The following is a 72,089-nucleotide window of genomic DNA, read 5'->3' as shown; positions in this document are numbered from 1 at the left end:
CCGTTTTTCATCATTTTTGAGGATTTGAAAAAAAAGAAAAAGAAAAAAACATGGGTTATAGCCCATCGTTTTTTGAATTTTTGAAAAAAAAAAAAAATTATCCTCGTTTTTCATCATGTTTGACCATGGGCTATAGCCCATACCGTACGGCATACTATAGCACGCCGTTTTTCATCATTTTTGAGGATTTGAAAAAAATGAAAAAAAAAAAAACATGGGTTATAGCCCATCGTTTTTTGAAAATTTGAAAAAAAATTGAACCTCTTTTTTCATCTATTTTGAACATGGGCTATAGCCCATACCGTACGGCATACTATAGCACGCAGTTTTTCATCATTTTTGAGGATTTGAAAAAAAAAAAAAACATGGGTTATAGCCCATCGTTTTTTGAAAATTTGAAAAAAAATGGAACCTCTTTTTTCATCATTTTTGAAGATGGGCTATAGCCCATACCGTACGGCATACTATAGCACGCAGTTTTTCATCATTTTTGAGGATTAAAAAAAAAAAAAAAAAAAAAAAAAAAACATGGGTTATAGCCCATCGTTTTTAGAATTTTTGAAAAAAAAAGAATATCCTCGTTTTTCATCATTTTTGACCATGGGCTATAGCCCATACCGTACGGCATACTATAGCACGCAGTTTTTCATCATTTTTGAGGATTTGAAAAAAAAAACAAAAAAAAAAACATGGGTTATAGCCCATCGTTTTTTGAATTTTTGAAAAAGAAAAAAAAACTTGTTTTTCATCATTTTTGACCATGGGCTATAGCCCATACCGTACGGCATACTATAGCACGCCGTTTTTCATCATTTTTGAGGATTTGAAAAAAATGAAAAAAAAAAAAAACATGGGTTATAGCCCATCGTTTTTTGAAATTTTGAAAAAAAAAATTATCCTCGTTTTTCATCATGTTTGACCATGGGCTATAGCCCATACCGTACGGCATACTATAGCACGCCGTTTTTCATCATTTTTGAGGATTTGAAAAAAAGAAAAAAAAAAAAAACATGGGTTATAGCCCATCGTTTTTTGAAAATTTGAAAATAAATTGAACCTCTTTTTTCATCATTTTTGAACATGGGCTATAGCCCATACCGTACGGCATACTATAGCACGCCGTTTTTCATCATTTTTGAGGATTTGAAAAAAAAAACAAAAAAAAAAAACATGGGTTATAGCCCATCGTTTTTTGAATTTTTGAAAAAAAGATTATCCTCGTTTTTCATCATGTTTGACCATGGGCTATAGCCCATACCGTACGGCATACTATAGCACGCCGTTTTTCATCATTTTTGAGGATTTGAAAAAAATGAAAAAAAACAAAACATGGGTTATAGCCCATCGTTTTTTGAAAATTTGAAAAAAAATTGAACCTCTTTTTTCATCATTTTTGAACATGGGCTATAGCCCATACCGTACGGCATACTATAGCACGCCGTTTTTCATCATTTTTGAGGATTTAAAAAAAAAAAAAAAAAAAAAAAAACATGGGTTATAGCCCATCGTTTTTTGAAAATTTGAAAAAAAAAAATATCCTCGTTTTTCATCATGTTTGACCATGGGCTATAGCCCATACCGTACGGCATACTATAGCACGCCGTTTTTCATCATTTTTGAGGATTTGAAAAAAAAAAAAAAAAAAAAACATGGGTTATAGCCCATCGTTTTTTGAAAATTTGAAAAAAAATTGAACCTCTTTTTTCATCATTTTTGAACATGGGCTATAGCCCATACCGTACGGCATACTATAGCACGCCGTTTTTCATCATTTTTGAGGATTTGAAAAAAAAAACAAAAAAAAAACATGGGTTATAGCCCATCGTTTTTTGAAAATTTGAAAAAGAATTTAACCTCGTTTTTCATCATGTTTGACCATGGGCTATAGCCCATACCGTACGGCATACTATAGCACGCCGTTTTTCATCATTTTTGAGGATTTGAAAAAAAAAAAAAGAAAAAAAAACATGGGTTATAGCCCATCGTTTTTTGAAAATTTGAAAAAAAAAATTATCCTCGTTTTTCATCATGTTTGACCATGGGCTATAGCCCATACCGTACGGCATACTATAGCACGCCGTTTTTCATCATTTTTGAGGATTTGAAAAAAATGAAAAAAAAAAAAACATGGGTTATAGCCCATCGTTTTTTGAAAATTTGAAAAAAAATTGAACCTCTTTTTTCATAATTTTTGAACATGGGCTATAGCACATACCGTACGGCATACTATAGCACGCCGTTTTTCATCATTTTTGAGGATTTGAAAAAAATGAAAAAGAAAAAAACATGGGTTATAGCCCATCGTTTTTTGAATTTTTGAAAAAAAAAAAAATATCCTCGTTTTTCATCATGTTTGACCATGGGCTATAGCCCATACCGTACGGCATACTATAGCACGCCGTTTTTCATCATTTTTGAGGATTTGAAAAAAATGGAAGAAAAAAAATACATGGGTTATAGCCCATCGTATTTTGATTTAAAAATATATATATATATCCTCGTTTTTCATCATTTTTGACCATGGGCTATAGCACATACCGTACGGCATACTATAGCACGCCGTTTTTCATCATTTTTGAGGATTTGAAAAAAATGAAAAAAAAAAAAACATGGGTTATAGCCCATCGTTTTTTGAATTTTTGAAAAACAAATTATCCTGGTTTTTCATCATTTTTGACCATGGGCTATAGCCCATGCCGTACGGCATACTATAGCACGCCGTTTTTCATCATTTTTGAGGATTTGGAAAAAATGAAAAAAAAAAAAACATGGGTTATAGCCCATCGTTTTTTGAATTTTTGAAAAAGAAAAAAAAACTTGTTTTTCATCATTTTTGACCATGGGCTATAGCCCATACCGTACGGCATACTATAGCACGCCGTTTTTCATCATTTTTGAGGATTTGAAAAAAAAAAAAAAAAAAAAAAAACATGGGTTATAGCCCATCGTTTTTTGAATTTTTGAAAAAAAAAATTATCCTCGTTTTTCATCATGTTTGACCATGGGCTATAGCCCATACCGTACGGCATACTATAGCACGCCGTTTTTCATCATTTTTGAGGATTTGAAAAAAATTAAAAAAAAAACAAAAACATGGGTTATAGCCCATCGTTTTTTGAATTTTTGAAGAAAAGAATTATCCTCGTTTTTCATCATGTTTGACCATGGGCTATAGCCCATACCGTACGGCATACTATAGCACGCCGTTTTTCATCATTTTTGAGGATTTGAAAAAAATGAAAAAAAAAAAAACATGGGTTATAGCCCATCGTTTTTTGAAAATTTGAAAAAAAATTTAACCTCTTTTTTCATCATTTTTGAACATGGGCTATAGCCCATACCGTACGGCATACTATAGCACGCCGTTTTTCATCATTTTTGAGGATTTGAAAAAAACGAAAAAAAAAAAAAAACATGGGTTATAGCCCATCGTTTTTTGAATTTTTGAAAAAAAAATTATCCTCGTTTTTCATCATTTTTTACCATGGGCTATAGCCCATACCGTACGGCATACTATAGCACGCCGTTTTTCATCATTTTTGAGGATTTGAAAAAAATGAAAAAAAAAAAAACATGGGTTATAGCCCATCGTTTTTTGAAAATTTGAAAAAAAATTGAACCTCTTTTTTCATCATTTTTAAACATGGGCTATAGCCCATACCGTACGGCATACTATAGCACGCCGTTTTTCATCATTTTTGAGGATTAAAAAAAAAAAAAAAAAAAAAAAACATGGGTTATAGCCCATCGTTTTTTGAATTTTTGAAAAAAAAGATTATCCTCGTTTTGCATCATTTTTGACCATGGGCTATAGCCCATACCGTACGGCATACTATAGCACGCAGTTTTTCATCATTTTTGAGGATTTGAAAAAAATAAACAAAAAAAAACATGGGTTATAGCCCATCGTTTTTTGAATTTTTGAAAAAGAAAAAAAAACTTGTTTTTCATCATTTTTGACCATGGGCTATAGCCCATACCGTACGGCATACTATAGCACGCCGTTTTTCATCATTTTTGAGGATTTAAAAAAAAAAAAAAAAAAAAAAAAAACATGGGTTATAGCCCATCGTTTAAAAAAAAAATAAAATAAAAATTAACCTCGTTTTTCATCATGTTTGACCATGGGCTATAGCCCATACCGTACGGCATACTATAGCACGCCGTTTTTCATCATTTTTGAGGATTTGAAAAAAATGGAAAAAAATAAACATGGGTTATAGCCCATCGTTTTTTGAATTTTTGAAAAAAAAATTATCCTCGTTTTTCATCATGTTTGACCATGGGCTATAGCCCATACCGTACGGCATACTATAGCACGCCGTTTTTCATCATTTTTGAGGATTTGAAATTAAAAAAAAAAAAAAAAAAAAACATGGGTTATAGCCCATCGTTTTTTGAATTTTTGAAGAAAAGAATTATCCTCGTTTTTCATCATGTTTGACCATGGGCTATAGCCCATACCGTACGGCATACTATAGCACGCCGTTTTTCATCATTTTTGAGGATTTGAAAAAAATGAAAAAAAAAAAAACATGGGTTATAGCCCATCGTTTTTTGAATTTTTGAAAAAAAAATTATCCTCGTTTTTCATCATTTTTTACCATGGGCTATAGCCCATACCGTACGGCATACTATAGCACGCCGTTTTTCATCATTTTTGAGGATTTGAAAAAAATGAAAAAAAAAAAACATGGGTTATAGCCCATCGTTTTTTGAAAATTTGAAAAAAAAATTAACCTCTTTTTTCATCATTTTTGAACATGGGCTATAGCCCATACCGTACGGCATATTATAGCATGCCGTTTTTCATCATTTTTGAGGATTTGAAAAAAAAAAAAAAAAAAAAACATGGGTTATAGCCCATCGTTTTTTGAATTTTTGAAAAAAAAATTATCCTCGTTTTTCATCATTTTTTACCATGGGCTATAGCCCATACCGTACGGCATACTATAGCACGCCGTTTTTCATCATTTTTGAGGATTTGAAAAAAATGAAAAAAAAAAAAACATGGGTTATAGCCCATCGTTTTTTGAAAATTTGAAAAAAAATTGAACCTCTTTTTTCATCATTTTTGAACATGGGCTATAGCTCATACCGTACGGCATACTATAGCACGCCGTTTTTCATCATTTTTGAGGATTTGAAAAAAACGAAAAAAAAAAAAAACATGGGTTATAACCCATCGTTTTTTGAAAATTTGAAAAAAAAATTAACCTCTTTTTTCATCATTTTTGAACATGGGCTATAGCCCATACCGTACGGCATATTATAGCATGCCGTTTTTCATCATTTTTGAGGATTTGAAAAAAATGAAAAAAAAAAAAACATGGGTTATAGCCCATCGTTTTTTGAATTTTTGAAAAAAAAATTATCCTCGTTTTTCATCATTTTTTACCATGGGCTATAGCCCATACCGTACGGCATACTATAGCACGCCGTTTTTCATCATTTTTGAGGATTTGAAAAAAATGAAAAAAAAAAAAACATGGGTTATAGCCCATCGTTTTTTGAAAATTTGAAAAGAAATTGAACCTCTTTTTTCATCATTTTTAAACATGGGCTATAGCCCATACCGTACGGCATACTATAGCACGCCGTTTTTCATCATTTTTGAGGATTAAAAAAAAAAAAAAAAAAAAAAAACATGGGTTATAGCCCATCGTTTTTTGAAAATTTGAAAAAAAATTGAACCTCTTTTTTCATCATTTTTGAACATGGGCTATAGCCCATACCGTACGGCATACTATAGCACGCCGTTTTTCATCATTTTTGAGGATTTGAAAAAAATTAAAAAAAAAAAAAAAAACATGGGTTATAGCCCATCGTTTTTTGAATTTTTGAAAAAAAAGATTATCCTCGTTTTGCATCATTTTTGACCATGGGCTATAGCCCATACCGTACGGCATACTATAGCACGCAGTTTTTCATCATTTTTGAGGATTTGAAAAAAAAAAAAAAAAAAAAACATGGGTTATAGCCCATCGTTTTTTGAATTTTTGAAAAAGAAAAAAAAACTTGTTTTTCATCATTTTTGACCATGGGCTATAGCCCATACCGTACGGCATACTATAGCACGCCGTTTTTCATCATTTTTGAGGATTAAAAAAAAAAAAAAAAAAAAAAAAAAACATGGGTTATAGCCCATCGTTAAAAAAAAAAAAAAAAAAATTAACCTCGTTTTTCATCATGTTTGACCATGGGCTATAGCCCATACCGTACGGCATACTATAGCACGCCGTTTTTCATCATTTTTGAGGATTTGAAAAAAATGGAAAAAAATAAACATGGGTTATAGCCCATCGTTTTTTGAATTTTTGAAAAAAAAATTATCCTCGTTTTTCATCATGTTTGACCATGGGCTATAGCCCATACCGTACGGCATACTATAGCACGCCGTTTTTCATCATTTTTGAGGATTTGATTTAAAAAAAAAAAAAAAAAAAAACATGGGTTATAGCCCATCGTTTTTTGAATTTTTGAAGAAAAGAATTATCCTCGTTTTTCATCATGTTTGACCATGGGCTATAGCCCATACCGTACGGCATACTATAGCACGCCGTTTTTCATCATTTTTGAGGATTTGAAAAAAATGAAAAAAAAAAAAACATGGGTTATAGCCCATCGTTTTTTGAAAATTTGAAAAAAAAATTAACCTCTTTTTTCATCATTTTTGAACATGGGCTATAGCCCATACCGTACGGCATATTATAGCATGCCGTTTTTCATCATTTTTGAGGATTTGAAAAAAAAAAAAAAAAAAAAAACATGGGTTATAGCCCATCGTTTTTTGAATTTTTGAAAAAAAAATTATCCTCGTTTTTCATCATTTTTTACCATGGGCTATAGCCCATACCGTACGGCATACTATAGCACGCCGTTTTTCATCATTTTTGAGGATTTGAAAAAAATGAAAAAAAAAAAAACATGGGTTATAGCCCATTGTTTTTTGAAAATTTGAAAAAAAATGGAACCTCTTTTTTCATCATTTTTGAACATGGGCTATAGCCCATACCGTACGGCATACTATAGCACGCCGTTTTTCATCATTTTTGAGGATTTGAAAAAAACGAAAAAAAAAAAAAACATGGGTTATAGCCCATCGTTTTTTGAAAATTTGAAAAAAAAATTAACCTCTTTTTTCATCATTTTTGAACATGGGCTATAGCCCATACCGTACGGCATATTATAGCATGCCGTTTTTCATCATTTTTGAGGATTTGAAAAAAATGAAAAAAAAAAAAACATGGGTTATAGCCCATCGTTTTTTGAATTTTTGAAAAAAAAATTATCCTCGTTTTTTATCATTTTTTACCATGGGCTATAGCCCATACCGTACGGCATACTATAGCACGCCGTTTTTCATCATTTTTGAGGATTTGAAAAAAATGAAAAAAAAAAAAACATGGGTTATAGCCCATCGTTTTTTGAAAATTTGAAAAAAAATTGAACCTCTTTTTTCATCATTTTTAAACATGGGCTATAGCCCATACCGTACGGCATACTATAGCACGCCGTTTTTCATCATTTTTGAGGATTAAAAAAAAAAAAAAAAAAAAAAACATGGGTTATAGCCCATCGTTTTTTGAAAATTTGAAAAAAAATTGAACCTCTTTTTTCATCATTTTTGAACATGGGCTATAGCCCATACCGTACGGCATACTATAGCACGCCGTTTTTCATCATTTTTGAGGATTTGAAAAAAAATAAAAAAAAAGAAAAAAAAACATGGGTTATAGCCCATCGTTTTTTGAATTTTTGAAAAAAAAGATTATCCTCGTTTTGCATCATTTTTGACCATGGGCTATAGCCCATACCGTACGGCATACTATAGCACGCAGTTTTTCATCATTTTTGAGGATTTGAAAAAAAAAAACAAAAAAAAACATGGGTTATAGCCCATCGTTTTTTGAATTTTTGAAAAAGAAAAAAAAACTTGTTTTTCATCATTTTTGACCATGGGCTATAGCCCATACCGTACGGCATACTATAGCACGCCGTTTTTCATCATTTTTGAGGATTAAAAAAAAAAAAAAAAAAAAAAAAAAAAACATGGGTTATAGCCCATCGTTTTTTGAAAAAAAAAAAAAAAAATAACCTCGTTTTTCATCATGTTTGACCATGGGCTATAGCCCATACCGTACGGCATACTATAGCACGCCGTTTTTCATCATTTTTGAGGATTTGAAAAAAATGGAAAAAAATAAACATGGGTTATAGCCCATCGTTTTTTGAATTTTTGAAAAAAAAATTATCCTCGTTTTTCATCATTTTTGACCATGGGCTATAGTAGCCTGGTTAATAAACCAGACTAATATCGCACGGATCCGCGGGATATTAGTCTGGGGAGGCTCAGCTTGGATTTCATTTCCAGGGAAACATTTTCTCTTTGACGCAATTGGTCAGAGCTACTGTCAGTCAAAGGTCTCAAGCATTGAACGTCACTGTACCAAAGCCCGCCCATATTGCATACCGTGTCCCTATTGGGCGCACACGTTCTCGTGTGTAGGAAATGGGCGTAAAATTGAGCCTCTCCAGACCGAAATCCGCCGGTAGGCAATTTTTTTTTGCCAACGGCTGATTCGGTCTGGTTTATTAACCAGGCTAGGGCTATAGCCCATGCCGTACGGCATACTATAGCACGCCGTTTTTCATCATTTTTGAGGATTTGAAAAAAAAAAAAAAAAAAAACATGGGTTATAGCCCATCGTTTTTTGAATTTTTGAAAAAAAAAGAAAACTTGTTTTTCATCATTTTTGACCATGGGCTATAGCCCATACCGTACGGCATACTATAGCACGCCGTTTTTCATCATTTTTGAGGATTTGAAAAAAATGAAAAAAAAAAAAACATGGGTTATAGCCCATCGTTTTTTGAAAATTTGAAAAAAAATGTGAACCTCTTTTTTCTTCATTTTTGAACATGGGCTATAGCCCATACCGTACGGCATACTATAGCACGCCGTTTTTCATCATTTTTGAGGATTTGAAAAAAATGAAAAAACAAACAAAAACATGGGTTATAGCCCATCGTTTTTTGAATTTTTGAAGAAAAGAATTATCCTCGTTTTTCATCATGTTTGACCATGGGCTATAGCCCATACCGTACGGCATACTATAGCACGCAGTTTTTCATCATTTTTGAGGATTTGAAAAAAATGAAAAAAAAAAAAACATGGGTTATAGCCCATCGTTTTTTGAAAATTTGAAAAAAAATTGAACCTCTTTTTTCATCATTTTTGAACATGGGCTATAGCCCATACCGTACGGCATACTATAGCACGCCGTTTTTCATCATTTTTGAGGATTTGAAAAAAACGAAAAAAAAAAAAAACATGGGTTATAGCCCATCGTTTTTTGAAAATTTGAAAAAAAAAATAACCTCTTTTTTCATCATTTTTGAACATGGGCTATAGCCCATACCGTACGGCATATTATAGCATGCCGTTTTTCATAATTTTTGAGGATTTGAAAAAAATGAAAAAAAAAAAAACATGGGTTATAGCCCATCGTTTTTTGATTTAAAAAAAAAAAATTATCCTCTTTTTTCATCATTTTTTACCATGGGCTATAGCCCATACCGTACGGCATACTATAGCACGCCGTTTTTCATCATTTTTGAGGATTTGAAAAAAATGAAAAAAAAAAAAACATGGGTTATAGCCCATCGTTTTTTGAAAATTTGAAAAAAAATTGAACCTCTTTTTTCATCATTTTTAAACATGGGCTATAGCCCATACCGTACGGCATACTATAGCACGCCGTTTTTCATCATTTTTGAGGATTTGAAAAAAAAAAAAAAAAAAAAAACATGGGTTATAGCCCATCGTTTTTTGGAAATTTGAAAAAAAATTTAACCTATTTTTTCATCATTTTTGAACATGGGCTATAGCCCATACCGTACGGCATACTATAGCACGCCGTTTTTCATCATTTTTGAGGATTTGAAAAAAATAAAAAAATAAACATGGGTTATAGCCCATCGTTTTTTGAAAATTTGAAAAAAAATTGAACCTCTTTTTTCATCATTTTTGAACATGGGCTATAGCCCATACCGTACGGCATACTATAGCACGCCGTTTTTCATCATTTTTGAGGATTTGAAAAAAAAAAAAAAAAAAACATGGGTTATAGCCCATCGTTTTTTGAAAATTTGAAAAAAAATTGAACCTCTTTTTTCATCATTTTTGAACATGGGCTATAGCCCATACCGTACGGCATACTATAGCACGCCGTTTTTCATCATTTTTGAGGATTTGAAAAAAACGAAAAAAAAAAAAAACATGGGTTATAGCCCATCGTTTTTTGAAAATTTGAAAAAAAAATTAACCTCTTTTTTCATCATTTTTGAACATGGGCTATAGCCCATACCGTACGGCATATTATAGCATGCCGTTTTTCATCATTTTTGAGGATTTGAAAAAAATGAAAAAAAAAAAAAACATGGGTTATAGCCCATCGTTTTTTGAATTTTTGAAAAAAAAATTATCCTCTTTTTTCATCATTTTTTACCATGGGCTATAGCCCATACCGTACGGCATACTATAGCACGCCGTTTTTCATCATTTTTGAGGATTTGAAAAAAATGAAAAAAAAAAAAACATGGGTTATAGCCCATCGTTTTTTGACAATTTGAAAAAAAATTGAACCTCTTTTTTCATCATTTTTAAACATGGGCTATAGCCCATACCGTACGGCATACTATAGCACGCCGTTTTTCATCATTTTTGAGGATTTGAAAAAAAAAAAAAAAAAAAAAAACATGGGTTATAGCCCATCGTTTTTTGAAAATTTGAAAAAAAATTGAACCTCTTTTTTCATCATTTTTGAACATGGGCTATAGCCCATACCGTACGGCATACTATAGCACGCCGTTTTTCATCATTTTTGAGGATTTGAAAAAAATGAAAAAAAAAAAAAAAAACATGGGTTATAGCCCATCGTTTTTTGAATTTTTGAAAAAAAAGATTATCCTCGTTTTGCATCATTTTTGACCATGGGCTATAGCCCATACCGTACGGCATACTATAGCACGCAGTTTTTCATCATTTTTGAGGATTTGAAAAAAAAAAAAAAAAAAAAACATGGGTTATAGCCCATCGTTTTTTGAATTTTTGAAAAAAAAAGAAAACTTGTTTTTCATCATTTTTGACCATGGGCTATAGCCCATACCGTACGGCATACTATAGCACGCCGTTTTTCATCATTTTTGAGGATTTGAAAAAAATGAAAAAAAAAAAAACATGGGTTATAGCCCATCGTTTTTTGAAAATTTGAAAAAAAATGTGAACCTCTTTTTTCTTCATTTTTGAACATGGGCTATAGCCCATACCGTACGGCATACTATAGCACGCCGTTTTTCATCATTTTTGAGGATTTGAAAAAAATGAAAAAACAAACAAAAACATGGGTTATAGCCCATCGTTTTTTGAATTTTTGAAGAAAAGAATTATCCTCGTTTTTCATCATGTTTGACCATGGGCTATAGCCCATACCGTACGGCATACTATAGCACGCCGTTTTTCATCATTTTTGAGGATTTGAAAAAAATGAAAAAAAAAAAAACATGGGTTATAGCCCATCGTTTTTTGAAAATTTGAAAAAAAATTGAACCTCTTTTTTCATCATTTTTGAACATGGGCTATAGCCCATACCGTACGGCATACTATAGCACGCCGTTTTTCATCATTTTTGAGGATTTGAAAAAAACGAAAAAAAAAAAAAACATGGGTTATAGCCCATCGTTTTTTGAAAATTAGAAAAAAAAAATAACCTCTTTTTTCATCATTTTTGAACATGGGCTATAGCCCATACCGTACGGCATACTATAGCACGCCGTTTTTCATCATTTTTGAGGATTTGAAAAAAATGAAAAAAAAAAAAACATGGGTTATAGCCCATCGTTTTTTGAAAATTTGAAAAAAAATTGAACCTCTTTTTTCATCATTTTTGAACATGGGCTATAGCCCATACCGTACGGCATATTATAGCATGCCGTTTTTCATCATTTTTGAGGATTTGAAAAAAATGAAAAAAAAAAAAACATGGGTTATAGCCCATCGTTTTTTGATTTAAAAAAAAAAAATTATCCTCTTTTTTCATCATTTTTTACCATGGGCTATAGCCCATACCGTACGGCATACTATAGCACGCCGTTTTTCATCATTTTTGAGGATTTGAAAAAAATGAAAAAAAAAAAAACATGGGTTATAGCCCATCGTTTTTTGAAAATTTGAAAAAAAATTGAACCTCTTTTTTCATCATTTTTAAACATGGGCTATAGCCCATACCGTACGGCATACTATAGCACGCCGTTTTTCATCATTTTTGAGGATTTGAAAAAAAAAAAAAAAAAAAAAACATGGGTTATAGCCCATCGTTTTTTGGAAATTTGAAAAAAAATTTAACCTATTTTTTCATCATTTTTGAACATGGGCTATAGCCCATACCGTACGGCATACTATAGCACGCCGTTTTTCATCATTTTTGAGGATTTGAAAAAAAAAAAAAAAAAAACATGGGTTATAGCCCATCGTTTTTTGAAAATTTGAAAAAAAATTGAACCTCTTTTTTCATCATTTTTGAACATGGGCTATAGCCCATACCGTACGGCATACTATAGCACGCCGTTTTTCATCATTTTTGAGGATTTGAAAAAAAAAAAAAAAAAAACATGGGTTATAGCCCATCGTTTTTTGAAAATTTGAAAAAAAATTGAACCTCTTTTTTCATCATTTTTGAACATGGGCTATAGCCCATACCGTACGGCATACTATAGCACGCCGTTTTTCATCATTTTTGAGGATTTGAAAAAAACGAAAAAAAAAAAAAACATGGGTTATAGCCCATCGTTTTTTGAAAATTTGAAAAAAAAATTAACCTCTTTTTTCATCATTTTTGAACATGGGCTATAGCCCATACCGTACGGCATATTATAGCATGCCGTTTTTCATCATTTTTGAGGATTTGAAAAAAATGAAAAAAAAAAAAAACATGGGTTATAGCCCATCGTTTTTTGAATTTTTGAAAAAAAAATTATCCTCTTTTTTCATCATTTTTTACCATGGGCTATAGCCCATACCGTACGGCATACTATAGCACGCCGTTTTTCATCATTTTTGAGGATTTGAAAAAAATGAAAAAAAAAAAAACATGGGTTATAGCCCATCGTTTTTTGACAATTTGAAAAAAAATTGAACCTCTTTTTTCATCATTTTTAAACATGGGCTATAGCCCATACCGTACGGCATACTATAGCACGCCGTTTTTCATCATTTTTGAGGATTTGAAAAAAAAAAAAAAAAAAAAAAACATGGGTTATAGCCCATCGTTTTTTGAAAATTTGAAAAAAAATTGAACCTCTTTTTTCATCATTTTTGAACATGGGCTATAGCCCATACCGTACGGCATACTATAGCACGCCGTTTTTCATCATTTTTGAGGATTTGAAAAAAATGAAAAAAAAAAAAAAAAACATGGGTTATAGCCCATCGTTTTTTGAATTTTTGAAAAAAAAGATTATCCTCGTTTTGCATCATTTTTGACCATGGGCTATAGCCCATACCGTACGGCATACTATAGCACGCAGTTTTTCATCATTTTTGAGGATTTGGAAAAAAAAAAAAAAAAAAAACATGGGTTATAGCCCATCGTTTTTTGAATTTTTTAAAAAGAAAAAAAAATGTTTTTCATCATTTTTAAACATGGGCTATAGCCCATACCGTACGGCATACTATAGCACGCCGTTTTTCATCATTTTTGAGGATTTGAAAAAAATGAAAAAAAAAAAAACATGGGTTATAGCCCATCGTTTTTTGAAAATTTGAAAAAAAATTTAACCTCTTTTTTCATCATTTTTGAACATGGGCTATAGCCCATACCGTACGGCATACTATAGCACGCCGTTTTTCATCATTTTTGAGGATTTGAAAAAAACGAAAAAAAAAAAAAACATGGGTTATAGCCCATCGTTTTTTGAAAATTTGAAAAAAAAAATAACCTCTTTTTTCATCATTTTTGAACATGGGCTATAGCCCATACCGTACGGCATATTATAGCATGCCGTTTTTCATCATTTTTGAGGATTTGAAAAAAATGAAAAAAAAAAAAACATGGGTTATAGCCCATCGTTTTTTGATTAAAAAAAAAAAATTATCCTCTTTTTTCATCATTTTTTACCATGGGCTATAGCCCATACCGTACGGCATACTATAGCACGCCGTTTTTCATCATTTTTGAGGATTTGAAAAAAATGAAAAAAAAAAAAACATGGGTTATAGCCCATCGTTTTTTGAAAATTTGAAAAAAAATTTAACCTCTTTTTTCATCATTTTTGAACATGGGCTATAGCCCATACCGTACGGCATATTATAGCATGCCGTTTTTCATCATTTTTGAGGATTTGAAAAAAATGGAAAAAAAAAAAAACATGGGTTATAGCCCATCGTTTTTTGAATTTTTGAAAAAAAATTATCCTCTTTTTTCATCATTTTTGAACATGGGCTATAGCCCATACCGTACGGCATACTATAGCACGCCGTTTTTCATCATTTTTGAGGATTTGAAAAAAATGAAAAAAAAAATGAAAACATGGGTTATAGCCCATCGTTTTTTGAATTTTTGAAAAAAAAGATTATCCTCGTTTTGCATCATTTTTGACCATGGGCTATAGCCCATACCGTACGGCATACTATAGCACGCAGTTTTTCATCATTTTTGAGGATTTGAAAAAAAAACAAACAAAAAAAAACATGGGTTATAGCCCATCGTTTTTTGAATTTTTGAAAAAGAAAAAAAAACTTGTTTTTCATCATTTTTGACCATGGGCTATAGCCCATACCGTACGGCATACTATAGCACGCCGTTTTTCATCATTTTTGAGGATTAAAAAAAAATGGAAAAAAATAAACATGGGTTATAGCCCATCGTTTTTTGAATTTTTGAAAAAAAAATTATCCTCGTTTTTCATAATTTTTGACCATGGGCTATAGTAGCCTGGTTAATAAACCAGACTAATATCGCACGGATCCGCGGGATATTAGTCTGGGGAGGCTCAGCTTGGATTTCATTTCCAGGGAAACATTTTCTCTTTGACGCAATTGGTCAGAGCTACTGTCAGTCAAAGGTCTCAAGCATTGAACGTCACTGTACCAAAGCCCGCCCATATTGCATACCGTGTCCCTATTGGGCGCACACGTTCTCGTGTGTAGGAAATGGGCGTAAAATTGAGCCTCTCCAGACCGAAATCCGCCGGTAGGCAATTTTTTTTTGCCAACGGCTGATTCGGTCTGGTTTATTAACCAGGCTAGGGCTATAGCCCATGCCGTACGGCATACTATAGCACGCCGTTTTTCATCATTTTTGAGGATTTGAAAAAAATGAAAAAAAAAAACATGGGTTATAGCCCATCGTTTTTTGAATTTTTTAAAAAGAAAAAAAAAATGTTTTTCATCATTTTTAAACATGGGCTATAGCCCATACCGTACGGCATACTATAGCACGCCGTTTTTCATCATTTTTGAGGATTTGAAAAAAAAAAAAAAAAAAAAAACATGGGTTATAGCCCATCGTTTTTTGAAAATTTGAAAAAAAATGTGAACCTCTTTTTTCTTCATTTTTGAACATGGGCTATAGCCCATACCGTACGGCATACTATAGCATGCCGTTTTTCATCATTTTTGAGGATTTGAAAAAAATGAAAAAAAAAACAAAAACATGGGTTATAGCGCATCGTTTTTTGAATTTTTGAAGAAAAGAATTATCCTCGTTTTTCATCATGTTTGACCATGGGCTATAGCCCATACCGTACGGCATACTATAGCACGCCGTTTTTCATCATTTTTGAGGATTTGAAAAAAATGAAAAAAACAAACAAAAACATGGGTTATAGCCCATCGTTTTTTGAATTTTTGAAAAAAAAGATTATCCTCGTTTTGCATCATTTTTGACCATGGGCTATAGCCCATACCGTACGGCATACTATAGCACGCAGTTTTTCATCATTTTTGAGGATTTGAAAAAAACAAACAAAAAAAAACATGGGTTATAGCCCATCGTTTTTTGAATTTTTGAAAAAGAAAAAAAAACTTGTTTTTCATCATTTTTGACCATGGGCTATAGCCCATACCGTACGGCATACTATAGCACGCCGTTTTTCATCATTTTTGAGGATTAAAAAAAAAAAAAAAAAAAAAAAAACATGGGTTATAGCCCATCGTTTTTTGAAAAAAAAAAAAAATTAACCTCGTTTTTCATCATGTTTGACCATGGGCTATAGCCCATACCGTACGGCATACTATAGCACGCCGTTTTTCATCATTTTTGAGGATTTGAAAAAAATGGAAAAAAATAAACATGGGTTATAGCCCATCGTTTTTTGAATTTTTGAAAAAAAAATTATCCTCGTTTTTCATCATTTTTGACCATGGGCTATAGTAGCCTGGTTAATAAACCAGACTAATATCGCACGGATCCGCGGGATATTAGTCTGGGGAGGCTCAGCTTGGATTTCATTTCCAGGGAAACATTTTCTCTTTGACGCAATTGGTCAGAGCTACTGTCAGTCAAAGGTCTCAAGCATTGAACGTCACTGTACCAAAGCCCGCCCATATTGCATACCGTGTCCCTATTGGGCGCACACGTTCTCGTGTGTAGGAAATGGGCGTAAAATTGAGCCTCTCCAGACCGAAATCCGCCGGTAGGCAAATTTTTTTTGCCAACGGCTGATTCGGTCTGGTTTATTAACCAGGCTAGGGCTATAGCCCATGCCGTACGGCATACTATAGCACGCCGTTTTTCATCATTTTTGTGGATTTGAAAAAAATGAAAAAAAAAAAACATGGGTTATAGCCCATCGTTTTTTGAATTTTTGAAAAAAAAAGAAAACTTGTTTTTCATCATTTTTGACCATGGGCTATAGCCCATACCGTACGGCATACTATAGCACGCCGTTTTTCATCATTTTTGAGGATTTGAAAAAAAAAACAAAAAAAAAACATGGGTTATAGCCCATCGTTTTTTGAAAATTTGAAAAAAAATGTGAACCTCTTATTTCTTCATTTTTGAACATGGGCTATAGCCCATACCGTACGGCATACTATATAGCACGCCGTTTTTCATCATTTTTGAGGATTTGAAAAAAATGAAAAAAAAAAAAACATGGGTTATAGCCCATCGTTTTTTGAATTTTTGAAAAAAATAATTATCCTCGTTTTTCATCATTTTTAACCATGGGCTAAAGCCCATACCGTACGGCATACTATAGCACGCCGTTTTTCATCATTTTTGAGGATTTGAAAAAAATGAAAAAAAAACAAAACATGGGTTATAGCCCATCGTTTTTTGAATTTTTGAAAAAAAAGAAAAATAGTTTTTCATCATTTTTGAACATGGGCTATAGCCCATACCGTACGGCATACTATAGCACGCCGTTTTTCATCATTTTTGAGGATTTGAAAAAAATGAAAAAAAAACAAACATGGGTTATAGCCCATCGTTTTTTGAATTTTTGAAAAAAAAATTATCCTCGTTTTTCATCATTTTTGACCATGGGCTATAGCCCATGCCGTACGGCATACTATAGCACGCCGTTTTTCATCATTTTTGAGGATTTGAAAAAAATGAAAAAAAAAAAAACATGGGTTATAGCCCATCGTTTTTTGAAAATTTGAAAAAAAATGTGAACCTCTTTTTTCTTCATTTTTGAACATGGGCTATAGCCCATACCGTACGGCATACTATAGCACGCCGTTTTTCATCATTTTTGAGGATTTGAAAAAAATGAAAAAAAAAAAAAACATGGGTTATAGCCCATCGTTTTTTGAATTTCTGAAAAAAAAGAAAAATAGTTTTTCATCATTTTTGAACATGGGCTATAGCCCATACCGTACGGCATACTATAGCACGCCGTTTTTCATCATTTTTGAGGATTTGAAAAAAATGAAAAAAAAAACAAACATGGGTTATAGCCCATCGTTTTTTGAATTTTTGAAAAAAAAATTATCCTCGTTTTTCATCATTTTTGACCATGGGCTATAGCCCATGCCGTACGGCATACTATAGCACGCCGTTTTTCATCATTTTTGAGGATTTGAAAAAAATGAAAAAAAAAAAAACATGGGTTATAGCCCATCGTTTTTTGAAAATTTGAAAAAAAATGTGAACCTCTTTTTTCTTCATTTTTGAACATGGGCTATAGCCCATACCGTACGGCATACTATAGCACGCCGTTTTTCATCATTTTTGAGGATTTGAAAAAAATGAAAAAAAAAAAAAACATGGGTTATAGCCCATCGTTTTTTGAATTTCTGAAAAAAAAGAAAAATTGTTTTTCATCATTTTTGAACATGGGCTATAGCCCATACCGTACGGCATACTATAGCACGCCGTTTTTCATCATTTTTGAGGATTTGAAAAAAAAAAAAAAAAAAAACATGGGTTATAGCCCATCGTTTTTGGAATTTTTGAAAAAAAAATTATCCTCGTTTTTCATAATTTTTGACCATGGGCTATAGCCCATGCCGTACGGCATACTATAGCACGCCATTTTTCATCATTTTTGAGGATTTGAAAAAAATGAAAAAAAAAAACATGGGTTATAGCCCATCGTTTTTAGAATTTTTGAAAAAAAAATTATCCTCGTTTTTCATCATTTTTGACCATGGGCTATAGCCCATGCCGTACGGCATACTATAGCACACCGTTTTTCATTATTTTTGAGGATTTGAAAAAAATGAAAAAAAAAAAAACATGGGTTATAGCCCATCGTTTTTTGAAAATTTGAAAAGAAATTGAACCTCTTTTTTCATCATTTTTAAACATGGGCTATAGCCCATACCGTACGGCATACTATAGCACGCCGTTTTTCATCATTTTTGAGGATTTGAAAAAAAAAAAAAAAAAAAAACATGGGTTATAGCCCATCGTTTTTTGAAAATTTGAAAAAAGATTTAACCTCTTTTTTCATCATTTTTGAACATGGGCTATAGCCCATACCGTACGGCATACTATAGCACGCCGTTTTTCATCATTTTTGAGGATTTGAAAAAAAAACAAAAAAAAACATGGGTTATAGCCCATCGTTTTTTGAAAATTTGAAAAAAAATTGAACCTCTTTTTTCATCATTTTTGAACATGGGCTATAGCCCATACCGTACGGCATACTATAGCACGCCGTTTTTCATCATTTTTGAGGATTTGAAAAAAACGAAAAAAAAAAAAAACATGGGTTATAGCCCATCGTTTTTTGAAAATTTGAAAAAAAAATTAACCTCTTTTTTCATCATTTTTGAACATGGGCTATAGCCCATACCGTACGGCATATTATAGCATGCCGTTTTTCATCATTTTTGAGGATTTGAAAAAAATGAAAAAAAAAAAAAACATGGGTTATAGCCCATCGTTTTTTGAATTTTTGAAAAAAAATTATCCTCTTTTTTCATCATTTTTTACCATGGGCTATAGCCCATACCGTACGGCATACTATAGCACGCCGTTTTTCATCATTTTTGAGGATTTGAAAAAAATGAAAAAAAAAAAAACATGGGTTATAGCCCATCGTTTTTTGAAAATTTGAAAAAAAATTGAACCTCTTTTTTCATCATTTTTGAACATGGGCTATAGCCCATACCGTACGGCATACTATAGCACGCCGTTTTTCATCATTTTTGAGGATTTGAAAAAAATGTAAAAAAACAAAAAACAAAACATGGGTTATAGCCCATCGTTTTTTGAATTTTTGAAAAAAAAGAAAATTTGTTTTTCATCATTTTTGAACATGGGCTATAGCCCATACCGTACGGCATACTATAGCACGCCGTTTTTCATCATTTTTGAGGATTTGAAAAAAATGAAAAAAAAACAAACATGGGTTATAGCCCATCGTTTTTTGAATTTTTGAAAAAAAAATTATCCTCGTTTTTCATCATTTTTGACCATGGGCTATAGCCCATGCCGTACGGCATACTATAGCACACCGTTTTTCATCATTTTTGAGGATTTGAAAAAAATGAAAAAAAAAAAAACATGGGTTATAGCCCATCGTTTTTTGAATTTTTGAAAAAAATAATTATCCTCGTTTTTCATCATTTTTAACCATGGGCTATAGCCCATACCGTACGGCATACTATAGCACGCCGTTTTTCATCATTTTTGAGGATTTGAAAAAAATGAAAAAAAAAAAAAACATGGGTTATAGCCCATCGTTTTTTTAATTTTTGAAAAAATAAATATCCTCGTTTTTCATCATTTTGGACCATGGGCTATAGCCCATATCGTACGGCATACCATAGCATGCCGTTTTTCATCATTTTTGAGGATTTGAAAAAAATTAAAAAAACGATGGGTTATAGCCCATTCTTTTTTTTTTTTTTTTTTTTCATCCTCGTTTTTCATCATTTTGGACAATGGGTTATATTGTACGGCATTTTTGAATTTTTGAAAAAAAAATCTGCCATTGAGCCCCATGTTAAAAGTCTCAAATTTGAAAGCACTATATTTCTAAAACTATGACACCTTTCAAAGATTCCTTTTCAGGCAAACATGTCCACCGTAAGATGAACCTAAGTAGGCTAGAATGGGGTTGGTACAGTAGGTTTAAGTATGTAGGAATAGTAGCATGCCAAAGTTTGTGCTATTGCCATAGAGAATGCATTGGGCGTTTAAGTTAAATAACTCAGAAACTACAAAACATTTCAAAGTAAAACGTTCCAGCATGTGTCTCCACAGTAAGCTGAATAATAAAAAGTGTGAATGGAGTTTCTAGGTGAAAGTGATTTTTTGATGTGCCAAAATCTGCCATTGAGCCCCATGTTAAAAGTATCAAATTTGAAAGCACTATATTTCTAAAACTATGACACCTTTCAAATATTCCTTTTCAGGCAAACATGTCCACCTTAAGATGAACCTAAGTAGGCTAGAATGGGGTTGGTAGGTTTAAGTATGTAGGACTAGTAGCATGCCAAAGTTTGTGCTATTTCCATAGAGAATGCATTGGGCGTTTAAGTTAAATAACTAACATAAGTAACATCTTAGCAGGCTACTGTTGAAGCATCCTTTTGTATGTTAGCCTTCAGTTAGTAAAGTTTAAATACTCCAGCATTGAACTAAAGAAAGACGGACTGGGATTTGAACATGGAACCTCTGAGCTGCGAGTCCAATTATTGGACCACTACGCCATCACTCTGAGAAGATAGCTGTCTTACTACTGTCGATTTAAGACCTGCAGCCTACAAATCCCTTCCAAATCCCTTTTGTGATTCCTTCAAAAACTCTCTCTAGGGTATATGCCCTGTTGTTGTGGCAAATGCCATGACATTTCCATTCCTCAAGGCTTTCCTCCTGAGATACTGCGTTCGCAAGGCTGGGACAGACAGACAGACAGACAGACAGACAGACAGACAGACGGATGGATGGACAGATGGGCAACCAGGGAACATAATGCCTCTGAACACAGCTGTCGCTGACATGGGACATAAAAGAAATCAAGTGTGCTCCAGAGCAGGGGTCTTCAACAGGGGGTCCTCTACTCTTGTTTTAAAGAGTAGAGTCAGGCCGTCCTCTTAACTCAGCCCAAGCTGCAATTAAATATTTTAACCCCAAAACAGAGATGTGTCATAGTCTCACAAAACACTGGCAACACTTCAAACATGTCATGTTCCTAAAATTGTTCAGAGCAGTGGTTGAAAGTAAGTACATTTACTCAAGTACTAATAAGTACAATGTTGTGGTATCGTTTTCTTTACGGGAGTATTTCCAGTTTTCAGTACTTTTACTTCTACTCCACTACATCTCAGAGGCAAATTTACTTTTACTCCACCACAAACTAAAACTGTAGTTACTAGTCACTTTGAGCAAGCTGAGCTTGTAGATCTGCTATTTTCAATATATGTTTAGACATTTCATACATTTGAAAACAGGACATTCTACGTACTTTAAGTACATTTTGATAAGTTTACGTATTTGTGTACTGTAGTAAAGTAAAGTTTTGACTTTTACATAACATCTTATTTCTACATTATGCAGTATATTAACACATTTGAGTACTTTTTCCATCACTGATTCAAGCACAAACAGTAACATGCTGAGAAAACTATGTGAGGTCATTTGAGTGATTCCTAATAAAGTGTGTGCCACTTTTTTTCCTTTTATAACTGAAATACTTCAAACTTCAAAGCCTTTGCAAATAATAGTGGTACCTTTTGAACCATGTACTGTATGGCATACAACAGCGACATCTATTGGCAACACATTGACATTACTGGCCAAAAAGTGTTGGGAAATGTCCTTCTCGCTCACATTAGGGATTCTATTCATTCACATTCTAATAAAGGAATTGTTGTTTCATGTGGAAATTCTCAAATTCTGTGGTTTTCATACCAAGAGTTGTACAGTAGTAGTCTAATAACAATGTTTTTAGGCTTTCTCTCAGGAAGACATTTCAAAAGGAAGTCACACGAAGGAGGAACACAGACATGGAAATAGGCAAATCAACGATTTAATCTTTCCATACTGTAAATGCATGACAATTCAGTAAGAACACGTTTGATTAGAAAAGTTAAAACTTATTTTGTTCTTCTTCTTTTGATCCTTGATAATTACGAAAAAGGAGCATACGGCATTTCACTAAACTACAGGCACATTGTTTTTTTGTTTTGTTCTTAAGATTCACACAGAACATCATTCATTACAGCCAAATTCACACAACTCACTCAACAGTATAGATTACACCAGTGGTTTTCAACCCGTTTCATTTCAAGGCCCATTATTTAAATCGGCTTTTGAGCCACAGACAACCGTTTGATGACATTTAGACTAGCTAACGGAGCCAAAACTAAACAATATGTTGTTGTCGTCAGGATATGATTTTGTCTACAATTCCATGCAAATGGCAAACGATCAAAATAACAAATAACAATTCTTCTACATTCTCCAATTGTGTAGCCTTCTTGAAAGTAATGCAGATGTTTAACAATGTTGTAACTCTGGAGAGCGTAAAATGAAACCAAATCGACGGGTCCATTTGGTTTCATTTTACGCTCTCAAGAGTAAAAAATCTATAAGGGTCCATGGTTACCAACTCTCCATCATTCAGCATGGGGACCACCTGGAACCCTCTCGAGGACCACTGGTGGTCCCCGGACCACTGGTTGAAAACCACTGGATTAGACAATGTTAGCCCCACTGTCACAAATTAGCATGGCGCATGCCCTGGTTCATGATATTTTTCAATGTAACACGCTTCATTGATCCATCAGAATTCCCTAAACATGAAAGTCCCTGATGACGGGGCCAGTATTCCCAGAGATGAGCAAAAATATATACATACAAAAGTACAAATACTCCCCAAAACTACTATACTGTAACAAAATACAACACAAAGTACCAATGCAGTCTGCTATTTTTCAAAAATCGTGAAAATGTGTTCTTTCAGAGTGAACGTTTTTACTCAAATCGTTGCTTCTGGGAGCTTCCCTGGAACAACATATTTTCAGATGGGGGTTCCGCGGCCAAATACAGATCCTTGACATGAAATATTGAGAACCACTGATATAGAAACATGGGTATTTCAGAAAACTGTCAGCATTTAGAAGGTTTTTTTTCTTTTTTTTCCGATGTCAGGTCTAAATGGGTTAAACGTCTTTAAATAAATTCTTTCTGAAACGTCTATGGAAAAATGAATGGGAAGTTCTCTTCCGGTGCCCTCGTCGTTCTGAAAGGGGGGGGGGGGGGTGGGGGTACTGCGACGCTCTATACGGTTCCATTTGTACGCTCCTCTTTATCTTGGCTATAATTCCCACCACGGTTCGCCACAGCGGATCACCCCCCGTTTCCTCTGTTCAGTTTGAATTACATTACGCTCACCCCAGAGTTGTGGGGTGACAAATCAGAGCCCACTATTCAAAGTGGGCCTTTTTGTTTTTTTGCTGTGACGTTGGAATCTGTCTTTTAACCGCCACTTGGAAATCAATCTCCCGAATACAAGAAGACTCACCCCGTTTCTGTTTTCCTCCCAGAATCTTCCCCAGTGAGGGGTGGGAGAGGCTGGCCAGCAGACGGCTGGATTTTGAATTTCTCTAACTATAAACTTTCATGACAGCAGACAGCCTAAGTACAAATATAATTTATGAAAAGCTACTACAGTGACGTCTGTTCACAGAAGTTGTTGTAGGATATGTGGGGATTATCTGACGAGGTACCATTTGAGGGGGCAAAACCTTACATAATTTATACTAAATTGTTTATAGGGTCAATATAAGTAATATAATATAGCCTTTCCACAGGAGTATCTTTTTATATTTTTCCAAAAAGAATACAAACAGCCAATAGCATATTACAAAGTTATCCCCCTCACTGGGGAAAATTCCGGGAGGAAAAACGGGCACGCACCGGGGTGAGTCTTCTTGTTACCAATCTCCCACACCGAAGTTCCAGACTAATATCTATGCAGTGATACTAGTCTGAAGTTCCAGACTAATATCTATGCAGTGATACTAGTCTGAAGTTCCAGACTAATATCTATGCAGTGATACTAGTCTGAAGTTCCAGACTAATATCTATGCAGTGATACTAGTCTGAAGTTCCAGACTAATATCTATGCAGTGATATTTCAGTCTGAAGTTCCAGACTAATATCTATGCAGTGATACTAGTCTGAAGTTCCAGACTAATATCTATGCAGTGATACTAGTCTGAAGTTCCAGACTAATATCTATGCAGTGATATTTCAGTCTGAAGTTCCAGACTAATATCTATGCAGTGATATTTCAGTCTGAAGTTCCAGACTAATATCTATGCAGTGATACTAGTCTGAAGTTCCAGACTAATATCTATGCAGTGATATTTCAGTCTGAAGTTCCAGACTAATATCTATGCAGTGATATTTCAGTCTGAAGTTCCAGACTAATATCTATGCAGTGATACTAGTCTGAAGTTCCAGACTAATATATATGCAGTGATATTACAGTCTGAAGTTCCAGACTAATATCTATGCAGTGATACTAGTCTGAAGTTCCAGACTAATATCTACGCAGTGACATCAGTCTGGCCGTGCCAGGCTAGTTCTCCGCGTCTTCCTTGGGTCAGTCCAGCCACCTGCATGTACTCTCTCGCCACATCCATAAACCAGCTAACACCCTTTAGGCCCTCCATATAAACCTCCTCGTTGGGCCTTTCCGTTTGCACATTCTCCGAGCTAAAAAAAGAAAATGGATGCAGTTGCACTGAGGATGTCTTTTATACTGTGCATATCGAGCACTCCTGAAAAACATTTGGCGGTACATTATCGTAGCAATGTTTGTGCCTCTGAATAAGCGATATAGGGTCCAATTCAGATGATGCTGTGAGCCAACGCTGTACACACGGTCGAGAATGGATCAGTTCCTCGGAGTCTCAACTCCATGCCCTCAGAAAGATCATATAGGTCAACGAACGAACGAACAGATTCAAATTGCTTCCGTCATGTGAAATAAGGCTTTCCTATTATTCGACCATTTCCTTTTACTCAGAAAACAGAGCAAAAGACCACCCTGAGAAGAGGCGTTTTAAAGCATAATATATGGGTTCTCCTGTCACTCAGGGGGTCACCATTAATAGTTACATTACTACGCTGTACTCTTTGTTTTCTCTCTCTCTCTCTCTCTCTCTCTCTCTCTCCAAAAAAAAATCATCAAAACTGTTGACATTTGCGAAAAGATTTGATGTGTGACATACAAGGGCACGGGCATGTATTTTATTTTTATTTTAAAGTTGTTTCATGAGGATCGTGGATTATTACGACAGTTCAGGTTTATGCTTCCAAACGACATGATGCCATACATTGAAATCTGAAAATGTCTCACATGTTGCATGCTTGTTGCAGATTCTACGAGACCGTCACATTTTGTTTCGATGATCTAAACTTGCTTACCGAAAATAACGTATTATTTCCAGCGAGCGTGATGCCCTCATCCAGCAAAGTATAAATGACACCTAAATGTCAGTGAAATGACTATAGTCATTGAATATTATGAGAGCCTCTATCAAATGTGTGTCGCATTACCGCTTTTATAGACACGAGGTCTACAAACCACACTTTTCAGAACCAGTTATAATTAACAAGTATTAACCAGTAAGTTTTGTCCATTTTCAATTTCGCTCTAATTTCAATACTTTTGTAAATTCTTACTATTGTTGCAGTATTAATACTTTTACTTACGTAAAAAGTACTTTTCCCACCACTCGAGCATTCAAAAGTCTACACACAAAATCCTATCGCACCTCTGTGGTGGGGAGAAAAAACAAAACAAAAAAGACAACATCCTAAAACTCAGCTGGCAGTGAAATAGCAGCTGTTTACACAGTGGGGTCCCACAGAGGACAGAGGACCCCCCCTCCCCCAGGGGTACCTTGAGGGGGTTCCATGCCCCCCCCCGCAAAATGAGGAACGGTTTAAACCTAAATGTATAGTACTTCGGCTATTCGGGAAAAAAAAGACTTATCTACCAGCTCATTGCGACGACGTGCTGTGAGCTTGTGGATCTGCTAGCTGCTTAAAAAGATCTGCTATTTTCAAAGCATTTTGAAAAAAATCTGGAAATTCTTGAATTGGTTTTCACCAAAATCTCATCGTATACTGTACTTATTCTCCCCCCCCCCCCCCCCCCCCTCCCTCACCCCAAATCTTCTCCGTGGCACACAATATTTTCAGATGGGGATCCGTGGGGGCCAAATACACTTACACATAAACCATGGCTGTCTCAAACCAAACCATCGCCCCAAACTCACTTCTCCTACCGAAGGCTCTGTACCTCTCCCCCCGTTCCCTCAGTCCCATCCGTCCGTCCATCCATCGGCCCCAGGATCCCGATTCCCGTCCCATCACAATAATCGTCTCTCGGGGGAAATGGGAATTGGGCTTATTATAATGCCGTGGCGGCGGTGGCGGTGGTGTCGTCGGAGGAGGAGGAAGAGGTAGCGGGGGTGGTCGTGGGGCGCTGGCGGCCCGCCCAGTAGTTCTCGTACACCCCCTGGAACATCTGGCGGCAGGGCAGCTTGGCGCCGAGCCGCGAGCAGATGAGGAAGGAGCCGCCCATCTTGCGGTGGAGCGAGTAGGTCTCCTCGGGCGGCGGCGTGAGGCGCTGCTTGAGCATGACGGGGATGAGGTTGTGGATGCGTTGCGTGGTGGACTGCGCGCCGAAGTCGAACGGCTCCACGGAGTCGAAGGCCTCGCCCAGGATCATCACCGCGTCCACGTGGGCGTTCAGCATCGCCTGCCGAGAGAGAGAGAGAGAGAGAGAGAGAGAGAGAGAGAGAGAGAGTGCGGGAAAGAGACACGTAAGTTTGGAAGCAAATGGAGCCTTATGGGTCTGTAACTCAGAGTGAAATTAACATTGATTTTACTATATAAATTGGGGTCGCAGAGATAGAATTTCCATTAACACAATCAGTGCCGGAAGTTCTTCAAAATAGGAGCTCTGGGGTGCCAGAGTTGTCTGGTCGCTTTTACTCTGAAACCCATGACCCGGAAACAATCCACTAAAAGAAAGTTTACTTTACATTGCTAGCTTACATTGCGATCGTTTTGATGTATACGATATATGATCCAAAAAGCGTTCATATTTTGCGGGAGAGACGGATGAGGAGCAGAAATGAAGCGCCAGTACATCGATCCGTTCATAACCACTGAGCGCCCTGGATTAGGAGAGACGAGTCATTCTTTCCGCTGCGCTAACAGCTAAGTCAACGGTAAGCTACGGAAAAAAAATCTGAATATTCTTATCTCGCCCGGTATCATTGAGGTCTGAGGACGTCCTATGTACGCGTCGGTTGGGACCCGTTGTCCATACCGTTATGTATGGACAAATCTAAATCAATTGGGAAATGTTTAAAGTTGATGTGGTGGCATAATTAAACTTAATGTTCATATGGCACACTGACTATCAAGGAAATGAAAAACATGAAAAAAGGTTGCCGACCCCTGGTGTATATAGTGTTGTATATTGAAAGTTGCACGTCTTGTTTATACAGTAATATAGTTTGCCAACTTATTGACAGCGTTACTTAAGACAGACAAGACAAGACAGACAAGACAGACAGACAGACAGACAGACAGACAGACAGACAGACAGACAGACAGACAGACAGACAGACAGACAGACAGACAGACAGACAGACAGACAGACAGACAGACAGACAGACAGACAGACAGACAGACAGACAGACAGACAGACAGACAGACAGACAGACAGACAGACAGACAGACAGACAGACAGACAGACAGACAGACAGACAGACAGACAGACAGACAGACAGACAGACAGACAGACAGACAGACCTTGGTCTCATATCCGGTGAGGAACTTGAGCTCGATGGATTTCTTCAGAACGCCGTCTCTGTCGCCCTTGGCCGCTGAACGAATGACCTGCGAAACAAAAATAAATCTCAAGATATTTAGTCGACTAAAACTGGACTAACACTAAAACATTCCAGGTGACTAAAACGTGACTAAAACTAAATGAAAACTATTCAAGAGACCGACTAAAACTAAAAATCTAAATTTGCTGCCAAAAACAACACCGCAGCCACGTCACACTCCTCACCTCGATGTAGAGGTCCGTGAAGCTCTCTTCAAAACTCCTGCTGGCTCCAAAGTCCAACAGCGCCACCTAGAGGGAAGCAACAGCCGCTTAAAATAAACATAACTAAACTAATAGCATGGATCAAACATGCAGAGGTGAAATAGGCGGTGACACAAAATACGCTACCACTAAAGCTGCACGTCTAAAATTGCTCCACAAGCTCTCAACGCTTCGCCAAGCGACTATTTTCGCTGTTTGTTTGTGGGGCGAAAAGAGAAAATGTTTGCCTATAATGACATGACAATAAATGAATGGTTGCATACAATAAAAGGCTCGTCTAAAACTGATAAGAGTTGGGGACAATAATGCATATGATAACTGAATTTGAGGTTAAATGTGAACACTATGGGGGTGCCAAATGACGCCCCTGATATAGCAGCAGATGTAGTACCTGCATCCAGCCAGTCGTCACGAAGATGCAAGATGGAGGACTCTCTTCCTGGTCTTCAGACAGCTGCTGGATGGAAATGAAGCTCCACCCACACTGCAACTTTCAGCGTCGGCAGAGCGTTTCCGGGGCTTTCTGGCCGACGCTGCGAGTTGAAGCGTGGGTGGGGCTTCACTTCCATGATCCACCAGCTGTCTAAAAACCAGGAAGAGACTCCTGACACGAGCGGCGTCTTGCCACCCTTTATCACACGTGGACAGACGGACTCACCTTGTGTGTCTGTGGCTCATAGAAGAGGTTGTGTGGACAGACGGACTCACCTTGTGTGTCTGTGGCTCATAGAAGAGGCTGTGTGGACAGACGGACTCACCTTGTGTGTCTGTGGCTCATAGAAGAGGCTGTGTGGACAGACGGACTCACCTTGTGTGTCTGTGGCTCATAGAAGAGGCTGTGTGGACAGACGGACTCACCTTGTGTGTCTGTGGCTCATAGAAGAGGCTGTGTGGACAGACGGACTCACCTTGTGTGTCTGTGGGTCATAGAAGAAGTTGGACCAGTTGGGGTCTGTCTGCATGAACCTGAACTCAAACAACTCCCTCAGACACAAGTGCAGGATGTTGTAACAGATCTGAGAGAGAGAGAGAGAGAGAGAGAGAGAGAGAGAGAGAGAGAGAGAGAGAGAGAGAGAGAGAGAGAGAGAGAGAGAGAGAGAGAGAGAGAGAATAACGTTAGTTACGCATAGTATTAAACTAAAACTAAATATATTGACAATTTCGTCAACAAATACAAACTAGACTAAAATGTTAGGAAGGGACTAGTGGACAAGAGATCCAGTATAAGTCATTTTACACTTGGTTGCATGCTGAAAATAGCACGCGTTGTGAGCTTGTAGATTTTTTAGCAAGTGTAAAAAGCAGTCATTGCGACGGCATCAAGGCCCGCCAAAATACATTTTAGTCGACTAAATCAACTGTAGATTTAGTAGACTAAAATCTTGTGATATGTATTTAGACTAAAACTAGACGTACTGTACACTAAAACATTCCAGGTGGCCAAAACTAAATGAAAACTATTCAAGAGACTATAAACTAAAACTAAAATGTGCTGTCAAAATCAACACGGTTCTTCGGTTCTCCTGGGAGAGGCCTCCGGACTGCTCCACAATATCATAAATATTAATAATACTAGAATATTTTACCTCGTTCTTCAGGTCCTGGGACAGGCCATTGGCCTGCTCCAGAGGGACGCCAGGGACCAGCTCTGTGGTCAGGACATGTCTGCTGCTCAGCTCGTCCACCACCTCTGGTACGTAGAAGAATGGGTGGTCCTTCAGCAGCTCCCTGGGAGCCACACAGAATGTACCCTGGGTTATAATTATGTAGCGTGTATACACCAAGTGGAACACACACATAGACCCCTTTTCCACCGGTCGGTTCCCAATGGGAACCGGTTCAGTTCTTTGTGGTTCTTAGTCCATGAGCCAGAGCTTCAAAATTGGAACATTAATTATGAATTGAGTGTGCAAAAACTATACATATATTAGATTGTTATCACCATGAAACTTACCCAGTTGATTACTTACACGAAGACAAATGATTTATTGTATTATATGAATATATATGAAAATGAGGCATTGTACAGGAAAATATGCAAAAAATAGAAAACATGAAAAAGCTACTACTGTGGAAGGGTTATCATGTATTAATTTACTTGATCCTTTACTGATCCTATAAACAATTTAATATAGGTATGGTTTTGCCCACCAGTTTTGGAGCTCTGGCTCATGGACTAAGAACCAAAAAGAACTGAACCGGTTCCCATTGGGAACCAACCGGTTCCAAAGAAAATGGCCGAGTACAACAGGCTTTTCTCCTCCGAGAATGAGAAAATAATGATGAGATGAAGATAAATACAGACAAACAGACTGTTCAGAGACAGAGTGTCTATCTTTAGCAGGTCGGCCATTAAATAGCTCTGCCACGGATCAAAGCGTTGGGACATCTGACCACAACAACAAGCAAGGAGAAAGCTACAGTAAGTATCTATTATAGACTGCAAAGGGCACATGTCTGTGGGCGTGCGCGCATGTTTGCCTGCGTGCGTGCTACTTGATACAGTGTCTGTATCACCCAAATGGGTGAAACATGTCAATCGGATTCATGTGACCATGGGGCGGCGCTGTTGGGTATAATAAGAATCAAGTTCACTGACATGGGTGGGGAGACTCTATATTACACATGGAGCCATGTGTAAAATGACTTAAATACTGGATCTCTTGTCCACTAGTCCCTCCCTAACATTTTAGTCTAGTTTTTATTTGTTGACATATTGTCAATATATTTAGTTTTAGTCACGATAGCTTAGTTTTCTTTTAGTTTCCATTTAGTTTCCGTCAGTGAAAAAAGGTAGCCGACAAACATTTTTGTTTCTGAGCCACATCCAGATTGGTATGCGGTTTGTTTAACCCATTTTGAGCGGGAACCCCTTTTGGTGGTTAAATACATTGTTATAATTTAGCTATTAACAGTTTCCGTGCTTTGAATGGATTACTCCAGGTTAATGTCGCTGCCATATCGGACATACGCAAGTTTTGTTTTATGTGTTTAATCCGCCGTAATGTAAACAAAAAAAAGAAAATTCTTCTTCGCCGCGGAGAAAGAGAGTAGGCGCATCTGTTGTGATAAAAAAAACCGGAAATCGTCACATGCTGTGGGCTGCTAGGGCTTCTGGGAAATTGAGGCCAATGGAAATGCATGGGGTGCAACACCTCATTGATACCAGTCTTGTGTGCGTCTTCCGGGTGCACCAAGATGGTGGATGATACACTCGGATCATAACAAACCACGGGAGCTTTTTTTGCTGGATTTTCGCGGATTAAAAGCCCAAATAATTCAGCGTATGCTCTAAAGGTAATACAACAATCTCGGCAGTGAAGGGGGGTTGATTAAAAGTCCGATAAATCGTTTTCCGCAGTCAAACTGTTAATCCTGCTATTTTTGAAAAATCGTTAAAATGTGCCTCAAATCTTTCAGAAAATTGTCATGATTAAAAAAAAAGATTATAATAATTTCGACTTCGGGCCTGAATGGGTTAAATGAGTCATGTGACATGTTGGACTCATTTTAACCCATTTAGACCTGAAGCTTGACTCTACGAATGCCTTCTAAATCCTGACAGTTTTCTGAACAGCCTCGTGTTTCTATGTCAGTCATTCAAGCCTTTTCATGTCAAGGACCCACCAAAAATATATGTATTTGGCCCGCCGACCCTCATCTGATAATATACTGTTAAAAACGTTCACTCTGAAAGAATATATTCAAACATCTGGGCCAGATTTTCACGATTTCTCAAAAATAGCAGAATATATAAGCTCATAGCGACAAACGCAGCAGAGACGACATCGACACGTCTCCACTAAAGGAGCAATCCGCTGTGGAAGTGGAGCGAGACTCACCTGAACTTCTTGGCACACTGGGCCTCTCGGATGTAGTCGCACTCCTTCTCCAACTCCTTCCTCATCACCTCGATCATATGCTCTGGAAACAGACCTGCGATTCGGGACGGTATAAAGAATTAACGTAAACTTATACTCAAAGAAAGATATTGTACTTTTTGACCCCCCACCCCACTACATTTCTGGAGGGTAAGTCATTGATAGCGATGAACCAAATGTAACCCTTAGCGTTAGCCCCGCCCCCAAGCTATTCATTTCGATAGAAGTTGCTCCAGTGGCGTTTTGAAGCACCCGGAAGTACAATTATAACGCAATGGCTCGAGCGGGCGGAAGTTTAGCCTATAGCATAGCACCCGGACCTCAAATGCCAGGTCCGGGCTTACGCAACGTGACGTCATGAACGTCCGTCCGTCCACCTCCATGAAAGTGCTGCAATTCCACATTTTGTTAAGTTGACAATCACTGCTTTTGTGAAGAATTCTCAGACTAATTCCGCTGCGGCAATGTGGTCGATGTTACATCGGCTACAAGTGAGTGAAAGAGACAGAGAGGGAATGTAATGGGCTATATGCCGATGATACTAATGAAGGCTCTGTTCCATTCTGGTCAAACAGAGTCAGGGTGCTGCTATTGTTCGTGTTGGCTCACAAGTGTCCTTGAGTGGGTTCCAAATGGCCCCCTGTACGGGTGTGTAACTCTGAGAGTGTTCAAATGGTTCCATTTGTACACTCAAGTTATGGTGGGTCCTTGAAAATTTAAAAGTTTGAGAACCACTGTACACTCAAATGGAACAGAGCCTTAATTATCATCATCGGTAACACCTGTGAAGGTGAGATATACAATATATACTGTAGCCCATTGCTCAAGACAGACAAAGAGGAAACAAAGGCTTGTGGGACTTGTGGTTCTCAATTAAAAACAACCAAAAAAGAAAAAGCCCAGTGTTTTTACCTTCGGGGAGAGCGTTGCTCATGCTCAGTACCGTCATGAGGTTGTTTACGTCACTGTTGATGCTCTGCGCCACGCCGGGGTACTGCAGGGCCACGGTGGGACAAAACAGAGCAGGGAGACAAAGAAGGCAAAGTGTCACAGTTTAACGTCACAGCAGCGTCACTATAATGGCATTATGTGTGATGGGATCTGCAATTTTCCCGGTATTTTTGCGACGACGCCTGGCCTCTGTGTGAGTGTGTGTGTGTGTGTGGCTGCGCAACAGTGACACTTGGTGGTCAACCAACACTATCCGACAGACAGACAGACAGACAGACAGACAGACAGACAGACAGACAGTCTATAGGAGTGGTTAGCACCACTAGATTATTCGCTTAATCAGAAAAGTAATCAACAGAATAATCGATAAGACAAATAATCAATAATGACGTGTATGTGTGTGTGTGTGTGTGCATGCGTGTAAAGAAAAAGCGAAGCATTAAATCAGAAGTTTGATCTCCATGTTCATCGACAGAGATACAATTGTAGAGGGAAATGCGTGTCCGTATATAAACATGTTTCCAGACCAAGTAATGATGTGTTTTATGTTGTTTTATTCCATGCTAACCCTGAGGACTTTTACTGCGTAGTACGATGTACAGAGGAACACAAAAACAACACTTAACCACTGAGCGGAGCCTATTAGGCCTCCTCATCATCACAGGACAGATAAACATCAAGTGTCTGGTTCCATTGCACCAAGAAGCGTGTGATCAATTTGTGGGATGTGGAAAGAAAAAACAAGAACAAGCATGCTTTTGTGTGAGAAGGGAAGCATGCCAGAAGACATCATTCATCGGCAATCTTTGTTTCTAAATTAATTTCCACTAAACAGCGAGGCTCTATGTTATCAGAACGCATGCACGCGCGCACACGCACACACGCACACACACACACACACACACACACACACACACACACACACACACACACACACACACACACACACACACACACACACACACGCACACACACACACCAACCTGTATTTTCATGGCGACCTCCCGGCCGTCCTTCATCCGGGCCAGGTGAACCTGCCCGATGGAGGCGGCGGCAAACGGCCGCTCCTCAAACATCTCCAGCTGGTCCCTCCAGTTGGGACCCAGGTCGTTGTTCAGCGCTTTCTGCACAGACACACACACACACACGAAAATGTGTAAGAGTTTTCAAATAAAAGTCTACAAGATTCTGAAGCTGGTGGATGGAAAGTGACGCTCGTGCGGCAAAATGTTCACGATTTTTCAAAAATAAATAGCAGACCTACAAGCTCATAGCGCGGCACTCGGTGCCGCGCTATGAGCTTGTAGATCTGCTATTTTTCAATAGCTAAAGGGGCTCCCGTCCAGAATGGGTTCTTCGTGACGCGACTGTCTGGATGCAGGTATAGTCAGGGATGCTGACATTGTTGCATAATGTTGGCTCACTGGAGACACTCTGCTACACCAGTGGGTGGTCTCAAAGTGTCCTTGAGTGGGTTTCCAAATGGCCCCGTTGCGGTTGTGTAACTCTGAGAGTGTACAAATGCAATACCAATGTCTACACTCTCAGTTATGGGGGTCATTGAAAAAGAAAAAAAAGAAAAAGTTTGAAAACCACTGCACACAAAATGGAACAGAGCCTTAAAACACTCTGACCTCTATTAATGAGTTGCCTTGAGTTAATTCATTGTAGAACACTTTCCCAGAGATTCACGAGTTGCCCCAAGTTATGTTTCCATTGTTTAATCCACGTTTTCAAACCAGTTTTAAGCCATACGGGAAATCCACCGGGCAGAATGGGATATGAGGCGCGTTTTGATGACGTTGTCGCAAAAAGGAAGCGACTACACCGTTTTAAAGTGGATTTCCACGACAAGCAACTCATCGCTCGGTGCAGTGGCTGTTCAAAGGTAACTATACTCAGGCAGTCTAGGCTATACCGCTAGACCGCCGTAAATGTACGGCATTGATCCCGTTAATTAGTATCATCGGTAACACCTGTGAAGGTAGTAGGGCAAGTCGGAAGAGTAATTCTGTGTGCATATACGCCCATCAAATCCGTCAATCGCAACAACGTGCACGGCAACTCATTTAACCTTTGTAACGGTCGACACGAGGACACGTCTGAGCAGAAGCAGAACAAGTTAACCGCATACGTACCATCATCTGTTTGATGGGCATGAAGTCGGCACTCTGCCGGACTCGCTCGAAGATCTTGGCGAGCTGGGGGTTGATGAAGGCATCGTCTGGAACACAACAAACAAACACAAGCAGGGTTTGTACACCACATAATAGTGCAGGGCAGTGGGAGCGGCCATGACGGGGCATCAGTGGGTGAAGCTCGCATACCACATACCTTCACACACAATGGACTGATGATGATGACCACTACAGTACAACCAATAATAATAGGGTTGTGAGAGAGGTACAGGGCCACTACAGTACAACCAATAATACCAATAATAGGGTTGTGAGAGAGGTACAGGGCCACTACAGTACAACCAATAATACCAATAATAGGGTTGTGAGAGAGGTACAGGGTCACTACAGTACAACCAATAATAATAATAATAGGAAAAAAGACATGACGTAATCCTGGTCTCTAAATTCTAAACTGATGGAGAGGGGAAGGAAATGGTTGGAATAACGTGTTCCTTCCACGCGCTACGTCCAACCGGTTTATACTAACCAATATTTAATAACGTGTTCCTGCCACACACTACATCCAACCGGTTTATACTAACCAATATTTAATAACGTGTTCCTTCCATGCGCTACGTCCAACCGGTTTATACTAACCAATATTTAATAACGTGTTCCTTCCATGCTCTACGTCCAACCGGTTTATACTAACCAATATTTAATAACGTGTTCCTTCCACGCGCTACGTCCAACCGGTTTATACTAACCAATATTTAATAACGTGTTCCTTCCATGCTCTACGTCCAACCGGTTTATACTAACCAATATTGAATAACGTGTTCCTTCCATGCGCTACGTCCAACCGGTTTATACTAACCAATATTTCTGGGTCTAACATGGGACCTATATGGGGGCTTCCAGTAGACTAACCCATTTTGACCTGAGATCAGATTCTGAAAATGTCTTCTACATCCTGACGGTTTTCCGAGAAAGCTATGTTTCTATGTCAGTCGTTCTTCGACTTTTCCAAAATAGCAGACCTACAAGCTCATAGCGCGCCACTCGGTGGCGCGCTATGAGCTTGTAGATCTGCTATTTTTCAATAGCTAAAGCATAACATAATGCTAACACCAAAAGGGGTTCCCGCCCCAAAATGGGCTAATTCCAAATGTTGTGGCAAATGTTTTGCAACACCTATCGAGTCAAAAGGTAAAAAAAAGAAAAACTGTCATAAATCCAAATCATAACCCGATGACATGTTTACGGCCGTGGCTCCACCACCATCTACTCAGTAATTAAGTAATTAAGTTACCACATTATGTCACAGTCAGATACAGTAGATTCTACTGTATCTGACTGTGACATAATGTGGTAACTTAATTACTCGCGAGGGCAGCTGCCATTGGGAATGACGGTCTGATTTACGCCAGACGCTGCAACGGAGCACGTGGCGTGCTGTGGCGTTGTAAACAAGTTACACGTGTGCAACTAATAACTATAACTAACTGCACAAAGTCAACCAAACGGCCCACGGGGCCGGGGCTATTAACCCATTTTAGACCCGATTTAAAAGCATTTACTTTGAAAGAATATATATTCAAAGACTTTTCAAAAATAGCAGACCTACAAGCTCGTACATGAGCTTGTACATCTGCTATTTTCATTGGCTAAATTATAGCATAATGTTTAAAACAACCAAAAGGTGTCTGTGAAAACATTGCAGGGGGGAAAAAAGGTCTTTTTGACCTGAAGTCAGCTTGTGTGGTATACCGCTAACAACCGACTCAATCTTGCTCGCATGCGGGTTAAAGCCTCACCGTGCACGTGTATTTGAATGAATATCATGTAATGCTGTCCAATCCGCATGCTGGAGTACGTTAATATACAAAAAACAACTTGTATAATTGGAGCGGTTGTATTTGGTCTCCCTGCTCTTCTATTGAGACATTGACACAACTTTGCGTGTGTGCGTGCCCCCAGTTACCCCGAAGGTAAAAACACTGGGCTTTTTTTTGTTGGTTGTTTTTAATTGAGAACTACAAGTCCCACAAGCCTTTGTTTCCTCTTTGTCTGTCTTGAGCAATGGGCTACAGTATATATATGCACTTTCACAGGTGTTACCGATGATGCTAATTAAGGCTCTGTTCCTCACCTTGTATGCTGAGCATCTGTCCCAGTTTGAGCGCGGCTCCCCTGACCTTACACAGGGTGCTGACGATGCGCTCGGCGTTGGCCTCCGACAGGAAGGCTGAGTCCAGGATGGACGTCTTACCGTTCTCGTCTGCGACCGCACACATACGCACGCGCACACACGCGCACACACACACACACACACACACACACACACACACACAAATTAACTGTTGAGGCCAGAAAACCAGGAATGAACCAGTGTTCATTTTAGCTACAGTACAAACGAATGGCAGATTTTTCAGTGGGTCCCAGAAAGCCACGCCCACTGCTAAACTGCTAATGTGCTGTATGAGCGTGGTGACCTTGTACCGTGTCATTTGAGCGGGAGAATGGCCCACGAGGGACTGTCACTGAGTGCATGTTTACGTGTTTTTACCTGTCGTCTCCGTCGGACCCCGCATGCTCTTCTTGGCTACTTCTGCCAACGCTCCGAAACCCAAGCCCACAGCAAGACCTACACAAACACACACACACACACACACACACACAGACACACACAGACATGTTGGAGTTCATTCCCAATAGCAGGCTTTGGCAATAATACAAATAATAATAATAATAATAATAACGAAAAATAACTATAATAGTTAAAAAAAAGTTGAACTGTGAACTGAACTAGTTCATGAAAAAAAAGAACTTCCCCAACACTGGCCCTGTGTACAGTAGGTATTATGCTGGGAGTATCATGTTGATGAACACTGGCCCTGCATACAGTAGGTATATGCTGGGAGTATCATGTTGATGAACACTGGCCCTGTGTACAGTAGGTATTATGCTGGGAGTATCATGTTGATGAACACTGGCCCTGTGTACAGTAGGTATATGCTGGGAGTATCATGTTGATGAACACTGGCCCTGTGTACAGTAGGTATATGCTGGGAGTATCATGTTGATGAACACTGGCCCTGTGTACAGTAGGTATTATGCTGGGAGTATCATGTTGATGAACACTGGCCCTGCATACAGTAGGTATATGCTGGGAGTATCATGTTGATGAACACTGGCCCTGTGTACAGTAGGTATATGCTGGGAGTATCATGTTGATGAACACTGGCCCTGTGTACAGTAGGTATATGCTGGGAGTATCATGTTGATGAACACTGGCCCTGTGTACAGTAGGTATATGCTGGGAGTATCATGTTGATGAACACTGGCCCTGTGTACAGTAGGTATTATGCTGGGAGTATCCAGCATAATACCTACTGTACGCGCGCGTGTGTGTCTTATATAACGCTATGTTACGTAACTGTAACTCAGACAGCATCTGAAGTGTCGACAACGAGATGCTGAAGAACATAAGAGTTAATTACTTCAGCATTTCTTTTTATACGGCAACGGTCGACTCAAAACGTCATCCGAGTAAAGGAAGCGTTGTTTACTCTGTACTCTGGAGAGTGCCTGGCTGGCCTCATCTTCACTGACATTTTGTTGCTGTCCAAACCTCTCCAAATCTCTATATTCAATTTTTTTGTGTTTTTTTTGGGTGTTTTTTTGTAAATTAATGCACTACTTGATCATACTACAGCCTACGGCGTCACAAAAAAAGGATCAAAACGAGTACATACAAGCTCGAATGCTTGAGAGCTTGTCAATCTGCTATTGTTGATACACTTCCATTGGAGTCCTGCAAAACCCAAACCGTTTTGGACATACATTTGGATGTTGCCTGCACCTGACGGAGACATTTGTCTAAAACATTTAATAAAATACAGATCATCCCGCCCGAGTGAAGGATGATCTCTGTGTCGGCATGAACACCATGGAGACGAGAACACAAACAACATCATGCCTAGTCTCTCTCTCTCTCTCTCGACTTATGTCAACAGTCTCTCTCTCTCTCTCACACGAAGCGCATTGAAGTGAAGTGGGCATAGTGTGATTTTTTTTTAAATAATAATACAAAATTAGAATAATAATAATATTTAAAAAAAACGAATGGCCATATATTAAGATTCGAGTGCCAACCCTAACGAGCGAACATTCGAACCCTGAATGTTCGGGGACAGCCATAGTGTGTGTGTGTGTGAGTGAGAGTGAGTTTGCGAGAGTGAGTTCAGACAGATGACACCGCAAATAACCTGATCTCAACATATTCTCACACATTCTCTGTGGAATTCTCTGACCTCTGATGTGGCATTTTGTCACCCATGACTCAGTGTGTGTGTGTGTGTGTGTGTGTCTATTACTGAGGGCAACACCTGCTATTCCTAAAGTACACAGAGTGCACACACACAGGTTGCGAGACCAGTCATGGGGGTCAAACAGAAGATTAACCTATACTGTATGTAATCTTGTGTGCAGCAACAAAACCCACAGTCAGGATTAGAACTCAGGGCCCAGTGCTCTCTGGTTCCATGTCTCTCTGTTGGTTCAATGTTGATTTAGTTTAAAGCCATGGATTGGAGAGCGACAAAGATTTAAGAGAGAATAAGACAGTTTTGTCGGGGCCGTAAACGAGTAAGTGAACGGCAGTGCGCACGATCCGCCAAACGTGTCTAGGTTTCGCTGAAGAAGGCATGACCCAAAAAAATAAGTAAATAAATGGATTTCAGCTATCCCGTTTGATATGATTAAAGACATTTTATAAACATGGACGAGGGCAGACGGTCCTGAACGCAGTGACCCAGGATTAGCCGGTAACGTAGGGTCAGAAATGACCCGAGGATTGTAAGGTTAAAGTTGGGATTGCCGCAGATATATCATTATCTTATCCTAGCCTTGGGTGTTACTGTGACGATACAAGTATATATACCGATTTCTGTTCTTCCAAACAACTGTACATTTTAATCGTAAAAAAAAAAAGACTGTGCAATTGTCACATCTATTTGGGTTTTTGTATGCACCCCAGACACCGGTGTTAAAGGAGAATTCCATACTAGAAGGCTTTCTTACCTTTATTTGTAGTTGTTACGTCCCCACCAAAGACGTCCAGGTGTTATTTTGTGCAAAAGTGCATTATTGGCTATTTCTCCTACCATAAGCCCTCAATGGGGGTTGGGTTTTTGTGCCAATTCGTTTGTTTCCATCGAAATAAGTACGGTAGTAAAGTGTGTCGCTTGGGATACTATTTACATTATGAAGAGAGAATATACAAAGGTGGTTGAGGGTGGTCCCCATGCTAAATGATGGCGAGTTGGTAACCAAATGGACCCTTATAGATAACAAAATAGTTTGGGGTCTGAAAGGCTAAACGTCAATCAAATGGAGGTCCGTGGCTCAAATGCCGAATAAATAATGGGGCCTTGACGTGAAAAGGGTTGAAAATCCGCTGCTCTATTTGTTTGTTTTTCATGTTGCAACTACAGTATGTAACTCTTTGAGTGTGGTTTTCAACGCCAGCATACCTGGAGAATAAGTACAGAGAGCGGGAATTGTATGAGACCGCTGTCCTTATCCATCACCACTATACAGCCAGTGTTGTTTTCGTCGACTAAAACTAAGACGAAAAATGTTCGACTACCTATTTCCACTGACAAAAACTAAATGGAAACTAAATGAAAACTAAGCTATGGTGACTAAAACTAAGACTAAATGTACTGACAATTTTGTCAACAAAGAAAAAGTAGACTAAAATGTTAGGAAGGGACTAGTGGACAAGATATCTTGGTTTTGACACTTGGTTTGCATGCTGAAAATAGCAGATATGCAGCGTTGTGAGCTTGTAGATCTGCTGTTTTCAGCAAGTGTAAAAACAGTCATTACGACGGCATCAAGGCCCGCCAAAATAATTTTTTGTCGACTAAATCTCATGACATTCCAGGTGACTAAAATGTGACTAAAACTAAGTGAAAACTATTCAAGAGACTTTGACTAAAACTAAAATAGAAATTTGCTGGCAAAAACAACACTGTATAGTGTATACAGCCAAGAATAGACAACCTCAGTGTCAAAACAAAAGCAAGAAAGAAAACGTAGCCCACATACCATAGTAAGAGTATTGCTGTTGTTTCCAGTCCCTGACGCAGCAGAGGGAAATGTGTTGTTTTAGCTAAAATATGTTTTCGTCTCTGTCGGGTGGATCTCCTAATTATGTCCAAAAAACTGTAACTTTTCAGGATTCAAGTCTAAAATGAGCAAAAGTAGATCTGTGTACCTGCTACTTTTCAGCGACGTTGTAGTGTAATATGATCACGTAAGGCAGGGGTGACCACACTTTTTGGACTCGAGAACTACTTCTAAACTGAGCTAATCTACGTTTTGGGCACCCCTGAAGTAGGGTGTTGGTTTTACGAACAAACAAAAAAAGTTAAAATATGGTGAGAGGAGGAGGTTTCCTTGCTATAGTATGGACTGGACAGGCAGGAGAGCAGAGAGGTGTGCACGGTTCTATATGCACGCATGTGTAGCAGAGTGCGTGGCTCAGAGCACAAAAAGTCTAATAATACTGTTATCTCCACCACCGGTCGGTCCATTATAGGGATATCCCCGTTGGACTAGTGGTTAAGATGTTGGATTTCCACACGGGAGGCCCGAGTTCGAATCCCGGGTGTTACGCGTGGTCAGTACAGAATATGCAAATAAATAAACACGCAAGACAACCATCAGTCAGACCCGACAGACAGACAGACAGGGTCGTTTACCTGCAAAGTTGACCACTCTTCCAAATCTTGTGACGGGCACTTTCCTCTCCCGGGCTCGTTCGCTTAACTGGAGAAGAAAGGAAAGGATTTCAAACACGTAACTTTTACTAATACTTTTCTATGAATATGTACAGTCGTGTGTACAAAAGGCACGTGTGTGTGTGTGTGTGTGTGTGTGTGTGCGCGCGCGCGCGCGCACACACACGCGTGCGTGTGTGGTGTGTGGGGGAGATAATTACATAACTTTATAAAATGAAGCTATATAATAAGATATGAATGATTAATTTGATCTGACGAGAGAGAGAGAGAGAGAGAGAGAGAGAGACGTCTCTTGTCTTCAAATTGGGGCGCATTTCCGTAGACAACGCCCTGGTAACGTCTGTCGAAACAGCCAGGAACCTCGGTGTTGTCCTGGACAGTCAGCTCTCGTTCAAAGCTCACATCACAGCTGTCACTCGATCCTGTAGGTTCACACTCTATAATATACGACGAATTAGACCGTTCCTCACCCAGGAATCAGCCCAGCTCCTAATCCAGACAACAGTCTTGTCAAAACTCGACTATTGTAACTCCCTCCTAACTGGCCTACCAGCATGTGCACTTAAGCCTCTCCAGCTGATCCAAAATGCCGCAGCTCGCTTGGTCTTCAACCAGCCAAAATTCTCACATGTCTCCCCCCTGCTCCGCTCCCTCCATTGGCTCCCGGTCGCTGCCCGCACAGAATACAAAACTCTGATGCTGGCATTCAAGGCAACCAAAGGTATGGCTCCCCCATATCTTGCAAGTATGATTGAACCCTACAAACCCTCCCGCGCACTCAGATCAGCCAACGCAGGGAAGCTGGAAGTACCCTCACTAAAAACGCCGTGACAACGCTCCACACGTCCCAAACTCTTCTCCCTTCTGGCTCCAAAACTGTGGAATGCACTTCCCATTGCAGTCAGAACTGCAGCATCACTCCCAATCTTCCGCCGTAGTCTGAAAACCCACCTTTTTAGACTCCATCATGGCCCATAGCACTTACCCCACCCCCTTAGATAGCATTTCTGTAGACTTAGATAGCATCTGATACAGACTTATAGCATGTTATGTAGACAGCACTATAATTGCATTGTATATAGTCATAGCACGCCATAGTACATATGTATAGCATAGTAGTATATAGTTTATATGTATAGTCTCATAATATAGATATTCCACTGTTACTTTCTTAGTTTACGCATGTTTTATGATAAATGCTTTTTTGTGATGTATTCCCATGCTTTTGTTCTTGCTTATTGTAAATCGCTCTGGATTAAGAGCGTCTGCTAAATGCCTAAATTGTAAATTGTAAATTGCATACTTAGTTTAGATTAGCATTGGTTAGACACTGCAACCAAATTAAATGAAGTTTAACAAAATACAATTATTATTATTTTTTTGTATTGATTGATTGATTGATTGATTGAAATGCACAAGTTATGCACAGAATATGCAGAATATTGACTGCGTACTGCTGTACAGTATGTGTGTACTGTACACCAGTGGTTCCCAAAGTGGGGTCCGGGGACCGCCCGGGGGTCCTTGAGGGAGTCCCAGGGGGTCCCCAGCAAAAATGATAGTTAGGAACCAAATGGACCCCTTATGGGTCTGTAACTCACAGTGTGTACAAATGGAACTATCATGTTTCCAATTTGTACAAATTAAGTTAGATTTTTACAATAATGTTTTGGGGTCCCAGAGATAGAAATGCCATTAAATATAAGGGGCCGTAGCCTCAAACCGGGAGCCCTAGAGCCGCAAAAATCTTCTCTTATGGGGCATGTATTTTCAAACGGGGGGGGGGGGTCATGCCAATGAGTATAATTTTGGGGGGTCCTCGACATGAAAACGTTTGGGACACGACACGCAGCCAGGTGAGAGAGAGAGAGAGAGAGAGAGAGAGAGAGAGCGTACCATCTGTCTGTGAGGTTTAATGCTGTCCCTCTTGCCCTGTCGGCCTTTCTCCAGGTCGGCGGCGGTGAGGCCGCCCACCGCGGCGGCGGCGGCGGTGGGGTCCTGATGGTAGTCCCGCTGCTGCTGCTGGGGTCCGGCCAACTGCCTGACCGCCGTCTCCCAGCAGAACGGCTGCCTGAGAACGTGCCTGCTCAGCTGTTGGCGGTGGCGGAAGACACTCGGGTGGCAGAGGAGACGCCTGGGCAGGAAGACAAAAGAAACGGGCGATTGGCTATTTTTTCGAACAATCTATCAATCTACGATCTTATCTATGCACCTGTCTCTTAACCCATTTTGGGGGCGGGAAGCTTTAGCTATTGAAAAATAGCAGATCTACAAGCTCGTAGCGCGCCACTCGGTGGCGCGCTACGAGCTTGTAGGTCTGCTATTTTTGAACTTGGCTGGTAATCCAGTCGGGCAGTGTGCCGCGGGTTCGACTCCCGACGGCTTTTATTGCATGTCTTCCCCCCCCCCCCCCCATCTCTCTCCTCATTTCCTGTCAGCCTACTGTCTGTCCCTCCGTAAAATATATAAAATAATGGCCACAAAAACATTTAAAACGTGCCTCAAATCTTTTAATATAATATTCTTTCAGAGCGAACGTTTTTAACTCAAATCTTTGCTTCTGGTGGGGTCGCCGGAAAACAACATATTTTCAGATGGGGGTCGGCGGTCCAATAACATATATTTTTGGGGGTCCTTGACATGAAACTGAACCACTGACATACTGTAGACACATGAGGTTTTTCTGATAACTGTCGAGCATTTAGAAGGCATTTGTAGAATCGTCCTCAGGTCTAAATGGGTTAATCAGGTCACGACCTGACGAAGATGTTGTAGATCAGTGGGTTTTCAACCCTTTTTCATATCAAGGCCCGTTACTTATTCAGCATTTGATCCACGGAACCACCATTCGATGGCATTTAGCTTCTCAGACTCAAAACCAATCAGACCGGATTCTACAAAATCCAACGGTTTAACCCATTTTGACCTGAGATCAGATTCTAAAAAATGTCTTCTACATCCTGACAGTTTTCTGAAAAAGCCATGATTCCATGTCAGTCGTTCTTCGATTTTTCTAAAATAGCAGACCTAGTGGCGCGCTACGAGCTTGTAGATCTGCTATTTTTCAATAGCTAAGGCATAACATAATGCTAACAGCAAAAGGGGTTCCCGCCCCCAAAATGCTTAAAGTGGTTCAAAGCTATAACGTGACACAGATACGTCCCTGCAGGTCTTATAAAATGGGTTTGTGTGTATACCTGGGGTCCTGGTGGAAGGACCTGGTCTGTCCGCCGGACTGCGAGCCGGGGTCCTTGTGGCCCTCGAACAACGACGCCGACCGCGTCCCGTTTCCCCCCGCGGCGTATCCCGCGGCGTGCCACACTTCCTCCTCCTCGGCCGCCCTGAACTCGGCCATGAGCTCCGGGTCCACCGCGGGGAAGTCGTCGAATTCCGACGACGCATGCTGCTGCTGCTGCTGCTGCCCCGTCAGCCCCTGGTGAAACAAACACATAATCAATCAGCCCAGAGTGCTAATGGCAGACACCTGTGGGTGATTGGTGCAGTTGTGGTGGTGGAAGGGGAGTTGTGAAGGGTTTTGTCCACCAGAGGCTGCCATTTGGATTGTCTGAGGAAATTCTCAACACACAGTATGAAATACATTACCCACTTACAGGTTATTATTTTTTTGTTTGTTTGTTTGTTATCGCATTCCCATTCCCCTCCCGTTGTCGAGGCCCATCATTTTCTGACCTTATCGTCGCCATGATGGCTCGCGCTGGACGATTTTGTCATTTTCTTTTGCCACGGACATACAAAACCGAGTGGACAATGATAACACACGTAAAGAGATAGTCCTGAATGAACCATAACAGGTCTGTGACTCTTGAGAGTGAACCAAATGGACCCTCACAGGTCCATTTGGTTCCATCCGTACACTCTGTAAAGGGGGTAAAACATTTGAGAACCACTAGTGCTATAGTCAGTGTGTGCTAATCAAAGTCAAAGTCGTAACGATTTGTCACACACGTTACCACCGCAGGGAAATGTGTTCTCCGCATTCGACCCATCTCTTGGAGCGGTGAGCCGCAGCCGTGCCGCGCTCGGGAATCATTTGATTAGTAGATTTGACGCCCCCCAATCCAACCCTCGATGCTGAGTGTCAAGCAGGGAGGCACTGGGTCCCATTTTTACAGTCTTTGGTATGACCCGTCCGGGGATCGAACCCCGACCTCCCAGTTTCAGGGCGGACACTCTAACCACAAGGCCACTGTCTGGTATTATGTGCCATATACTGTAGTAGATGAAGAAAACCTGGAGACATGGCATTCAGTAATGGGGTGTGATGATACAAATGTGAACATTATAATGGTGTGTTAATCCATTCAGGATGGGAACCCCTTTTGGTGTTTTAAGCATTATGTAATACTTTAGCTATTGAAAAATAGCAGTTCAGTGAGGACAACTCAAGAATGGATGGAATATATATTTATTGAATATAAGATGAGCAATATATGTATTATTATGGTTTGGCGATGTATTGGATCTGCTTTTTAGGTGCTCAGATCAAGCGCATCAGTCCCGACCATAGGGACTCCGAATCCCCCCTACCTAAACAGTAGATCCAAAACGACAGGTGGTAGCTGGGGTGGAGGAGGGTGAGCAGCAGGTTTGTATACAGCAGCACGCTGATACAGCAGCAGCAATAAAGGAAGCAGGAGGAGGAATGCAAACCTCCGGTTATAAAGTAGCCGGTATGAAGACGGAGTGAGTGTGTGATTGACTGAGTGAATCATGTGAATGAGAGCGTGATGCTGAGGCGGACCAATTAACGGCCGGCAGCGACTGCACTGAGGTTCCCTGACTGAACTTGCTCTGCGCATGTCTACGACAGGCACAAATGCTCATATCTATAAGCGTTTTTAACTCAAATCTTTGCTTCTGGGTGGGGGGGGGGGGTCCCCTGGAACAACATATTTTCAGATGGGGGTCCGCGGCCAAATACAGATAATTATTCGCAGTTGCCAAAATAGACGATGTTCCAAAAAAATGGCCTATGGCATATGATGAGGTTAAACGGCCTTGATTACATTCCCACAAACACACACACGCACGCACGCACGCACGCAAGCACACACACATACGCACACGTACCTGCATCGCCGTCATAGCAGCTGTGAACTGTTCAGCCACTGCACCGACCGCTGGGAGTCCTGAGACAGACAGGGAGGACAGAACGCTTCAGCAAAAAGGTCGCTTCTATAATCCATTTGGAACGCATTAGTATGCACTCCATAACACCGACTCCTTATAGGGGTTTATAATACAGAGGCAACACTTTGCTACAAGGGTGTGTATCTTTTTCAAGTTTTTGTGGGTTTTTAACACCTTTCATACTACATAAAAGCATCAAAAGTAGAATACAGAAGCTCCAAGCAAACTCGAGCTTGTAGATCCGCTACTTTTGAATTTGAATGCTGAAAAGTAACAGTTTTGGACATCATCCTCGTCATGGATCGTCATGGATTTCACAATGCCAACGCCAGACTTCCCGGTCCTTCATTGCCATCCCCAGTTCCTGCCTACTGATGCATGTGTCCCTAGCGATGACATCAGGGAACGATAGTTTTCTACCTCTGGTCCGCCCTGAGGCAGGACTCCAGAGAAGAAGGGAAGATATACAGTAACCTCATTGTCAGCTCTGTAGCAGTGGCCGGCAAACTGTGTTCTTCTGGATCGGACTAGTGAAGAAACACGGGGAAGGTTGCCGTATATTAAAGAAGCCGATGGGTGGCTCCTCCTATAGAGATTCTGCACTCTCATTAGAAGTGCCATCCAGCCGTATCTCTCGTTTCTTTGAAAGTGTCCAAACTGTCCATGTCTCGGAGCCATAGAGTAGAATCGGCTCAACGGTCGTCCTAAATATTATAATTGTTTACATTGAACCTCTTACTAAGTTGGGATGATCAGAGCTTATGCATGTCATTGCAGGCTGACCAGTTAGTTAAATCTTGAAATTGTGAGAACTTCTGATTTAGAAGGCCTTTGTAGAATCAGCATCATGTCTCAAAGCTGCTATAAGCAATAATATGTCAAAATGTTAATGACCTTTTTGTTTGGTATTCAGACAGCCAGCAATGGGTAGCACGCTCCCAAAAACATTAGTCTCTGTGACACATCTAGGGGCCGCAATCTGCATTCAAAGATGTTCCTAGAAGCTTTGTCATTGGACGATTTGCCTGTCTGCTTCCTGATTGGTTAGTCATTGCGACCGGGGTTTTATTTTCCGACCAATGACAAAGCTTCTAGTTACATCTTTGAATGCACATTGCGGCCCCTAGAAGTGTCACAGAGACTACATTTTTGTTGGGAGCGTTCTACCCATTGATACCCATTCTTGGTGTTTTAACTAAGCATTATGTTATACTTTAGCTATTGAAAAACAGCAGATCTACAAGCTCATACGAGCTACGAGCTTGCAGGTCTGCTATTTTTTTAAACTGTCAGGATTTAAGATCTTTTTAGAATCTGATCTCAGGTCAAAATGCGTTAAAGAACCACCATTCTTCCGTGCGTTAGAATCTGATCTCAGGTCAGAACGGGTTATAGCAGCTTTGGTGGGTTTTGAGGGGAGTATAGTGTCTGTAACTGTACCTGTACCGCTGCGCATGGCGCTGGCCTGCGTCTCCACGACCGCCTTGCTCAACTTGGCCAGCCCTCGCGCCACTAGAGCCATGTCTCCGGCCATGATAAGACTGCAGAGGGAGGGGGAGGGAGAGGGAGAGACATTTTTATATTCCATATCTTGTCTGTGTTATTTGTTCTGAATATGTATTGTCGTTCATTTGAGAACCACACACTGTATGTCGTGAATGCTTTGGCAATAATGAGAACGCTCTTCTTCACACCAAGGAAGCATTATCTGAATTGAACAATTATTGAAGAGAGAGAGACAGAGACAGAGACAGAGACAGAGACAGACACAGACACAGAGACAGAGACAGAGACAGAGACAGAGACAGAGACAGAGACAGAGACAGAGACAGACACAGAGACACAGAGAGAAAGAGAGGGAGGTGACCACCGAAAACTACAGCATGACGTCACTGAGCCGCGGTGGTCAGCGCTCACACAACTAACCGCCGTTTCGTTGGTCACCTCTTCCTCGAAAACTGGACTATGATGAATAGGCCTTTAGGCCTATTTTATACTTTGTCATACTTTGTCACTCGACACAAAAATGTACTGTAGCTTGTAGGGATGTCAGTAACGGATAGTTTCCCAACCGGTTACCCGTTAGGATTAACCGGTTCATTACCGGATAGTGGTTGATTTTTTTTCTTTTTTTAATAGGCTACCCCAAATGTAATATGCATGTATAGGCTACATAATTAAAGTTGGTAGACGAATGGCATACATTTATTTATGCTCCTTTTATAAAAGACAAACAAAAAAGCAACATTTAACAATATAAATAAATTGTTGTAGGCTTCTGGCTTAATCATCAATAAACAACGCATCGCATCTGCATGATGCATGCATCTGCGCGTCTACAGTCCGCCGGTTCTAGTCCAACAAAACATAAATAAATCCAGTCCAGATCCGAGCAACCTATACCTATAAAGCCACTGGACGCATGGGCTAAGCCTTTTTTTATTATTAAGGAAGATCAGCATGCATGTCACCGTGTTCCGTTTGTTGACTTTTCGCTGACGAGAAAACCCTCAAACATCGATAGCACATGGCTAACTTTTGATAGCCGTAAGCCGTGCCAGTGTGGAGACGGATAGGAGGGCAGCGGCGGCTGTAAACGTTCTCCCTCCAGGCCAAATGGCCAATAATGGATTTAATAATGTAGGTCTCTGCATTGATACGGTCGACATGTGTTCATCTCGTCTCGCTGTCACTCGCTTACATTTTGACTACCGCAAAGCTACCGTTGTAACTTGTAGCCAACTAGCCATTGAAGTACAACAGAGAACGGGGACATTGAGGGGGCAGAAAACAGAGCCCGAGCGCTGTTCATGCAGCCTGGAGTGCGACAAGCTGGGCGGCGCAAATAGCAATTTTAGGCATGTGTGCAACATGACAACTGTTTTAAAGTATTGTACAGTGACAACTACAGTCTCTGTAATGTTTATGTTGTACTATTACTAAAAACGATCTAAAATAAAGGGATTTAAGATCAGAACACGCATTTATTATTATGCAAATTAACCGTTAAAGCTGATAAAAATATCCGGATGTTTCTTAACGGTCGGCTAACCGGTTAACCGGTTAACCCCTGACATCCCTAGTAGCTTGTGAGTTAGTTCGGGCAGACAGGCACTGGTGGAGAGGTGTACTCTACGGTACTATAAACACATGCACCACCGATAGGCGGGGTGGCGACGTGGTCATTATGTGACGTGTCGAACAGCTGACACTGACGACGTGTCGAGCAGCAGCAGCAGCTGACCAGTTTGGCGCTCTATTTAAGATCAGCCCTTTTCATTGGCTGAGCTGTTCTTTCACCCGAGTGTCGCTGAAGCTTGTTTTCTTAGTGCATTGACTCAAGTGCTGTACTTTAAGTACAATGTTGAGGTATTTGTACTTTGCTTGAGTATTTCCAGTTTCCAATACTTTTACTTCTACTCCACTACAGGCAAATGTTTTTACTTTTTAATCCACTACAATTATTATAGATTATAGATGTATAGTGGAGTAATGATTATCATGATTATCAGCTTATTCAGTAAACAATCAAAATAAAGAAAGAAGAAATTACTACTGTATATGTTTATATAGTAATATAGTAAGACGCTAAGGCTAATTGACACCTCTGTACAACAAAAGTATTTACTATTGAACTAAGGTTTTAAAGCCACTGTGCCCTCAGAGTTCAGACAGGCTTCACAATCCTGGCGCTCTCTCAGTAATGGACAAACAGGTCAATAAAACATGCTGTATCTAACTGGGCTAATCTTGATAAACACGTGAAATTAACTGCTATTATAGCACCTCAGGGCACCTAAATAATATGCCATTGTCCTTATGCTCTAGTAAAAGTCGGGCGCATACCTGCTTGTTGTTGCCTTGTTCACAATCTTGTCAAAGAAAAGTCAAGTAATGGTATACAGTATACTCCTATTCGGCAGGCTCTGGCTACAGAAGCATAGGTCCTTGCAGTTGCATCGACGGTTCCAGTTCCCAAAGTGACGGTTTAGTCCATCTCTTAAGCGCTACTACTACTACTGTCAAAACATCCCATGGTACTGCCTTAATCCCCCCCCCCCCCTTTACAGCTGCTTTCCGTGCACGTGGGCGTGCACGTCACACGTGTCATGTGTGTTGTATTTACGCCTAAGTAGGGAGTGAACAAACTCTTTCAGCTGTGACCCAGAAATAGTGATTTGTTGAATGTTGTTGTTGTGGTGATGGTGGTGAGTGACGCCTCACCCAACCCCCCTGTACTACTGTCACTTTAGTATTCAGAGATTATAAAGCCAAAAAAATAAGATCTCACGACTTGAATCTCACATTTTTTGTTATCTATTCTATAGGCTATATAGGTCCCAAGCTGTGATTTTATTTAGACCCAAGGACGATTATACAGATGTCTTCTAAATCCTGACAGTTTTCTGAAAAACCTATGTTTCTATGTCAGCGGTTTCATGTCAAGGATGTCACCCCCAGAATTATCTGTATTTGGCCGCCGACCCCCAGCTGAAAATATGTTGTTCCAGGGACTCCCCAGAAGCAAAGATTTGAGTTAAAAACGTTCACTCTGAAAGGATATATATTCAAAGATTTGAACTAGATTTTCACGATTTTTCAAAAATAGCAGACCTACAAGCTCGTAGTGCCGCGCTATGAGCTTGTAGATCTGCTATTTTTCAATAGCTAAAGTATAACATAATGCTTAAAACACCAAAAGGGGTTCTTAAACCATTAAGAACTGATGCCGATTCTAAAATAAAATAAAATAACGGTTTTCTGAAAAGCCTATGTTTCTATGTCAGTGGTTCTCAAACTATTTCATGTCAAGGACCCCCCCCCCCCCCCCAACATGATAATTATGTATTTGGTCACAGACCATCTATCCTGTTCCAGGGACCTTGAGCTAAAAATGTTTGCTTTAAAGATTTATAAATTAAAAATGTCAGGTTTGCACAAAATGTTCATGTTTTTTTCAGAAATAGCAGATCTACAACCTCGCAGCACATCACGAAGTGACACGATGTGAGCTTGTACATCTGATATTTTTGAACAGCCAAAGTATAAAATATGGTTAAAGTGGTTCAAATCTTAAAATGACAGAGTTGCTTTCCCAGGTTATAATGGGTTAAAGTATGATTTATGTTTTTTAACATTGCTGTTTTGACCCCTTCTAATACAAGTCGGGCAATAAAAAAAAATCTGAAAAACGATAAATAGTTGTAGAAGTTGTAAAAATATGAATAAAATCGAATAAATCAGGCAGTTCAAATGACGAAAGTGCTAGACTATTCCAACGGCCTTGGAGCAGCATTGGAGAACGGTCACCGCGGTCCGTCCGATTTATAATTAGTCGTTCCACACCACAGTGTCGCGTGCCAAAGATGAACAAGCCCGCAATGCATTGCATCCGTGACATGTTGTGAGCTTGCAGCTCCGCTATTTTCGGCCTTAAGTCTAAAATTAGGTGTTATAGGTTCTTTTGTTGTCCTCCTGGGGCAGACACAGGAGTAGCTGTTGCTCAATAGAGGCTCTGAGGTGGAATAGAGGGCAAAGGATTTCAGAAATAATGTAGGCCATATAGTGCTTGGTTCAACATACCAAAACCCATGAAAAAGCCCATTAACACCATGGGGAAAGTATCTGTGTCATAGTAGATTTTGGCTATATATTTATAGCAAGAACACACTTTTCAGATCTAACAGTGGATTAGAGAACAGTGGTCCCAAAACAAATAGCAGATGTACAAGCTCACAGTGTGTCACTTTGTAGTGGTTGTTGCCACACTGCGAGCGAGTACATCTGCTGTTTTTATTTTTTTCTTCTGGGGGTCCGCGCTGCCAAATACATTTAGCCTGGGTAAACCCACTCCCCCTGCTGGACAACATTTCATTCTGCCAGGAGGGGTGAGTCTGGCTAAATGGTAATACAAAGTCCTTAAGATTGTATCAGCTTTGGTACGAGCCAATCCGCGACCGAGCTCAGGGCTCTGTGATTGACAGCGCACGTTGGCCAATCAGGAACGATTTGAGCAGTTGATGACGTGTGAACTCCTCGACTCATTCACAACAACAAACATGGGAATGAGGAAGTAGGAACGGAACGCGTTTAGATGACGCCTCTTGTTTTGATATACGCTGATTGGCTGAAGGGGTTGTCCGTCAACGCTACTCTCCCGCCCCACGGCTAAACAGCCACACAGGCGATTATGCCAGACTCACCCCTCCTGGCAGAATGAAATGTTGTCCAGCAGGGGGAGTGGGTTTACCCAGGCTAAAATACATTAGCATTTTGAAGGTCCTTGGCACAAAAAATAAATAAAATAAAAACGTTTGAGAACCACTGATTTAGATGGCCTTTGCCATGCATGTTGTAACCAGCGTTGTTTTTGGCAGCAATTTTCTATTTTAGTTTAGTCAGTCTTTGGACTGAAACTTCATTTAGCTTTAGTCATATTTTAGTCACCTGGAATGTCTTAGTGTTAGTCTAGTTTTAGTCGACTAAACCTGCAGTCGATTTAGTCGACTAAAATGAATTTTGGCGGACCTTGATGCCGCCGTAATGACTGTTTGTACACTTACTGAAAATAGCCGATCTACAAGCTCACAACACGTCAGCTTGTAGATCTGCTATTTTCAGCATGCAACCAAGTGTAAAATGACTTATACTGGATCTCTTGACCACTAGTCCCTTCCTAGTCATAGTTTTAGTCACCATAGCTTAGTTTTCCTTTAGTTTTCGTCTGTGAAAAAAGGTAGTCGACGAACATTTCTCGTCTTAGTTTTAGTCGACGAAAACAACACATGTTGTAACATATACACCGTAAAACATAATATGATTATCAGTTGTGGAAAAAGTACTCAAATGTTTTATTTAAGTAAAAGTATAAATACTGCAATGTACTAGAAGTACTCCACTACAAGTAAAAGTCCAGAATTAGAAATGTACTTAATAGTAAATTTACAAAAAGGTATTGGTATAAAATGTACTGTAGACAATTGTGAGCTTGTAGATTGGCTATTTTCAAATGGCAGAGAAACGTATATGGGGCTGAAGTGGTAGAGTGAATGTATGCTTTGTAATAATAGTAACTAGTTTTCAAATAAATGTATTGGAGTAAAAGTACAATATTTGGATCTGAGATGTAGTGGAGTAAAAAAACTGTTGATTATCAGCTTATTCAGAAATAAAGAAAGAAGAAATTACTATATGTTTAAATAGCACATATTTTCATTACTTTAGTCTCATGTAAATACTTTCACCATTCCAATACCATATACACACACAACAATTACGCAAGCCGAGATTGAGTACAGTTTGACCCACTGTTTCAAAAGCGAAAGTGTCACTTCTGCATTCCACTCTGTTACAACAATCTATTACAAATAAGACGCGCAAACGCGGGGAAGCGAACGCAGCTCGTGTGTGTGTGGTTGTGTGTGTGTGTGTGTGTGTGTGTGTGTGCTACAGCTGCGCCCTGTGTGTGTGTGTGTGTGTGTGTGTGCTACAGCTGCGCCCTCTGGTGGCGGGCGGGTGGTGTAACAGCGTGACACACACACACACACACACACACACACACACACAGACATTCAGCCCTTGCTGTCATAGTAAGTGGCTCACTGCGTTCGCAAAAACTGTGCGTGCGTGCGTGCGTGCGTCTTAAAACCTTTCTGTGGCCGTGACAAAACATGCCCCAAGACAATGGCGGGCTCTGGGCCAATAGGAGAGCGTATTTTCGAGAGGTCTGAACCAATCGGTGTGTTCGCACCGAAGGTGTGGCATCAAACAGCAGCCCACACTAGTAACAAGACAGTAAGTAGACTAAAGACTGAGGTCTTGACTTGTCTTGGAACCCCTTTTGGTGTTAGCACTATGTTATGCTTTAGCTATTGAAAAATAGCAGATCTACAAGCTCATAGCGCGCCACCGAGTGGCGCGCTACGAGCTTGTAGGTCTGCTATTTTTGGAAAATCTAAGAGCGACTGACGTAGAAGACATTTTTAGAATCTGATCTCAGGTCAGAATGGAAAACTGTCAGGATGCAGAAGACATTTTTAGAATCTGATCTCAGGTCAGAATGGGTTAAGGGCCTTGCAAACGGGGAGCGATAAAACGCGCCCATAGTTCCTTTTCAATGAGACCCGCGTTTTTGCTCGGAGAAGTCGCGGCGCGACAACGCAAGCGTGTTTACGTGAGCGAGCGTGGTCCCGTGAATGTGTTGACGCGTGAAACCCATGAATGTCTTTAGTTCATCTGCACAGGGAAGATGCCGTTATTAAGGGGCAGAGGCCTGCTGAAGCCTAGCTGTGGGCCTGACTGAGGAGGTGGCCTGTCATTAATCCTGTTGATTGGTTAGAACTTAATGGGGAGCATCTTGGGTGGATTTGCTATCATGCTGTGGTTGGTTGATTAGAACTGGAAGGGTGACTGCAGAGAACAAGGGAAACAGACCAGTGGGTCTGAGAGATATATTGTCCATGGTCCACACTGGCCTGTTTGTACATTTTTTGCTGTCCCAAATCTAAATAAATTAAAAAATATATAGAAATAGCCGATCTACAAGCTCGCAACACGGTGCGAATAGCGACGCATTGTGTGCTTGTAGATCTGCTATTTTCACTAGTTTGGGTCCTGGGCAAACATCTAATCTAAAACTAAGACGAAAACTGTTCGTCAACTACCTTTTTCCACTGACGAAAACTAAATGGAAACTAAATAAAAAATAAGCTATAATGACTAAAACTAAGACTAAATAAATATACTGACAATTTCGTCAGCAAATAAAAACTAGACTAAAATGTTAGGAAGGGACTAGTGGACAAGAGATCCAGTATAAGTCATTTTACAATTGGTTGCATGCTGAAAAGAGCCGATCTACAAGCTTGTGTAGGGTAAAAACGGCATTACGATGGCATCAAGGCCCGCCAAAATACATTTTAGTCGACTAAATCAACTGTAGACTAAAGCATTCCAGGTGACTAAAATGTGACTTTTCATTAAAACTAAATGAAAACTATTCAAGAGACTATGACTAAAACTAAAATCAAAATTTGCTGCCCAAAACAACACTGCATGGGAAGCAGTGACCCACACAGTAACCCCCAACTGCTCCTGGCACCCGTTAACACCCACCACTGCTCCAAAAGAAAATTCTGAATATAAATCATTGAATATATATTTCAGAGCGAACATTTTTAATGAAAGTATTTGCTTCTGGGGGTCCCTGGAACTACATATTTTGAGATGGGGGGTCCGTGGCCCAATAGAGATAATTCTGGGGGTCCTTGACATGAAAAAGGTTGAGCACCGCTGACATAGAAACAGAGGTTTTTCAGAAAAAAATTAGGATTTAGAAGCCTTCTTTTATCAACGTCAGGCCTCAAACAAAAAATAAAAATTCAGATATTTTTTTCTTTTCTGAACTCGTACTCCTTGCTGTTCACTTCCTTGTTTGCGGCTCAGAAAGAATGCCTCGTATCTCCTAATCTAGGTAACCCTGTATACATTTAGACCATTTGAAAATAATATACAATCTCAACAAAAGGGGGGGGGGGGATCAAATAAAATGGAGAATGAAATAACAGAAATATTGCCATAATAGACAAAGCATACAATATAGGATTGAAGTTGTTATGGAGGGGGGGGGGAGGCCAAGGGCCATACCGTACATTGAAAACACAGCTGTGGGCAATATGCCAGACGAGAGCAATATGCCAGCTTCCTCCGTTGTTACATAACATATTCAGCAACTTCCCAGTCAGAGGTTTGGACCTTGTTGTCAACTTGCCGCTGACACTTGATGCATGTATGTCAGACTCACTCACACACACACACACACACACACACACACACACACACACACACACACACACACACACACACACACACACACACACACACACACACACACACACACACACACACACACACACACACACACACACACACACACACACACACACACACACACACACACACACACACACACACACACACACACACACACACACACACACACACACACACACACACACACACACACCCCCGCTGACATTGATAGGTGATTTTTCAGACCGGTTTTTAAAAGGAAGCCAGTGATTTGTTTGTTTTGAGGGAAGGGGGCAGGGTATTTCACACCCGAGTGGCAGTGCTGTGGAAAGTGAATTTACCCTTATTTTGTTCTATATGTGGGTGGCACCAGATCATTATTTATACTCCCTCTAGTGAAGTTGAGAACTGTCTCTTTACCGCTGCCATTGGGTCATGACAGCGCTTACCATCATGCTTAAAACTAAACAAAATAAGTGTAACGAGAGACATGTGGGCTTGTCTCGTGTGCGTGTGTGTGTGTGCGTGTCAGTTGAGGTTGGGTCTACAGCAGTGGCTCTTAAAGAGGGGTCCTTGGGGGGAGTGTTCCACAGGGTCTATGCTATGATGACAAAAACTAAGACTAAATATATTGACAATTTTGTCGACCAAAAAAAAACTAGACTAAAATGATAGGAAGGGACTGGTGGACAAGAGAGCCAGTATAAGTAAAAGACGTTTTACACTTGGTTGCATGCTAGTCATTACGACGGCATCAAGGCCCACCCAAATTAATTGTAGTCGACTAAAGCAACTGTAGATTTAGTTGACTAAAATCTTATGATATTTAGTCGGCAAAAACTAGACTAACATTAAAGCATTTCAGGTGACTAAAATGTGACTAAAACTAAATGAAAACTATTCAAAAAAACTGAAATTTAAAAAAAAATCCTGTCAAAAACAACACTACGGCGGTGCAACTAAGAGAAAGGTGAAACATATCTTTGCAGTTTGCACGGAGACGGAACGTCCGACTATACAATGCGAGCAAAAGTACACAAGCATAACTGCGGCGCCATTGTGGACTTAAGGTGTGGACAACAGAGAGACAGATACAGAGACCTGCAACCAGACCAGAGTTATAGGGTTTAGCTGGAGTGACCTGCAACCAGACCAGAGTTATAGGGTTTAGCTGGAGTGCCAGCTATAGCTAGCCTGAAGAAGGACATTTATTGTTTCTATCTTTGTCGCAAATGTGTGTCGTCTCTGTCAGGTGGAAAGCTTATCATTATGTCCAAAACGGTTACTGTTCAGGATTCAAATTATTATAGTTTTTTTTTTGCAAAAGTAGCAGATCTAAGCTCAAGCTTGCAGATCCCGGCCCCGATGGCTTCTCTGCCTGTTTCTACAAAAAATTTGCTGCACAACTCGCTCCCTTACTTTTAGAGGTTTTTAATCACTCCTTAGATCACGGTGTTTTACCACCAACCTTAAATCAGGCTCTAATTTCCCTCATCTTAAAAAAAGACAAAGACCCCAGACTATGCAGCAGCTATAGACCTATTAGTCTGCTTAATAATGATGTTAAACTCCTGGCAAAGATATTGGCAAACCGGCTCGATGCATGTCTCCCCAATATAATTTCTCAGGACCAAACAGGCTTTGTCTCAGGTCGCCAACTATCCTCCAGTGTTCGCAGGCTCCTAAATGTCGTTCTGTCGCCTTCTAGCTCTCAAGAATCAGAGATGATAATCTCGCTAGACGCAGAAAAAGCGTTCGATCGTGTTGAGTGGCAATACTTATTCAGGACTTTGCAGAAATTTGGCTTCGGTACAAAATTTATCTCTTGGATTCAGCTTCTTTATTCGGCTCCATTGGCCAGCGTTAAATCGAACTCTGATGTCTCTTCAGCTTTTCCCCTTACACGTGGTACACGCCAAGGCTGCCCCTTGTCACCCCTATTGTTCGCGTTAGCTATAGAGCCCTTATCCATTGCTCTAAAAAGCTCTACATTGTTTTCAGGCATAAGGAGAGGAGGAATTGAGCATAAAGTGGCACTATATGCAGATGACCTACTCTTATTTGTCCAAAACCCTGTTAGTTGTGCCGATAACATTGTTAATTTATTGAACAACTTTGGATCCTTCTCAGGTTATAAGCTGAACATTGCCAAAAGTGTATGCTTCCCTGTTAACCACCTAGCCAAATCAATCCCCCCTGGTGCGCTACCCTTCAATTTTTCTTTAAATAACTTTAAATACCTGGGTATAACCGTATGTCACTCACTCAGCTCGCTACACAAGGAGAATTACACAACACTAATTGAAAAAGTTAAATTAGATCTTCAAAGGTGGAATAAGCTTCCTCTCTCACTGGTGGGCCGCATTGAAACAATTAAAATGAATATACTGCCACGCCTCCTTTTTCTTTTTCAAACCCTCCCCCTTTTTTTGCCCAAATCTTTTTTTAACTCACTTGATAAAATCCTATCATCATTTATGTGGGCCAATAAACCCCCTAGAATCACAAAAGCCACTCTCCAAAGACCTAAACAAGACGGCGGACTTGCCTCACCTAACATGCTTTTTTATTATTGGGCATCAAATATTTTAATGATGAAGAAATGGTGCCACTCTGTCGAGATCTGGTGTGATATGGAAGCTAAATCCTGCACATCCTCTCTTCCAGCATTACTTTTTGCCCCCCTACCAACACGCTATTCCCAGTATACCAACAACCCAGTAGTTCTCTCTTCATTGAAAATTTGGAATCAGTTTAGACAACACTTTGAGTTAAAATCCCCATCAGTCCTTATGCCTATTTGCAAAAACCATTTGTTTCCATCCTCCTCTTTGGACTCAACATATAGTAAGTGGAAGGAGAAGGGCCTTATCTCTTTTAGGGATCTATACAGAGATGGGTTATTTATCTCTCTCGGAGAACTTGCCACCAAATTGAATAACCAAAATAGTTTTTTCAGATTTTTTCAAATACGCAACTTTGCAAGCACCCATTTTACACCCTTCCCCAGGTTACCTGAAAATACCCTAGTGGAGTCCATAATGTCTGCAGCAGATTCTATGTCTAATATCTCATCAATTTATAATGCTCTTGTTTCCTTTAGAAAAACCTCTCTACTTGGGTTGAGGGGCACATGGGAGGATGAACTTGGGACTGAGTTGAGCGAGGAATACTGGGCTGATGTGCTGTCCAGGATTAACAATTCATGTGCCTGCGCTCGTATGTGCCTTATCCAATTGAAAGTGGTTCATAGGATTCATTACACTAAAGCTAAGCTTAGCAGACTATTCCCAGATACAAATGACTCATGTAACAGATGCCTTCATTCCCCTGCAAACCACACGCACACTTTTTATTCCTGTTCAAAGCTTGCCTCTTTTTGGAAATTCTTTTTTGATACACTCAGTCTGGTCATGGGATTCTCTGTACCACCCTGTCCTTCCATAGCTATCTTTGGTGTGTCCCCTGTAGGAAGCAGATTCAATAGATTCCAGGCCGATGTGGTTGCTTTTTCCTCCCTTATAGCCAGGCGTCGCATATTGCTCCACTGGAAGAGCCCTAATCCTCCTGATGTGTCATCATGGCTAAAAGATTTGTCATCCTTTATCCATTTGGAAAAAATCAAATACACGGTTAGAGGCTCATTGAATAACTTCTACAGAACCTGGGACCCATTTCTCACATACATTAATTCCTTGACCACAATTTAAGTAGAAACTAATTTCAATACCCCCCCCCCCCTCTACTGCGAGTATGCGTATATGTGTACGTGCATGTATGTGTGATCGGACCTGTTTATGTATGTAGATGTAGACATGTACAGTATGTATGTATGTATGTGTATGTATACATTCGTAAATGAAATAGCTTAATTTTTATTTATTTTTTATTTCTTTCGTCACATTGCTTCCATTATTGCTAGCATTTAATTTTAATTATTTTAATGCATGTATCTCAAGTACAGTAATTTATTCTGTTTCCCCCGGGGCATGGGAGGGCGAGGGCGGGTGGATAGTTAGGGTCTGTTTTGTTTTGTTTCCCTTTGTTCTGTTCATTGTTTTGTTGTGTCTCTTGTTTCATCCCCCATGTTTCGTTTGTGGTCATATGTCTTGTATTTTAAAATGGAAAAAACCCAATAAAAATATATAAAAAAAAAAAAAAAAAGCTTGCAGATCTGCTACTTTTGATGCTTTTGGGTGTGACGCTGCAGAATGATCAAGTAGGGGGCACGAGCGCACACACAGACACATTTAACATCTTTAGTTGCATTCACATTTTACAAGAAATTGTTGAACACAAACAATAGTGGATGCGCAAACTTGGAAAACTCTACAAGTTAAACATTATTTATTTACATTATTGAAAAGGTCTGCTATTTTTTTTAAATCGTTAAAAAAAAATTACGTCAGCCCTAAATGGGTTAGTGGCCAACAGTATAAGACAGAGGTTGTACTGGCCAGCTCCCAGGTTTTAATGTGTGTTTCTATGTGCAGGTTTTAATGTGTGTTTCTATGTGCAGGTTTTAATGTGTGTTTCTATGTGCAGGTTTTAATGTGTGTTTTCATTGTGCAGGTTTTAATGTGTGTTTCCATTGTGCAGGTTTTAATGTGTGTTTCCATTGTGCAGGGCGTTGCTGAAAATGAGCTACTACCCTGGGTAAATAAAGGGGGGGGGGGGGGATTATGAAGGGAAAAAAAGGAGCACACAATATGTAAAATGAATGCCGTTTCATTCATATTATGCCTGCTGTTCTACAGACTGTCCAACCAGTTGAGGAAATCACAGATTGAGGCTTTAACCGTTACTTTGACATATCCCAGCAAATTAAGATTTTATGGAAGATGCTTCTGAACAAAATTGCCACTTTCATCTGAAGTGGTGAAAATGGCCTCATCTTAAAATAATTACTATAATCTACCAGATCTCAATGTGTCTCGGATGCACTGAGAGATGGTATAGATTTAAGCAATAAGCCACGAGAGGTCTCAGGTTACCGGGTATTTTACAATGTTTGTGGGCGTAGGCAGACCCGACGCGCAGAGGAGGGTCTTCTACCAGCCATTGTAAAATACCCGGTAAGCTGGGGCCTCGAGTGGCTTATTGCTTTTCTAAAACATATAGCAATATTAACCCAATAAAACTATTAAATTCACAGAAGTATAGCTACGCTTTGCGCCACCACTTCCTTGTTTTGCTCGGCAAGTAGGCTATGTGACGGGAGAATAGCGCTTGATGTCTTTACGGGGCTGCCTGGAGCCACACATTCACATTCACAGTCATATGAGCCGGGCGGTGCTTAGACGCCCGCACGGCATGGGTTCATAAGGCAATCAAGCGCTCCCCTTCCCCAGTAAAGCTACAGAGATGCGGAATCAGCTGGGAATGATATAAAGTGATTGAAGGTGTGGGTTATCGGTGAAATTTACAACGGTCACGAGACGGTAACCAGCCAATCAGAATCAAGTATTGGGACTAACCGTTTTAGAATGGCTATTTTGAGTATTTTCGCTGTGCAACAGGCTTCCATAGAGGACTTCTGAGCAATTTTATCCATGTATTCCTGGCCGTTTCTCACCGTGCAACACCCTCACACTATGGAGCATGAATTATGCTTTCGGGAGTTGGGACACTATATGGGAATTGCCATTGCCTATACTTACAATTGTTATTCCATTTATTTTGTCCTAGCAATGTACTTTAATTCCAGTTAACCTCCAGAGTGCCAGTGTGGTCCGGTCAAGGCCGAATTACGGATATCAGTTGCGGAGAATTTGTTCCCCAACTAATTACTGGTATCCGGATGGCTGATCTATTGTGCTGCAAACACACACCCACTAAAACTAAGACGAAAAATGTTCGTCGACTACCTTTTTCCACTGACGAAAACTAAATGGAAACTAAATGAAAACTAAGCTATGATGACTAAAAATATTAATATACTGACAATTTCGTCAAAAAATTTAAATATACTAAAATGTTAGGAAGGGACTAGTGGACAAGAGATCAAGTATAAGTCATTTTACACTTGGTTGCATGCTGAAAATAGACGATCTACAAGCTCACAACGCGTCGCGCTGCGACACATTGTGTTGTCTATTTTCGCACTGTACACTGAGACTGTACAGTACGTACGTGCTCCCAAAAAGCACGTAGCCTCCGTTGGCTGTCAATAGGACTCATGGAAAACCGGGTTGATCCCCACAGTCTAATTCCAGTGGAAACACATGAAAGTCGTACGTGCGCACACTGTGAGCAGAAACCCCTCGCACAATGACCTGCTTGGATTGGAAAAGAACACAATCAAAGCCTCAAGCCTCAGCTGTTCTGCTGCAGCCGCCGGTAGTCTTTCAAACCCAACGCAAGCTGTCGGGGCTCACACACACTGCAATGAAAATAGACAGGCGCGTGTGTGTGTGTGTGTGTGTGTGTGTGTGTGTGTGTGTGTGTGTGTGTGTGTGTGTGTGTGTGTGTGTGTGTGTGTGCGTGTTTGTGCCAAATGTCCCTAGTAGAATTAGAGAAATTGACATTGCGAGGATATCCTTGTCCTTATCAGAGAAATAGTTGTTTTGTGGTTGAAAAACATTTTAGAGCTATATAGGCTTAGGTAGTAGTCATCGTAGTTTAGGGGCTACGCTTGGGAGTTATATGCATGATTTATAAGTTAACCTACTTAACCCATTTAGGCCTGACCTCATTTTTGTTTTTAATTCTTCTAAATCCTCCAGTTTTCTGAAATTAATAATAATAGCTAAATTATAATAATAATGTTTAAAACACCAAAAGGGGTTCCCCCCCAAAATGGGTTTTAAATTGCACCCCGGAGCACCCCATGCATCGAAAACAGCCGATCAACAATTCAAATCAAAAAGTGTCGAATCACTTGTTGTCTCAAGACACTTCACATTATGTAGCAGAGTGTCTCACAACCTCAGCCTGACGGCCAAAAAGCCTAATATCTCCACCTGAGCTACAGGGATATCCCTTTGACTTAGTGGTTAAAGATGTTAGCTTTCCACCGGGGAGACCCGGGTTCGATTCCCGGGTGTTACACATATATAGAGCAGAGAGTCACACCCGGCCTGCTGCTGAAGCATGCATTTGTTTTGTGACAGTGGCAACGAAAAACGTAACTGGAAGACATAGTCATAGTCTCTTGAATAGTTTTAGTCACATTTTAGTCACCTGGAATGTTTTAGCGCTAGTCTAGTTTTAGTCGACTAAATATCATACGATTTTAGTCAACTAAATCCACAGTTGATTTAGTCAAACAAAATGTATTTAGGCGAGCCTTAATGCCGTCGTAATGACTGGTTTTACACTTGCTGAAAATAGCTGATCAAGCTCACAACACGTCGCGTTGTGAGCTTGTAGATCTGCTATTTTCAGCATGCAACCAAGTGTAAAATGACTTATACTGGATCTCTTGTCCACTAGTCCCTTCCTAACATTTTTTGTCTAGTTTTTATTTGTTGACGGAATTGTCAATATATTTAGTCTTATAGTTTTAGTCACCATAGCTTAGTTTTAATTTACTTTCCATTTAGTTTCTGACTTGAAAAAGGTTAGTCAACGAACATTTTTCGTTTTAGTTTTAGTCGACGAAATCAACACTGCTGAAAGAAACAGGGTTGGGGCGGCCATCTGCCTTGAACGTGTCGGGGGGAGGGGGAGGGGGATAAGGAGAGACAGAGGGAGATACAGACAGCGCTCACAGCATGTCGCAGCACACGACAACTTGTGAGCTTGTAAATCTATTTACAGCTTCAGAGTTAGGATTAAAAATCGCCTTTCATAAAAATCGCCATTTTAAAATGTTAAAGGACCACTTCACCACTTTCCAACCTACCTTCATATAATTGGTCCTCACTAATGTTCATGATAAAATAAATGCCACAATTATTTTCTACTCGGTCTGTGTCTCATAGGAGGGCTATGGGCAGTTCAGAAACCCGTCCACCAGTGACTTAATCGATGGGGAATCCGAGCTAATAGAAACTGCAGGCTTTTATACAGTATTCCTGAAAATTTGCAGTGCGATAATGGAAGCCATCATTCTCACGATAATACATAACAATCTATATATTTTTTTTAAATATTGTTTAAAAATAAATGGTTTCTGAACTGCCCACAGCCAAAAATATTGTGGTATTTTATCATGAACATTAGCGAGGACCAATTATATGAAGACAAGTTGAAAAGTGGTGAAGTGGTCGTTTAATGCCCTCACAAGTAGTAGTAGTGTAGTAGTAGTAGTAGGGCTTATGAAAGGTTCTCACCTAAATTAATAAATAAGTAGTACGTTAAACAGAGTAATCAAACATAAGTTTTGACAAACAACAAATGTGTGTGCGTGTGTGTGTGCGTGTGTGTGTGTGTACACAAGTTGTGTTTGTGTTGTGGTGCTGGCTAGCTTGCCAAGCTCCCTTGTCCCTCGCCCCTTGTCGCCACCGTGCAGGCATGGCTATCGCTCAGGCTTTGTTTTGGGTATAGTGCCCTTCAACTCGCCCTAAATGTCAAAAGACCGAGCAGATCATGTTTACTGTGGGACTCTGCATGGAGCCGGCCATCGCGAAGAGGGTCCGTCGTGTTTGAACGTGTCTATGTCTGTCTGTCTGTCTGTGTGTATGTGCGTGCGTGCATGTATGCACCGCCCTCCGGAGTTAACTGCGGGACCAATCAGCGCCAAATGAATTGCGCAAGCTTCCAGCAGACCACATGAGTAAAGTAGTAGTAACCTCCGGTATCCACATTATGTTCTATACCCAACCCTTTTCAGGTCGAGACCCCCAAAAAGTACTCATTATGTAGAATGTTCTGTTTGTTTCACAAGATAGCATAATTATTGCAACCGCAAGTCGCATTTGCTATGAAATCGTGCATTTCCCGTCAGTCATTCACAGTTTGGTTTGGTCAGTTTGGTTGGTTGGTCACCCCAGGCATGCATGACCATAATCACCATATATGGTCATACCTTGTGACATCATCAATATTAAGCCCATATATGGAGATCCCTGATGTCATCAATATTGGCCGCCAAAAACTCTACATCTGACGTCAAACCCTTAGATCTCCATATATGGAGGTTCTGACATTCCATATGTTGATCCTTCCCCATCCATCCTTCCTCTTCGATGTCTCCTGTCTATTCAGTATTTTAGCTGTGACGTGAGCGCCCCCTCCTGAGATACTTCCGGGTCCTACTTTTGTGTCGCTTTTGTGTCCCCATGGAGTTATACTGTGACGCTCCGTCGGACTAAATTCTTTGACGAAAACAACCACAAAAGTCTCATTTTACCGCTTTCCTCGCAACAACAAAGCTGCGCTGCTCTCCAAAATCTGGCTGTGACAGGCCGTCTGCCCCACATGGAATACTATCGCCATTTTATTTTATTGTGTCAACTAAATCCTCATTAATGCAAACTAGATTCAACATACTCAAGCCTGCACACATTCTAAATATACCCCAGAAATATTTTACCGAGCAAATGGACTGTTGCCACCTTCAATAATAATGATAATAATAGTCTTTATTGTCTCCACATCATATATTTTTGTTGTCATGGACACTTGTACAAAACATAAATAATTCTACTCGAGTTGGAAGCATTAAGACCCATTTTAACCCTCTATGGCTTCCTTTCTGAAAAATAACGTCAATTTAAAAAGATTCACGCGTTTAGATATTCTATTTACAATGGGATGCGGACGGGAGCTGGTGCCACTTGGACCCGGACGTAACGTAGCACTACAAAATGACGTCGGACTTAAATACTGAATAGACGGGCCTGCCCCAAAGTTATTAGTGCAGCCGGAAAAACTAGAGTTCTCAACAGGAAATTAAGGCCCGGCCCTAACTGGGCCATAATCAAACCATGTACACTCAAGACACTGCCCCCGCTGCCACCCTTAATAATAATAATAATAATAATAACTTGAATTTATATAGCGCCTTTCAAGAAACCCAAGGGCCGTTTTACAATACATGTAGAAAAAACAAACAACGAACTATTTGCCAAAAGCCTGAGTGAACAAATGTCTCTTCAGTGCCGACTTGAAAGAGTCCAATGTATAGGCATCTGGCAGAGAGAGTTCCAAAGGGCAGGGGCTGCCTTAGATCTCCATATATGGAGCCGACCTGTTCTGACATTCCCTATGTTGATCTGATCTCATCTAACCCTGTAAACTCAAGACACACTCCATATATGGCCAGTACAGATTAATTCCATATGTTGATCTGACCCCCCCCCCCCCCCCCCGCCATGCCAAAGCGCCAGCGCTCGCCCAGCAGTCTGCCATCACCCAGGCAGATGCGTGCCCTCGCCCTCAGGCGTCTTACTGGTGTATAATAAATAAAATGAATTAAAAACTTTTGAAAATATAGCAGATCTACAAGCTCACAACACGACGTTCAAAAAGTCAAAGTTTAAATAGGGCTGAAGTGATTAATGCATGTTTAGCAATAATAGGCTAATTCAAATCAACAAAGTAACTACGCTTTCAAATAATTGTAGTGGAGTAAAATGTATAGGCTATAACATTTGCCTCTGAGATGTAGGCCTATGGAGTATATTCCTAAAAAACATATTGAAAATTGGAAACACAAAGTTCCCACTTCATGATTCTACGTGCAAAACGTGTGTGTGCAGCTGCTGTGCACAAAACGTGACACAGTGCATGCGTCTGAGTGTGTCATCACAAATTGAAGGGACTGGTGATGACTCCCATCCTCAATACAATGATTAATGTTGTCCCCTTTAGAATAGATAATAAATAACAAAAGTATTACTTTACACATAAGTCAGCTTGGCAATATAGAGTTATAAGTTATAACACTTATATGAAACACCCCCCCCCCCCCCCTCCCATCTACTCCAAGTATGGGAACCTAATGTCCAATTAATGTCTCAAGCCTATACACAAATTAATCAATGGGAATACCCTTAGCCCTTAGGGGCTTTTAATCAGACTTGTCAAAAAAAGTAATCAATCAATCGCTCGAAAGACAATCTATTTACTTGACTTAAGGCTATACAAGTATACAGCCTGCAGGCTATGTAGTTTTCCAACAAATACGTGACCATTACTACGTTACGCATGGATATATAGGCTATAATGCTAAATCATTGCACGGCAGGCCTAAACACGACAACTAAAAGGTGCGCATATTGAATGATCTCACAAACAAGTTCGTCATTAAAGTATGTATAAGTCTGCAACTTTAGAATTTCCATGCACAACATCCTGATAGACGTTTGTTCACAAACTTCACAGACATGAGTCGAGAGCATGCTCTGCGTGTGCGTGTGTGCGCGCGCTGTGCAAAGCGCAAATGATTCATTTTAATCCATGCATGCAACGCGTTGCTGTAACACGAACCAAAAATATACAAATACAAAATCTTGCATGTTTATCCAGAGCAGCTGTCAGTCAGTCAGTCAGTCATTCAAACACTTACCAGCTGTCTGTTTGTTGTTATTCGCCCTTCAATGAATGGCTGCTTGTTTTGCTCTCTTTCCAGCGAGGTAAAAAAAAGGGGCTGGATCACTGCTGCAGTCAGTGTTTCTATTATTAGTATTATTTTTTACAACGCACTAAATCTAACCAACATTTGGGTATAATGTTTCCTCGCCACAGTCAGTCGCCCTTGACTCAATGTTGAATTTGTTTTGTCCCCAAACTTTGTTGTGATCCGATCCCTCCTCCTCCCACTCCCACCATGAGGAGTCAGGACTCTGTCCGGACACAACAAGTACAACTTTACACAGACACCATGCGTTGCCAGATCCTACAGGCTGCTACGGGTAGTACGGGCTATTTGAAAACACTACTAGACGATCCACACAACTACAAACTCACACTGCTATTAAAGGACAAATAATAATAATAATAATAATATATATATATATTTTTTAATAATTTAACAAGACAAATGGCGATCGGGAAGTGGAGTACGTACGTGTGACTGTTCCTTGAACCAGGAACATCACATTTTCAGATGTTTCTTCCTTACATGAAAATGGTTTGAACATTTGGGAGACAAGCCCAAATAAGCAACTACTATAGCCTACTTACTTTAGAAACAAAACGCGACCCGCGGCCGCATTAACCTGACGCTGCCAGATCGCATGACTTTACAGAAAAAACAAGCCTAAAGTCTATTATAATAGGCGGACATGGCAACACTGACAGCGACCAATGCTGTGCGTTTCTATTGGTTAAAATTAATATCAACAACGATCCCTAAACTGTGCTTGACTTTTATTTTACTTTAATTAGTTATTATTTATTGGACTAGGCTGTTTTATTTATAATGTTGTTATGCTGTAATGAGTTGCACCACTGCACTGTCAATCAAATTTCAAAACACTGATTGACTGGAATCGGTGGGGTTCTAGTGAACATTGAGCAGTACAAAAAAGTTTATGACACTTTTTTTAACAGCTCCATGCGCAAGCTTATTCATATTCATATTGGAGTTTCTTTCAGGTGAGTTTGAAACTTTTAATAACATTACTGAATGAATCCTGTACAAAACAAAACTATGCTGGACAAACTGACTCAAATGCTGAAATGTGCTTCCACCTGCCGTTCATATGACAGGGTAGCACATGATGTGGTTAGTGGCCTGTGGGACTACAGAGAAACTATAAACTACAAATACCCATAGGGCATAGCAGTGGGTCTGGTTTTCTGGTTCCAAGAGGTTTAGCAAAACATATACATTATTTCAAGCCAGAATCAATCCTGATGAGCCACGACCATAAAACCTTTGATTATGTGAAGAAAACAATGCTAAACAAAGGGTAGTACCTATTATCATATAGCCTACCGGTAATTAAATATCAAATTATGTTTTTTCTTCACAAAATCAAAGGTTTTATGTTCATGATTCACCAGGATCCGGCTTGATTCTAGGCTTAGAATAATTAATACCGGTACTGTTTGTAAATATCTATGTGAAAAATGAATTGGATTACTTTTCAGTGGAACCATGCAGCAAAACTACGCCCACTGATATGCCCTATATGAAGTTTGTCATCTGTGATATGATGATATAGCCTACCAGTATTTACAGTACTATTTACAGTATAAACATCTACTCGATATTCAATTCAATTCAATTCAATTCAATTCAATTCAATTCAATTCAATTCAATTTTATTATAGTGTCAAATCACAACGAGTTGTCTCAAGACACTTTACAACCAACAAAGATCCACCCAGAGCAAGCAATATTGCGAATTTGCGACAATGGCAACGAAAAACTCCCCTTTATATATGAGGTGAGGTCAGTCTTGACATGTCTTGACATGTCCTGTCACTCCTGTGACTCCATTGTAGGCTGTTGTTGTTGTTTGTTTCTCAATCTCTACAGCAGTGGTTCCCAATGTGGGGTCCGGAGACCCCCATGGGTCCTTGAGGGAGTTCCAGGGGGTCCCCAGCTAAATGACAGTTTGGAACCAAATAGGCTATGGACCCTTATTGGCCTGTAACTCTGAGAGTGTACAAATGGAACCAAATGGACCCTAATGGGTCCATTTGGTTCCATTCGTACACTCTCAAGAGTTAAATTAACATTGATTTTACAATATAAATTGGGGGTCCCAGAGATATAAATGACATTAAATGGGCTTCCGTAGACTAATTAATGCTTCTCTTGGGAGTCTTATATCTCTTCAAATGGGGGTCCGCAAGCTATTTAGTGTCAATTTGGGGGTCCTTGACCCCCCAAAAAGTTTGGGAACCACTGCTCTACAGAACACTAGAGTGAGGATTATCATCATCAGTGAGTCGAACTTTAAAGTTACTGTGAGTGAAAGTGTTGATATTTAAACATTCTATAAATTCCTAAGGAAATAGTGTTAAATGTAGATGTTTCCTGAACTGCCATGTGTGTTCATATAGACTTTAACACCTCCTGTGTCTCACAGTTTCGGTTGTAAGAGTCTGAAATCCTTCTCATTGTTTGATTCCACGAGAAATTCACGTCGCTGTCATTCAAGTATGTTTGACAATGTATAACGTCACCATACCAACTTTGATAAGGCATGACTTGTGTTGTTTTAAAAACACTTTTTTTCCTTCTTCCTGAAAACAAGATATAAACAAGAGATATACTTACCGGTATGATTAAAATAAATAAATTCAACACATTATTACATGAGTCAAAGTCAATCCAACTTATCGTTATGAATACAAAGTAAATGTATAGGCTACAGGTAGTACTTTTGAAAAAACAAAATACTTTAATTAACTTATGGGAAAAAAACATATGGAGTTTCTGACCTATGTTTGGTAATGTTTACACTTAAACAAAAATAGCTCATCTACAAGCTCACAATGTGACATGTTTTCAGCGTGTAGATTGGCTATTTATTTATTGGAGTATTTGAAAATGTTATCATTTTGGAAATAGTTGGAAAGGTTTCTAAACCTTTCAACTATCATATCCAAAATGACTCCCTGATGACTATCGGCCGGGGGAAATGGTTAATAAACAATCTTCCCTCCTTTCTTCCAGGGATCAACATGGCGTCTAAGATATGATCATACAGAACAAGACAGAACTTCAAGGTATTCTAAAAAAGTGAGTGTGTTTTAGAAGAAGATCTAGTGGCGGTCCGCGAGTACGCTGACCTGAAAAGCATCTCTCTCCCATCCAAGGCAGCCACTGAACTTTCAAAGGTGAAAAATAGGTGTGCACGATTATGAAATTATGACCGATATTCGATCTCCAAATATTTGCAGGGTCA

General features: G+C 39.6%; 1 protein-coding gene across 1 annotated transcript; it reads right to left on the bottom strand.

Moving 5' to 3' along the window:
• Positions 1–26,624: 26,624 nt before the first annotated feature.
• On the bottom strand, positions 26,625–69,033 carry coq8aa (coenzyme Q8A-a). Its single transcript, XM_083790175.1, has 17 exons — positions 68,792–69,033; positions 48,967–49,067; positions 47,467–47,525; positions 45,573–45,808; positions 44,272–44,509; positions 42,337–42,403; positions 38,133–38,210; positions 37,716–37,844; positions 35,582–35,667; positions 34,427–34,567; positions 33,405–33,486; positions 32,454–32,547; positions 30,198–30,339; positions 29,520–29,627; positions 28,573–28,638; positions 28,308–28,394; positions 26,625–27,243 (listed from the first exon to the last, which is right to left on the bottom strand). The coding sequence occupies exons 2-17, from the start codon at positions 49,058–49,060 to the stop codon at positions 26,893–26,895; spliced, it is 2,058 nt and encodes a 685-aa protein (XP_083646301.1). The 5' UTR covers positions 49,061–49,067; positions 68,792–69,033; the 3' UTR covers positions 26,625–26,892.
• Between the last annotated feature and the right edge of the window lie 3,056 nt (positions 69,034–72,089).

This window comes from Protomyctophum parallelum (assembly GCF_964188405.1).
Source record: "Protomyctophum parallelum genome assembly, chromosome: 19".
Taxonomy (NCBI): domain Eukaryota; kingdom Metazoa; phylum Chordata; class Actinopteri; order Myctophiformes; family Myctophidae; genus Protomyctophum; species Protomyctophum parallelum.
The sequence above is the reverse complement of the archived record's forward strand: the minus strand, read 5'-3'. Positions and strand labels throughout refer to the sequence as shown.

Excerpts from the sequence above, each read along its gene's own strand:
- coq8aa (XM_083790175.1), bottom strand. The coding sequence starts at position 49,060 with ATGGCCGGAGACATGGCTCTAGTGGCGCGAGGGCTGGCCAAGTTGAGC. Across the intron at positions 32,548-33,404 it reads GAGCAACGCTCTCCCCGAAG|GTCTGTTTCCAGAGCATATG; the intron begins GTAAAAACACTG and ends CCCGAATCGCAG. Across the intron at positions 27,244-28,307 it reads TCACCGGATATGAGACCAAG|GCGATGCTGAACGCCCACGT; the intron begins GTCTGTCTGTCT and ends CTCTCTCGGCAG.